General features: G+C 41.8%; 1 long non-coding RNA gene across 1 annotated transcript; it reads right to left on the bottom strand.

The window, feature by feature from the left end:
• Positions 1-38,630: 38,630 nt before the first annotated feature.
• LOC125449167 (uncharacterized) lies at positions 38,631-55,593 on the bottom strand. Its single transcript, XR_007246851.2, has 3 exons — positions 54,718-55,593; positions 48,038-48,115; positions 38,631-40,669 (listed from the first exon to the last, which is right to left on the bottom strand). It is a non-coding gene; the product is annotated as an uncharacterized LOC125449167 (long non-coding RNA).
• Between the last annotated feature and the right edge of the window lie 16,496 nt (positions 55,594-72,089).

Genomic DNA, 72,089 nt, shown 5'->3' with positions numbered 1-72,089 from the left:
TAGCATTGCTAGGTTTGACAAAATCAGTTCTAGAAAGTGAAGCTAAAATACATAAGCCCTAGGCTATTTCAGGTCTTGAGGGACACAAAGCCTGAGGATCACAAGAAAAGGAAATGAAAATCTGCATGTGTACTATCAGGTCAAACAAAGTTAAAATAGCTCAACTTGTCTGGGTCTTATGATTGCAACTCCAGTGACATTGCGACTCTGCCACCCACTCTTCTTATGCGGAAAATTAATTGGCTGAACTCTACCAGAAGAACAAGGAAGATGTTATCACTTTGAATATAAAAGAATCATATTTGAGGTCATTTGTTGGCTGAAATATCAATGACATAATCTTCAAGCAACATAGTCCTGGGGGAGTTAAAATAAGCGTTGGCAAGACAATCATGCCAACCATATCTGACAAAAGTGATTGAAAGTCTATGTATTCAATTTGGATTGTACAATTAAACTTAAATTGAAATGCAGGAAAAGCTGATTGTATTACTCTATTCATTTAGTACTAGTTTTCTAAGACTACAAATGTTTGTGTGCTTAAATATTTAAAACAGAATCAAAACTCTCCCATAGGTGTATGGACCTTGTGATGATTCTAGATCTCAGCTTTCAAGCTTTGATACATGTAACAATCATTAAAATCTGTTTAAGAGACATTTGTTCTTCATCCTCCTTCCGGTAGTTTCGTACAGATAGGGTACATAGTTTTTTTTTATTTACCCTTCAAGGAATCAAACTCTTTTGGTAATAAATTTATGCAGCTGGCAATTTTTTAACTGATCCAAAAACACTCACCATTTCAATACAATGCTGTAAGAAACAGCTGTTGAACATGGTTGGAAGGTTTGTAATTTGTGACATAGATTTAACAAATTGACAATGGATTTCAGCAGATGTCGAGGAAGCTGCCGTTAACATGATTAATTGTTGATCAGACACAATTGAATGGAGCTATGTTACAGTTTCCAAATACATCTACCATAAATAAAACTCAATTCTGTCATTACTAGGTTGAATCCTTCACCAAAGCCAGTGAGATTAGTTTAGTCACCGTGTTTATTTCAACATGGAGAATCAACATGATGCTAAGAATAGTGTTATAGCTATTTAAATCTCCCAGGAGAATTTTCTCATCAAGATGAGTGCAGCCTATCATTGTCTATTCCTTACATTAGCCTTCCTACTGTCAAGTCACATAATGTCTATTTCCTCTGGTGAGAAAATGAAGAAAAATGATGATATACACTGAATCTCAAAGCATCAATTTTATCAAGTTTCATCGAGCATTTATCCCTGGGGGTTCTGTCATCGCAGCTTACCAAACTTACCTCTTTAACTGCCTACCTTCCCCATGACACCTCTCTCATGTAATTCACATCCCTTCCTACCAGTCGCTGTTCCTGGAACAACTCATTGCAGTCGGGATAACCCAGAATGAGCGGACATCCCTGGCATCTTTAAAAGGCCACTCTGCACCCCGGCTGCTAATCTGGCACCGCCTTGTATCACCCCTGGCATTTGCCCTCGACATGGCAGACAAAGGGAAATTAACACTTCATCTGTGAACCCGGGACCTGGAAGTCCTGGTGGAGAGCAAGTTGCAGATGCAGGACATTGTCTTCCATAAGGATGGGAGGTCACAGCACCAGATTGTGCCAGATTGCACCAGCATGCCCAGAGATTGCTGACCATGTTCGAGCAGTCTCAGTTGCCTGAAGGATTGCCCAGCACTGTAGGAAGAAAGTCAATAATCTTCTCCACTCCACCAGCATAAGTGCCACCATCTTCTCTTGGATACCTCACAGTCAGTCTGCCTCTGTGACTGTGCCCACCTCCCACCAAGACTCACGTTCTTCCGCTATCTCTATTGCCCGCAGAATCTTCCATCACTTGCTGTCATCCATATCCATCTCCCAAAGCACTAACTCTTCTTCTCCTCAACACTGCTTACACAGTCAGGACAACTTTCAACGTGCACTATAAATAACAGCTGGGCCACCCATTTTCATCTCCTTTAATACCTGCCCCACTCTCATTCCAGGAGGGAAATGGCCACATTAAGTCATGACAGGTGACGTGCTGCCTGACTTTAGTTCCATCCCTTGTTAGTGGACAACCCTGACTCTGACTACCTCAGATGGCTGACTGATCATGTCCAAGCCACTGCACTATGCCAGGACCCTCAGACTAAAGGCTATTTCACTTTAACTTGATTGTGGAGTGCTAACAACCATGACAGGCTCCCTAGCCTTTGCCTAAACAAAATGACATAACAGTATCACAGTACTAAGAGACTGGTGTCTCTAACGGGGTGAGGGTTGGGGGTGGGGAGGTGGGGAGGGAGGGAGGGAAGAGACAGCAAGGTACAAAAGGACAAGGCAGGGTTAGGCTCATAGTAAGTGAGTGCAAAGGGAGCAAGGGAACAGCCTGGAGATGCGGTTTAGTCCAGTTCCTGAACTGGTGCATATCCCTGAGCACAAATAGTCTGCTGTAGCTTTATAATGACAGTTGCCATTGCATGCCAAGGTACAACAACAAAGCGCAGAGGCTTTCAGTAGGAGATGAAGACATGTTATGAGGATTCCTTAAGGCTGGCTTTTTCAAATACCAATGTTTGAGGACGTGGGATGCGTGAGGTTGGTACCCATGGAAGATCCTTTGAGATAATGGTTCCTGATGCACAACATGGAGGTCTTTTGCATCAAGTGATGAATTGAAGTCACCATGTATCTGCTCTGGTATCCATGTTGGGGATACTTGTCATCAATCTGTTTAGCAGGTTTAGTAAGACAAGGAACTGCATGTTAATGAGACAAATGTATAGTTAATAAGCTCATTGACAAAAAAAAATCTCCTTACCAGGCAATTTGCCTCTGCCTAGCAAGAATCTCACCTCAAACTGTTAAAACCTTCATTTTTATTCACCAACAGATTAACGTGCAGACATTTCTGTAGCCATGGTAATTTCTTTAAAGAAAAAGTCTGAGAGAAAGAGAGTGTGGTTGGAGGCGAATGGAAATTTGTTTAGATTGGAAGAGTTTTTATAGTAAACAGTTATGGGTTAGCGTGCAACTTAGAAGGTCAGAGGTTGATTTTGAACGATAGAAAAGACCCCTAGCTTGAAGAAAGCATTTAGGTTTCAGTTTGACAGATTTTATGAAAGTCTTGACTTAACTTAGATGCATAAAACAGTTGCCCCTGATGAAAGATGATACTTATACCACTTGCCACAGTTTAGTTTCAGAGTTACAAACCAGAACTGTTTGATTAACAACCTGAAAGAGCTATTCAAAGCTGAGAAAGTTTATATTAATATTCTGAAGATCTAAAGAAGAGGCAATCAGATTCAAATCTGAAAACGGCGCCCACATTTAACCTAAGTCCATAGATGTGGCAGCAAAGTGAACTCTCTCTGGTGAGTATAGTAAAGGAGTGCTTTTGGGATTAATGTGAAATATTTAACTGTGTGTTTCAAAATAATTAAACTTGTGTTATCTGTAAATAGCTTAGTTTATTCTATTCTATCCTCATATCTTCTGTGTAATATACTTCTGTTTTATTGCTAAAGACAAAATCTGCAGCATTGTGTGTTTGTATCTCAGTGACAGACCATAAAACACAGAAAAATATGAACAGGAGTAGGCCAAATGGCCCTTGGAGCAATTATCAATGTAATGTGATCATGGCTGGTCATCCAACTCAGTACCCTGTTCCAGCTTCTGCCCCATGCCATTTGATCCATTTAGCTTTAAGAGCCATATCTATCTCCTTCTTGAAAATATCCAATATTTTGGCCTCAACTACTTTTTGTGGCAGAGAATTCCATTAACTCTCTGAACTCCAGGTAAAGTAAATTCTCTTCATCTCTGTTCTCGATGGCCTATCCTATATCCTTAGACCATATCTCTGGTTGTGGACACCCTAGTCATTGGGAACAATCTTCCTACATTTACCATGTTGAGCCCTGATATAACTTTTTAGGCTTCTATGAGATTCACCCTACACCCAATTCTTCTAACCTCTAGTCAATGTCATTCTGACTGACACAGTTTCTCTTAATACATCAATTCTGCCACTGAATCCGTCTGGTAAAACCTCTTTGCACTCCATCCGTAACCAAAACATCCTTCTTCAGATAAGGAGACCAAAATTTCACACAAAACTCCAGGTATGGTCTCGCCAAGGCCCTGCACTCTTGCAGCAAGACATCCCTGCTCCTATACTCAAACTGTCTCACTATGAAGGCCAATAAACAATATGCCTGCTCTGTTCATCCAGTTTCACACTTTATTATCTTGGATTCTCCAGCATCTGCAGTTCCCATTATCACATGCCTTCTTCACTACCTGCTGCACCTGTGTGCTTACTTTTGGCAATGAGTGTGCGTAGATACCAAGATTTCATTGCACCTCTCCTTTCTCAGTCTTTTGCCATTCAGATATTAATTTGCCTTCCTGTTTATGCTACCAAAGTGGATAACCTTGCATTTATCTGCATTATATGGCTTTATTAAAGTAAAAAGACTTCAAATCATTACCTGTCAAGCCGGAGTTCAGTTTGGAATCTGACTTATTCAATAATAACAACATTGGCTGTGACCACAACAGTTCCAATTGAAAACGGCACTATTTTGAAATTCTGTATTGAAACTATTGAAAATACTGTGTTGAAAATATAGACAATTCTTCTGATTGCCATATAATACTATTTCCTTGAATATCAGAAATGTTAGCAAAACATCTTCAATGGTACAATACAGTACTTTCACTAAAAAAAACTGAAAGAACTGTGGTTGCTGTAAATCACGAACATAAAGCTGTGAAGAAAAAATTTAGAGTTAACGTTTCAGATTTGGTGACCCTTCCTTAGAACATTAACTTTGATTTTTTTCTTCACAGATTCTACCAGACCTGCTGAGCTTTTCTAGCAATTTCTGTTTTTGTACAGTACTTTCTGTAACTGTGCACCTCATGTTACAAACAGGGGAAATCCATTGTCAGATTAACACATTAACTCTGCGAATTTTGCGGACTCATGTTTTTTGCAATGGGATTTCATCTGACAGATTATCATTAATGTCATAATGTCATAATGCATACATGAAATATGCATACATGAAAAGCTTAGTGTCCTATCAGTCAGGGCTACACTGATAATGGCTAGATGCATTCTGGCTGACACTTTTTTCAGATCATAGCTTTGGATACTATGGAGATCAATTTTACTGTCACACGATTTCACCAATGGAAATAAGCTGCATGCGGGAGAAACTTAGTAGAATAACAAGCAATTAATTGACAAATCATAAATGCTCAGAGAGAAGTGAATGATTCAGCAGTAGCCGACCTTCTTTCATTCTGACAGCTGTTAATACGGATAAAACCACTTCAGGAACTCTGAGATTCTTCAACCTGTCATCCTATTGTTTTGTCTTTTCTTTTTGTTGGCTTATGTAGTATTTCACTTACTTTCTACACTTCTAGTAATATTTTTCTTTGGCCATGTCTAAAAATGTAATAGATTTAAGGCTGCTTCTGCCAAAATCTCTCATATAGTGTCATATGTTTCTGATCTTCAGCAAACCTTTTCATTGGCTTCAGACACTTTTGAATTTATTTACAATTTTTCAGTAGATGAGTTCTTCAGGAGTTGTGGAATTAAATATTTCTGAACAGAGAATAATGTCGCCCTTTTCAATTCAAAAAAAAATTGAACTTTCTCTTTGGTATCCATCAGCAAGTCCCATCAACAATTTGCCTCAAATGGTGACTTGTGTAGATACAAGTCCAAAGGTTTTAAATAAGTTCTTTTTGATGTGTTCTTTGTTTTCACTAAAGCAAATAAACTGTCGCTGATAATACAGTCTGAGAACATAATAAAAAAAACTACATACAGAAATGTTACAGAAATTTTGAACTGTCCTCTACAAAAAGCTATTGTGATGAGGTGCACTGAACATTGTGAAGCTGAAATTCACTGACTTTTGATGAGAATGTATTGCAGATATTAAATGGCAGTACAGATTTGTGGGCTGAATGGCCAACTCCTACTCCCATTTCCTAATGTTTTGCATGGGCTGTTTGTGGTAAATGAGGATGAAGTGATTCATTTTGTGCCTCCATGTATGGTTCAGTTATCCACTGTGCAGCAGTCAGACACAAATCAATTTTTATTGCAGATAATTCAGTCTTGTGCCAACTGGTGGATTTTTATTTTTTCTTGCAATGTTTCTACATACTGGAGGAAACAATTACCCTGGTGACAGTCGGCTGGAGTGGTTTGTCTACCCTTTATAGAAGCCAGCTGATTTTCACTCTGTTCAAATTAATGAAATTGTTGAAGTGATTTCTTTTAAGGCCTTAAGTAAAGATGAGCACTCATCCCATTAACTCCAAAAATGATTCCATTTAGTGACTGGCATTCTTCCAGCAGACTGTCATGGGATCTAAGCTTTTAATTGTATCCTTATGATGCTTCAACTGTATTCTATAAGTATGTTTGCTTGTTTTCAATCAAAAACAGAAAACAATCTTGACCGTTATTCATTTCCAATATATTTCCAATACAAACCATTTCAATTGAGTTTTGATCAGAATGTCCTCGAGTGTCTCAGGTCGGTATGGATTAAAAGTATATGCTATTAATTTCCAAGGTGTACTAGTAGTTGTTTTAACTTCAGCAGAAGATCAGCAGGAACACCAGGGAAAAGACATAAGTGCTATCCCACGGTGCTTGGAATATTGTTATGCAAGGTAAAAAACATACAGCAGCTCTGATTGTGCAGAATTCTTTAAGTACTGCCTTGAAGTATCAGCCTTAATTTTATGCTGAAACTCTGGAATATGACTTGAACTCATATACAGCCAATCAGAGACCAGACCATAGCTGAAATACAATGCTGTCCATTGATTCAATGGAAAGAATCATCAGTCTTCAAATGTACACATGTGGTAAATAAGTCAGGAACACATGTTAGATTTTGAATTTGTACATGTTTGCCTAGTATTTTCTCAGCCTTTTGTGTTGATTATAACGAAACCTATTGCTGGTGTAGATGTAGGCCCAACATTGTTACTAGAATGTGCCAAGAATATTTCTAGTCTCCTGCCACATCCTTTCTTTATGGAGAACTCTTAAAAGCCTTAATGATGACCACTACAATTGGTGCTATGAGACACTGCAATTTTGTTTCCTACCACTATGCATAGCCTAAGCCATGAAGTGTGACTGATCTCACACTCCCTTATGCCATGCAAATGAAGAACAAACACGGGCATCTGTCTCCTCTTAGGTGCAATCACTGGGTGTCCATAGAAGACAACCTTCAATGTAAAGTTTGTTGTGGTAAACTTTTAAGTTGTTAGTTGGTTATGCTTTCTGTAATTACTGGAGTGGATGTACGACACTATATGACATGATTCCGACTTAATCTAAGTTTACTCTGAGGAAACTACCAACTTAGACATGTGTACAAGTTACGGAGTACCCTCAAATGAAGAAATTACCAATCGAATTTGACCTTTTGTTGCTATTACTTTAACATAAAATCAGAATTCACATAAATTAAACATGAAGTAATAGAGAAATTATGGTTAATATATACTATAGTATAAATATGGAAAGCAGATACAACAAAGATTATCTCACAAGATTATGGACATTTGCGTCACTTTCAACACAAACATGGCATCATCTCCACTCTCTCAGTCTTTCAGTCTTGGCCTCCAGAATGTAAAATCTCTCCTTTCTTATGTTGGATTTGGTCGTAAAGTCACCTGCAATTATGGTTCCACCCCATCTGAATTCCTTGGAATATCATCATTGAAACAGCTCAGTCCTGGAGAACTTCCTTGGCAAAGTCCATAAATGCCTTGATGCCATAGATTGTCCAGAGACACCTTCAGCTGATTTCTTTAACAAAACGATTATACTGGTCAGTTCTGGAAAAAATAATTAGCAATACATATGGAGTTGTCCAATTTGCAATCTCTGCACTAACCCTGTTGTTAGCTTTGTGTCTTGCTTAATTATATGATATACACAGTTCTCTCTAATATGCCCTCTATGTTACAGTTCCCCTATGTGCCAGCTGTACAGCTTTCCTCGCCTTTAGTCTGCAATTCTCACTTGATGCAACACCTATTGTTACAGTTGGAGATAAGATGTGCCCTGATGCAGGGAAAACAACACCTCAACTGGCTGTGCCATCATCTGTTCTAGAGTGATTCACTCCTTCAGTCTGTCTGTAATCATGGAGATCCTATCGTGCAGTGCCTACCAGTACAACACAAATTGTTTGCTGCTCCTCATTGATGGCCCCAAAGTTAAAGCAGAGGTGGAAAGGGCTGTACTGTGCCATGCAGGCCAATGTTGCTTTTGGTCATCTTGTCCACAACTGACAGCCAATCTAAACAGTATATATGGCATTCATTCTACAGTGAAGAACAAACCTCCAAAAATGTAGAAAGTAGCCTTGAAATTGTAACAGCAACATTACACCAAATATCTGCAAGCAAGGTTTTTGTGGGTAGCAGATAAGAAAAATGATCAGTAGTGATTACTTTTTGCCATCTTTCCTTTTGATTCATGAGTTCTCCAGTGATCACCAGATTTCACAGATAAGTTTCAGGAACGCTGAGAAGGCCATGGACCCATAAATATATTGGAAACATTTGAGTAATTAGCATAGGAAGATTGGCATCTTCTCCTCCTAGAGGGTTGTATAACAATGCATAAACATTGGAAACAGATGCATTGGAGTGGGTTTCCTGACAGTCAATTTTTTGGGGTTTTTTTTTGGTTTAACTTCTTCAGTCCCAAACTTGTACAGTCATCCATATTAAGGTTCAACCCTTATTATCTGTTTGGTGGTATCATTATTCTGTCAAAACAGACATCTCTTTTTATAATTCACAAAATCCAATCACCCTGAAACAGTTACAGTCAGCTCTTGTCTTAACATTTCGAAGATAATTGCCCATTACATACTGTATTTGTACTGCGGGTGATTACAGCCAACTATATCAAGCACTTTATAGTACAACCTGAGGCTGTCATAATCAATCTGAGAAAATCCAAGATTTAAGAGAGAATGTGTGCATAATTTATTCAAAAACATCTTTTCCATACTCATTACATTTAGGATAAATGTAAATTTCTAACTTTTCGAAGCATATATTTCACAGACTAATCTTATAGCCTGCAATGAAATAATAGGTTGGCGCTAGAAGTAATTGACATGGTCAAATTTTAAGAACAGAAACTGCATGCAACAACTTAAGTTAAATCTGTAAGATCTACATTACACGAATATTCAGAAAAATGATTAAATTTCATCAGTTGGACATTGCAATTTTAAACATCACCTTCCTCACTCACTTGTAATGTGAAGTCCTAGCAACAATGAAATAAAGGGTTAGAATCTTACACTCCACTAGATGCTTGTTGTCAGGATATGGTGGGCAGGAAATTGCCTATCTAACTGCCTCCTGCATGAGTTTTTCACCTATAGCAAGAAAGGTGTTAGACAGCAGTTCAATTGAGGAACATTTGAGGCTCATAAGTGGTCAATTAACAACCGCTTAAAGCCACCTCGAGAAATTCCCCCCACAATACAAATAACTTGTGCCCAGGCCCGATAAAACCATGTGAGCCTTGTGGCTGAGAGAAGGAGCGAATTGACTTCTGGTCAGGCATCTTATGCCCACTGAAGATCACCCCAGGAGTTCTTTCAGACCCCTGCCCTGTTGATTCTCACTCCCCCTCCTTCTTGCTGTGTACCCCAATCTTTTAAGTCTGCCTCCAAGCTTGCAATCCCAGAAGTGGCCAATATCACTGAATGTCATCTCAAGACAATTAAAGGCCCAAAGCCCATTAAATAGATTTGAAGTAAGCTGGTAATGTGCAGATAGGTGTTAAATTGAACTCAGATTCATTTTTTAAATGTAAATAGGTATTCTGCATAGATAAACAAAGACTCACATATAGTATCAACCTTTGCGACCACCTGACATCTCAAATTGCCTTCCAGCCTATGAAGTACTTTTGAAATGAAATACTTGTAACAGAAAACTTTCGCTGCAAGAGTGATTGTTTGGTAGTTATTAACACTTCCACAAGTAATTATACTTACACTGTCAAGGACAAGATGTAATTTTATTGAGTTTATGGGCATCCGACACATCAGTACAGCAGTTTCATGTCTTCTATATGTCTCAATGTCAAATTTCTGGTGAAATGTGAGCATAGTGCAACTTCTGAAAGAAAAGGGTATCCTGGGCTGTAACGTGTGGATTTCTATGTTAAACTACGCATATCCATGAATTGAAGTTACTGCCAGTTTACAAATTGATAACCATGCTCTCTGTTAGTCTCAATATTGCTTCTACAACAAAAGCTAGCGACATGTTTGCACCAACTTGCAACTTTGAAGATTCATATTGTTCCTTTCAATGCAAGTTTAATGTTGGAGTTATATACATTAGAAATAAAACACTACAGGTGCCCTCCCTCACAAAGTGTTGACATCCCTATCTCACAGTATTTCAATTTTTACAGCTACATGAAGCATTTGTAGGTCATTTTAAAATTTGGTAAGAAGAGAATGCCAAGACAGGCAGTCAACAGCACGAAATGAAACAGTTAAAAGGGGATTAAATGCTGGCAGTTGGTGGGTAAGACAGTCTAAATTTTTTTTAATGCAAGTCTTATTTTGTTTGTTTTAGAATTTAGCCGAAATTCACAGTTTTCCTTTTTCAGTGACCAACCTTAAACAAGGATTCACTAGGGTCCCAAGTGGAAGTTTTGTTGTGCTTGGTTACTTAAAGAAACAGTTAAAACTGGTTGCTCTATAATTGAGTCAGCCAGGCCTTTTGTATTAGAAACATGGAAAATTAAATAAATTACTAGTGAAACTCAGCAGGTCAGGCAGCATTCATCGTAAGAAAACAGAGTTAACTTTTCAAATCCAGCTGGAATCAGTGATTGAGGATGTTGGGAGGAAGTGAAAGGTACTCATTAACTACTTTTCTTCCGCCTTTTCTAACGTTTTCAAACTCCATGAATTTGTTCTTACTCAGCAACTGGGGAAAAAGTTAGCTACCTGTATGCTGTCTTATTTTCTTATTCATTCATGGGATGTAGGTATTGCTGGAGGGGGTCAGCATTTATTGCCCTTGAGAAGGTAGTAGTTGGTTCTGTTAATGATGGACATGCATAGTTTAACATAGAAATCTGCACATTACTGCCCAAGATACTCTTTTCTTTCAGATGTTGCACTCTGCTAACACTTCACTGGAAATTTGACATTGAGACATATGGAAGACATGAAACTCCTGTCCTTGGGGTGTGGGTAGTTCTACAATGCCATTTGGGAGCGAATTTCAGGACTTTGACCTCATGACACTGAAGGAACAGTAATATATTTCCAAGTTAGGATGGCGAGTGGCTTGGAGGAAAAATTGCAGGTGGTGAAATTCCCATTCAGCCGCTACAATAGTCTGCCTAGACAGAAGTGGCCGCATGTTTGGAAGATGCTGTCTTATGAGCCTTGATGAATTTCTGCAGTGCATCTTGTAGATAGTACATACTGCTACTACTGTGCAATGGTGATATAGGGAGTGAATGTTAGTGAATTTGGTATTGCTTTGTCTTGAATAGTATCAAACTTCGTGAATGATATTGGAGCCACACTCATCCAGGCAAGTGGGGAGTATTCCATCACGCTCTTGACTTGTGCCTTGTATATGATGGCAGGCGTTGCAGAGTCAGGAGTTGAGTTACTTGACACATTATGCCAAGTCTCTGACCTCCTGCTGTCACCAATGTTTCTACATATGGTAAGTCCAGTCGAATTTATGGTCAGTTGTAATGACACTCAAGATATTGACAGTATGTTTTTCAGTCTTTAGAGATGAGTGTATGACTCAAGGACTGTTATACAAGTAGTGTGTTCCACATCATGAGGATGGCACCATTATAGAGGAATAGAGCTAGTGATATCCTGAGCTACATAACTCAGCAAGTTGAGAACATTTTAAACATTTTTATGATTGGTGAGGACAGGGCATCAAAGTTGAGAAGATGTGGTGAATCAGTTGTAGATATAATGCAAATGAGAAAAGAATTAATATAGGAAATGATATTATATTATGAAGGAGAGGATAGAGTGTGCAAGTCCGAGAGTAAATCAACAGATAAAATGTGATGATATAAAAAGAATAAAAGGATAGAATTAAAGATCTTATGTTTGAATGCAGGTGGAATTCAAAACAATAGAAATGAACTTAGGGTGCAACAATGGTACAGGATGACATGGTTTGGGATCTAAATCTTGAAGGACAAGGGACATTTGAAAAGGACAGTGTTAATCAAATGAGATCTTTCTTACTCAGAGAGGTTCATTGATGCACACTTCGATACCAATGACACAAAGCAGAACTATGAATTCAATTTTCACTTTGTGTGGTTACACTTTATTAACACACCAGAGAATATCGTACCAGCAAAACTTCAATTGTTGAGAGTGTTTCAATGTACAAGAGCTTGTTACCAGGTGGTCACTTGGCGAATGAATCTTCTAGCTTGTCTTCCCATAATTAACGGGATCATGCTGCCAGCTCAAGCCTGCTGCCCTTGAAGCCTGCATGAACTACTCTCCGTAAAAAAAAAACCCCAATGTTTTTTTTTAATTTTTCTCCTCTCACCATAAAAATAACCCGTTAGCCTTAAAGTCCCTCACGGTAGGGAAAAGACACTTGACATTCATCTCATCTATATCCACAATTATTTTATGAACCTCTTTAAAATCACTTCTCAAACTCCTAAGCTCCAATGAAAATAAAATCCCAGCCCATCCAGCCTCTCCTTATGACTCAAACTGTCCATTCCCTGTGACAGTCTGGTAAATCTCTTCTAAACCCTCTCCAGCTTGATAATATCCTTTGTATAATAGAAAAACCAGAGCTCTACTCAGTACTCCAGAAAAGGCCTCACGAACATCCTGTACAGCCTCAACATAATGTCCCAACTCCAATACTGAAAGGTCTGAGCAATGAAGGCAAGTGTGCTAAATGCCTTCTTAACCACCCTATCTATTTGTGATGCATAGTTGAAGGAATTATGTACCTGAACATCTAGGTATCTCCGTTTTGCAACACTACCCAAAGCCCTACTTTCAATAGTTTAAGTCCTGCCTTTTTTTTATTTTACTAAACTGTAATATCCTGCATTTATCCAAATTAAACTCCATCTGTCACTCTTCAGCCTATTGACTCAACTGACCACGATCTCTTTGTAATCTTAAATAACTTTCTTCACATTCCACTATACCACTCATTTTGAACAGGACTCTGGTATATTAGCTATTCTCTCAAATTGGGTCAGCTGATTGAGTTATCAAACCCATGCTTGTCTCATCCCCACCTCGTCATAGGCTATTTTAAACGCTTGGTAACTAAAAATATTTAATACATGGCAATCTGTGCCTATAACTCAGATTTTACATACCATACACTGTATAACACACACAATGGATCCCTGATTTAGACTTTCTCCTTCATTCTGACCTACACCCATTAACTTACCTTTTATTTCTATCTTTGTTCTAACTGTTTTTTCAAGGGTGCTGTGGACATCGGTATTTATCTTTAATACTTTCTCCTGTTTCCCACATCCTGCAGAGTTAGCTTAAACCCTCCATAACTGCATGAGCCAAATGCCCCACAAGGAATGGCGTTCTGCCTCCATTCGTATGCAAGTAGTCTGGTACCATCCCTGCACCCCCACAAACAAGTTACTATGTCCCAAGAATCTAAACACCTCCCTCCTGCACTTTCTTTCCAGCCACTGATTTGTCTGTCTTGAGAGCAATCTGGTCATGAAGATATTTGAGTTCTGGCTTGCTAATTTTCTACCAAGCTCCTTAAATTCTGATCGCAAGACAACATCCTTCTTTTACCTGATGTTATTGGGTCCAATATGGACCATGACCATTGGATATTCACCCTTCCCCAGAGGGAAATCATGCAGCTGTTCTACGACTAGCTGAATTTATTTCAGAATTCTCAAAAATGGAGTTCTCAACCACTCTATGGAAACAATAAAGATAAATGAATCATAGCACAATTTAAAATAAAACATCAAGGAAACAGGTATCTTGAATGTAAAAAGGAAAGACTGTTAATCTTGGACATCTGAAATACAAAGAGAAAATGCCAAAAACACATTGAATGCTCTGTCCACATCAAACAAATGTGGTAATATTTCAGGGAAGGTGGGTTGATGAGAACTCAAAAATGAAACCTTAAAACATGACAGAAGTTCCAGATAACATGAAGTCTTGCATGCAACATTTTAAATCGATTTTATAGTTCAGGCCAGTTTATAATTCTTCATGCAACTACATATTCAAGAACATAAGCATACAATTTGTGATAATGTGATTTAGACTTTTATGCATAATTGCCATCATTCCAATTTTTAAAAATAATTTAATTCAGTTGAACTCATATCTAATCACTGGAGCCAGATATTATTATAAAAATAAACATGAAAGGCACCAGTGTAAAACAACAGTAGATATTTTTCGGGTATCGTTGGGACATATCATTTAACATTGTGAAATGGTTCATTTTCTCCTCCTTTTTTTAGTTGGCAAATGAGCACAACAGTAATGATTTTCTATCCTTACATGTTAGCTCCACTTGCAAAGGTGTCATATTGTTCATAAAAAGCATTAAGTGATGACATTTGGATGTAAAAATTCCTGCTGTTTAACAATTGAGCATCTGAGTAACATAATCTTAAAATGTTTCAGAGATTTTTTTTATAAAGGTGCTCTCAAAACAGCTTTGTTAAATATTACAAAATAAGAGAAAGAAAGTTATTCAAAGAAGACAATTTAACACTCCACCATTGATTCTTTTACAGCTGTGTTTATTGAGAACTTATTCCCAAATTAGATTGCCCCGTTATATGGTACAGAGGCTCGGTATTGATTTTGTTTACAGCAACAATTGAGGCAAGCAGCTGTGTTTGCAATGTCTGCTTCCATTGTTATGAAGTTGAAAAAGGTTCAGCTCCACTAATAAGTTCTTGCTTATGTATTCACCGCACTGCTGATTAGCTGTTGACTGATACTAAATCTTCTTAAAGTTCTTTCTTTCTTCGATATTCTCCGTTCTTCTTAAAGATATCGACTCAAAGTCATCATCTTCCTTAATTAATAAAATGTGAGGCTGGATGAACACAGCAGGCCAAGCAGCATCTCAGGAGCACAAAAGCTGACGTTTCGGGCCTAGACCCTTCATCAGAGAGGGGGATGGGGGGAGGGAACTGGAATAAATAGGGAGAGAGGGGGAGGCGGACCGAAGATGGAGAGTAAAGAAGATAGGTGGAGAGGGTGTAGGTGGGGAGGTAGGGAGGGGATAGGTCAGTCCAGGGAAGACGGACAGGTCAAGGAGGTGGGATGAGGTTAGTAGGTAGCTGGGGGTGCGGCTTGGGGTGGGAGGAAGGGATGGGTGAGAGGAAGAACCGGTTAGGGAGGCAGAGACAGGTTGGACTGGTTTTGGGATGCAGTGGGTTGGGGGGAAGAGCTGGGCTGGTTGTGTGGTGCAGTGGGGGGAGGGGATGAACTGGGCTGGTTGAGGGATGCAGTGGGGGAAGGGGAGATTTTGAAACTGGTGAAGTCCACATTGATACCATATGGCTGCAGGGTTCCCAGGCGGAATATGAGTTGCTGTTCCTGCAACCTTCGGGTGGCATCATTGTGGCAGTGCAGGAGGCCCATGATGGACATGTCATCAAGAGAATGGGAGGGGGAGTGGAAATGGTTTGCGACTGGGAGGTGCAGTTGTTTGTTGCGAACTGAGCGGAGGTGTTCTGCAAAGCGGTCCCCAAGCCTCCGCTTGGTTTCCCCAATGTAGAGAAAGCCGCACCGGGTACAGTGGATGCAGTATACCACATTGGCAGATGTGCAGGTGAAACTCTGCACATCTGCCAATGTGGTATACTGCATCCACTGTAAAATGCTACACTTGTCCCCACACCTCCTCCCTCACCCCCATCCCAGGCCCCAAGATGACATTCCACATTAAGCAGAGGTTCACCTGCACATCTGCCAATGTGGTATACTGCATCCACTGTACCCGGTGCGGCTTTCTCTACATTGGGGAAACCAAGCAGAGGCTTGGGGACCGCTTTGCAGAACACCTCCGCTCAGTTCGCAACAAACAACTGCACCTCCCAGTCGCAAACCATTTCCACTCCCCCTCCCATTCTCTTGATGACATGTCCATCATGGGCCTCCTGCACTGCCACAATGATGCCACCCGAAGGTTGCAGGAACAGCAACTCATATTCCGCCTGGGAACCCTGCAGCCATATGGTATCAATGTGGACTTCACCAGTTTCAAAATCTCCCCTTCCCCCACTGCATCCCTCAACCAGCCCAGTTCATCCCCTCCCCCCACTGCACCACACAACCAGCCCAGCTCTTCCCCCCCACCCACTGCATCCCAAAACCAGTCCAACCTGTCTCTGCCTCCCTAACCGGTTCTTCCTCTCACCCATCCCTTCCTCCCACCCCAAGCCGCACCCCCAGCTACCTACTAACCTCATCCCACCTCCTTGACCTGTCCGTCTTCCCTGGACTGACCTATCCCCTCCCTACCTCCCCACCTACACCCTCTCCACCTATCTTCTTTACTCTCCATCTTCGGTCCGCCTCCCCCTCTCTCCCTATTTATTCCAGTTCCCTCCCCCCATCCCCCTCTCTGATGAAGGGTCTAGGCCCGAAACGTCAGCTTTTGTGCTCCTGAGATGCTGCTTGGCCTGCTGTGTTCATCCAGCCTCACATTTTATTATCTTGGAATCTCCAGCATCTGCAGTTCCCATTATCTTCCTTAATTACCTTCTTTTCATGCAAGTGGTTAACTTGGGAAGTTTGGCAAATTTTCTATCATATCGGACACCACAAAGTAGCTCAGCATTGACTTTCACTGAAATGAAGATATGTATTTTCAAGTGGGGGTCACTGCAAAATAATGAGACACATAATGCATGGCTGATGTTGAATCTCCCGAATACCAATGGAATCAATTATTGTGTTCCCATCGCCCCAAGTGAAATAACCAGCTCTGAGGAGATTAAGAATCAAACCAGGACATCGCTCAATTCCACATCGGACAGTCTTTACAAACAAGCTTACCACGTAAATCATTGCAAGATCTCAAATCATAAAATACAACTCACAAGAGAGCCAGGCCTTTCTAAGCAATAAAATGTGAGAGCTGATGCAGCAACCAGCTGTAGTTTGGTTTTTTTAATTTTAATTTGTCCTTTGTTGGCAGATGTTTTATAAGGCCATAAGATATATGAACAGAATTAGGTCATTTGGCCCATCGAGTCTGCTCTGCCATTCAATCATGGCCGATGTTTCTGACACCCATTTTCCTGCCTTCTTGCAGTAACCTTTGTTCCCCTGACTAATCAAAAGCCTACATGGCCCAGTCTTAAATACACGCAGTGACATAGTCTCCACAGCCTTCTACACCAAAGGGTTCCACAGATTCACCATACTCTGATTGAAGAAAGTACTCCTCATCTCAATTCTAAAATGTTGTGCCTTCACTCTGAAGTTTGCCCTTTCCTATTAGTCCACTTCATCCATTATGGCTTGGTCTATAGTGCTGAAGTAAGAATGCATTGTCACCAAAGTGAAACTGTAAATCCCAAAAATCTTTACGACCAGAGTGAAGATGAGCACTTACAAATGCTTGGCCATTTCGCTGGCATTAGATGATGTCCAAGGGGACACATTAGCCAAGAGACACTGGTGGGACAAGAGGGCATGGTGAAATGAAGCAATCCAATCTGGGAGCAATCATTCAATCCTGTTTACATTGCATTTGATCCCAATTAGTTAAAAGTGAGACAAATCTTTACAATCCTTTGTAACAACAGTACTTAAACTCTTGCATCCAACTGATATAAATGACAGGAAACATATCAATGTGTCAACCCACAGAAGGTGGACTGCAGAGGTTCAAGGAGGCAGCTCACCACCACCTTCTCAAGGGCAACTAGGGATCGGCAATAAATGACAACAAAATGTGAGGCTGGATGAACACAGCAGGCCAAGCAGCATCTAAGGAGCACAAAAGCTGACGTTTCGGGCCTAGACCCACTGCACCCCAAAACCAGTCCAACCTGTCTCTGCCTCCCTAACCTGTTCTTCCTCTCACCCATCCCTTCCTCCCACCCCAAGCCGTACCTCCATCTCCTACCTACTAACCTCATCCCACCTCCTTGACCTGTCCATCTTCCCTGGACTGACCTATCCTCTCCCTACCTCCCCACCTATACTCTCCTCTCTACCTATCTTCTTTTCTCTCCATCTTCGGTCCGCCTCCCCCTCTCTCCCTATTTATTCCAGTTCCCTCTCACCATCCCCCTCTCTGATGAAGGGTCTAGGCCCGAAACGTCAGCTTTTGTGCTCCTGAGATGCTGCTTGGCCTGCTGTGTTCATCCAGCCTCACATTTTGTTGTCTTGGATTCTCCAGCATCTGCAGTTCCCATTATCTCTATCGGCACCATGTCCCACAAATGAATGAATCAAACACCTTTATTTCCCCATTTTGTGTTAAAATGTTTTATGTGGTGAGTTTCATAGAGAGTGGTCTACAATGGCCCACATTGATATTTATCAGACAATGGTTTGCTCTTCAGCTCAGCAATGATGCAGCTGTCCTCCCCGGCAGCTAGCTCATAGAACCATACAGCTGGATACTTAAAAGTGCTTATCACTGCTGGATCTATGCATCATTCACTACAACAGTGTGGGAGCAGGCTACTTGGCCCACCAACTCCACACTGACCCTCTGAAAAGCATCCCACTCAGACCATCCTCCTACTTCTGCAACCCTGCATTTCCGTTGCCTAACTATCATTGACAATTTGGTATGGTTAATCTACCTAACCTGTGCATCTTTGGACTATCAGAGGAAACCCACTCAAACCTGGGAAAAATAGAGAACATGCAAACTCCACACAGAGAGTCACCTGAGGCTGGAATTGAACCTGGGATCCTGGCACTGTGAGGCAGTAGTGCTAAACACTGAGCCACCATACTGCTCCCACAATGGGAATGCCAACAGATTCACTGGGGACAATTCACCACCTCTCCTTCCCCTAACACGTCTCCCATCCAATTACAGTTTACTCAATCTGTCTCTTCATGTCACTGCAGAGAAAAACGGCCCATAGCTGGGCACAGACGACAAATGCTGAAACTGGCTGTCAAAGAGACCAATTGCACCTGTGAGACTGCAGAGATCTCCATAAGTGACTAACCAAGTAAGTTCGTTGAGCTGCATTTCTCCTCCACTAATGTCAGAGTTAACTCATTCTTGACCAGATGAAGTTCTTACCCTTTTTCACATAACTAATTCCTTTCCTTCTATTGTGCGGGCACGAGCAAGACCCAATGAACCACCACCTGAACAAAAGGTTAGTGCAAGAGACTATTAGCTCCGCCTCCGCATTTAAGGAGGAAATCATGCTACATTCTGAGCCTTTTTCTCCCTCTCCACCAGCTCAGAGACTTTCACCTCAGTTGGTTCTCTTTTTTTGATTAGACTTGGGAGCACAACGTGGTAAGCACCTCACTGACATAACTCCACAGCTGGCAGAGGGACAAACATGCAGGTTGAAGACAATCTGAGGACTCAGAAATCAAGCATCTGCTCAGCCTAAAACAGAAAATGGCCTCATAGTCTCAGTCATTAATTACATTAACAAAATGCAAAAAGACTCTGGAACGTCAGGTAAGTTTCAGAGTCAGTTGGTAATCTGATTTGAAGCACGGAGGAGTTCATCATTATTAAAACTGTGCTGACTGCCTCCATGGACAAGAAGGCTACTACCATGAACAGCCAAATCAAGCACCAGCTCAGCATCTGCCATTTTTGCTCATAGGCCTGCGCTCCATCATTGTAGCCACAGGCAGTCATCATCCATGGCAAGGTGAGGTGAGAACCTCAGCTTCTCTCCAGGTACCTGTGATGTCAAATCCTTCACAGGTTCCCACTAAGGAGGGTGAGCTGGTATCTGTGTCTCAGTGGCCCTGTGCCTCTAAGTCCAAATATCCCCAGGCTTGACCATGCAGGCCATCCAGGCCAATGCGCCTATAGAGCAGGCTCAGTCGAAACTTAGCTGTTGATGTCGGGACTGCACTTAGTTGTAGTTAGGGGAAAGTAAGAAAAGAAATTGATTTAGGTCACATAGGTGACAGAGGCGACAATTTATTGTTGTTAATTCTGCATGTTATGAATATATTTTCACTCACACTTTCAAAATGTCTTCTTTCATCTCTTTGCTTTTGCCAAGGTCCCACTTAAGATATAAGCAGCCTCTTCAAGACATCCCAAAAATGAAAGAAGATGTCATGGCCAAGCAGTGCTTATCTTTCATATGCAACTGACTCCTTGATGGCAGACAGCGTCAAACTTCAGGGATGTCCTAAAGCAGCCACAGTGAGGTGGTGAGGCCAGTGATTTGGAAATGTCTATCTGCATGGATGAAGAATGGAAGAGGACATGGTCCATGGAGTATACAGGGGACGCCGTCCACCTGCAAAGTGTTGCTGCATCAAAATCCTGGAATTCCTCTCAGAAGGGCATTGTCGGACAACCTACGGCAGGCGGACTGCAGTGGTTCAAGAAGGCAGCCCACCACCACCTTCTCAGGGGTGACTAGCAATGGGCGATAAACGCTGGCCCAGCCAACGATGCTCATGTCCTACAAGTAAATTAACAAAAATGATAGTGAGGGTGAAGTTACCCGATGGCTCAGGAAAGCAAGCATTGCTGCCAGGCAACCAGTCTGACATTCATGTTAGGAACTGGCACTGACTAGCTTCTTGGGAAATGATGGCAGAATTAGAAGTTGCATAAGAATGATGTAAGATTAGCTAATGATGAGACGTAACTGCATGGAAATTGGGGAGCCACCGCTCATTATCAAGAATCAGAACTCGCCTTTCAAATCTAAGGGGAAAGTGGGATATGTTTTTCTTGAAAGCAGTTTTCCTATTTTCACCATATTTTCCCCAGGTTCTCTCCACTTCCCATACATTTGAGGGAATGAAAAATTTCAGCCATCATTCTCTCTTTTGGAACATTTCTTAACTTGAAACTTGGAAGGAATATTGAACTTTGACCTCAAACATTTCTGTCACATTTCAGTGTTGCTCAGTCTTAATGAATATTAGCAGGTCTCATTTTTTGGAAACCTCCACACAGCTGGCGCAAAATAGGCTTTTTAACTTCGAAATTATGCACAATTTTCAAGCTTCGCTGTCCAGCTTTGTTTTATATTTCCATTATATGGCAAAGAATTTAATGATTTCATTGCTAATTCCATTGAATGACTGAACTGTGACTTTAGCAGCTAAAAGAAAAACATTGTGGGTTTAGAAAGAGGTAGCATTTGGTTTAAACTCTAGTCAATTGTCTCAAATTATTTTTGAAAGTCATTTGAATTGGAGCAGTACTGTCCTCTAAACAGAATTCTTAGGTACTTTATTAAATATGCATTAATTTTACAGATAGTTTCCAAATTGCAACTTTAGAAAGAACAGAAGTAGACCATTCAACCCCTTGATTCTGCCATTCAATTCGACTATGGCTGATCTGGCTTCAACTTCAGTTGGCTGCCTTTGCTCATATCCATGACTGAACAAAAGTATATTTGTCTCAGTCTTGAAAACTCATGCTGCTATTTGTTGCTTTTGACAGAATTTTGGAAAAAATAATCATTGCTATTATCTCTGAAGGATTAAACTGAATAGAACTGATCATTTGGAAATGGTCCCAGTCACAAGACATGCTTTATCATGCACTGAAGGATGAGGTATTTGCAACTGACAGTTGACAAAAAGCAGGCAACCAACGATCATGAATTGATAATGGCAGCAGTTACCAGAAGACAACCCATCTGCCTGCCTCTGGTGTTTATTAAGCATTTAAAACCATGACTAATATGATCATATCTGAAAATCAAGGTTCTTACTATTTATTTATAATGCATAAATACTTTGGATTTTAAAAGAGAATGTAATTCAGAGCTTATCATCATGAAGCTTATTAAGTCAAACGTTATAAGTAATTGTGTAAAGACAGTGTAAATACAGTGTAAAATCCAATAATAACATTTTTAAGCAGTAAATTTCAGTAACACCCACAAACATCACAGGAGGTGCAGAAGTGAGATGTCATCAATACATAGGAGGCCAAGATACCCTCCAGGCCAATGTGCAAAGGCAGTGAAGCCAGGCAGTTGTGGAAATCAATGTCACCACAAAGCCCTATGGATCTGGATGCAGCATTGCAATATGATTAAAGACTTCCCACAAGTGGATAAGGTTGGTGAGTGCATGTTTGAACACCATATCTCACTCACATACTTAGTCCTCCCACTCTGCTTGATGAACCAAAACCCCAACTCCTGCATACTCACAATCTCTTTCAATCATTATTCAGAGCTTCTCCTCACCCTTACAGCTTATAAATGTTGCATCGAGTGCTGGCTTTACATTGCCTAAAGATATTACACCATGCACACCAACACACTTCAGTCTTTCCTGCAAGGCAAGGTGGCAAACAATGATGCTTAGCAGTGGAGCATAGCACAGCTTCATATCATTGCCCAACCAGAGGAGATGCTGGTTGTCTTTATTGCAGCTGTCACAACTGAGATCCTGACCAATGGTGTTGTATGAGTTAATGGCCCTAAAAGAATCAATGTTAAGATTGCATTGAGTTCCACTCAATTTAACATTGTCAGGAAAGTTCTGGATTTGGAAGGGGATAAATGCATTAGCTATGGCTCCAATAATCTTAGTAACAATGTCTAATGAGCTAATACAAATTATATTTAATTACTATCAAACAACAAAGTACAATTAAGACAAAGGCCTCTTCTTGTTAAGACTCACTAGCAGTTGTTCCAATACTACTGTAATGAAATTAAGCACTTAGACCCAGTCAAGGAAAGGGGACCGGGGACAACATCCCTCTAACCACAATTGCCACACATGACAGAGCTGAAACTCTTAAAGGTGATGATGCTCAGACATCATCCTCGTCCTTACACCTCAATTTCCCCTCATCTCACAATCACTTCCGGTTTTCATTTTGAGATGCTCTTCTTCCTATCCTTGTTGTTATAACTCCAATCTTGCGTCTTCCTCCTCTGACAATTGTAACTTTGCAGACTGTGGAGTAAATGTAGGGGTTGGAAGAGCAGGTAGACAATGAAAAACATTGTCACATGATCCTACAATCACAGCCAACCACACAGATATCAATAGCAACGGTGTGGTGAAGAAGGATTTAGAGTTGGGAGCTGCATTTGTGAGACACTAGACACTGGCAGCCTCCACACAGCACAAGGCAAGGGTGACATATGTGCCAGTCAGCAGTTAGGTCAACCTACAGAGGAATGCAATAGGGTATGCACAATGAAATGTTTAGTGCATTATTATGGTCTGTTAGAAAGCTTGCAGTCCCTTTCAAAGATTGAGGCATCAATTTGGCATCAATCTTCGTAAAGCTGCAAATCTTGAAGTCCTTTCTTTCCAATGGCATTAAACACATTTGCAGCATTTGAATTCTGTTGGGAAGGTCTGCTATGTCCCAATTTAAACTTGGTTCTTCTGTGTACATTCTGAAAAAATATCCTTCACTTTCCTTTGTTAGTTATCAATTAGCACAAAACCTAATCACTTGCCTTTCTCAAGTAAGTTAAAGTAGTCCCTCAAAAATGCTTTCTCTGCCTCTCCAAGGCTATCATAAACAAAGACATCGGGAATTATTTTATATATTTTAACACAACTTAAAGCTGTCAACCATGTGTTTTATTTGTACATTTCTTATGCTGACTGTTCACTCTCAATAGGTTTAATCAGCATAATGTTTTCCACCACGATTCGTCTTGTTATGTGAATGATAATCATTGAATAATCAATCACATGTCAGGGATTGATTAACTCCATAGGTTAGTTTATATAAAACAGCAAAAAGTATTCTAGTATGGAATTCAACGACTTACTTTGTACAGTAGTGGATAGTAAAATAATAGATTTTTTAAAAATTTTAGATTTTATTGTCATGTGTGCTCATGTACAGAAGCACAGGAACACAGTGAAAAGTGTATAATGTCTCCACACATGGTGCCGTCTTAGGTACCGAAGTACCGAGGTACAAAAAAATTTAGGTACAAAGCAGTAAGAGTTACAAAGTTAGGCATTACTTAATTACTGGGCAGCATGGTCACTCAGTGGTTAGTCCTGCAGCCTCGTAACTCTAGAGACCCGGGTTTGATTCCACCCTTGGGCAGCTGTCTGTGTGGAGTTTGCACGTTCTCCCTGTGTCTGTGTGGGTTTGCTCTGGTTTTCTTCCCACAGTCCAAAGATGTGCAGGTGATGTGGATTGGCCATGCTAAATTGCCCACACAGTGTCGGGGAGTATGTAAGTTAGGTGGATCAGACATGGGAAATGTCAGGTTGGGGGAATGGGAATGTGTCTGGGTGGAATGCTCTTCAGAAGAGTGCAGTGAACTTTTTGGGCAGAATGGCCTGTTTCCACACTGAAGAGGTGGTGGATAAATTGGGTAATAGTTAATATTAAGGTATTTTGTACCTTGGCTAGGAAAATAAAGCAATGTTAGAAGTTCACACACTCTGATGAGTCTCTGTGTATCTCGCTCTCCAGGAGCCCTCAGCTGTCTGCTGTCAATGCTGCTGCTGCTGCAGAAACTGTAGCTGCTGTTGAAACTGTCACCTTTCCAACCTCCCTCTCACGCCTTGGGAACATGTCTAGGTAGGATCCACTCATGCCAGGCCGAGACGCTACCACGAGCCGTTGAGAGACTGGCCACCATACCCCTGAGAGACCAGGCTGAGAGCTGCCGAGAGTCCAAGCCAGTACCTGGCCCAAGCACCAAGAGACCAGGCTGGGAGCCAACATGAGCTCCTGAGAGACCAGGCTGAGTCCAGCTGCAGGGGAGGAGAACTCCAAGGTGGGGGAGGGAGAAACACCAAAAATGGGGGGAAAAAGAGAAAAAAAAGTGAGGGGGGTGGTGAAAGAGGAGGGGTCAAGAAATAAACAAAATGAGCAGAGGAGTTCCATTTGGAGTGTCCTAAGCTGTCACCATCTTGATCATTATGAATATTATAGTTGTTACAAATGTCATCTACTGGAGTGTGAAAGGAGAATGATCTACAAAAGTCTGTGATTGTGATCACCTTCACAAATACTGCCAATGCTGCCAGGCTGCAGCACTGTCTGTAGCGAGCGTCAGCTTTCAGGGAGGATACCCTCAGTGAAACAGAAATGTCTGATACGCCATTCCTCACTGAGGTTCAGGGAGGCAAATTGTTCCTCAATACCCTGGGCAAGTATGAACTACTACCGAGAACTACTCTTCCCCACCCTTTCTTCCTGTTATTCAGTTCACCTTTGCTCATTTTTTCTGTCGTGCTGGAATACAAGGGAGATGCAAACTATTGTTAACATATTGAAAGACAATGTTTTGTGCAGTGTCCCTTAAGTGAAGACAAAGCCCTTACAGAAAGTAAAACGTCACTTTTAATGATATTCAACAATTTTGAATAATTCTGGAAGGCAGCCAACACTTCTAAAAATACTGAAATAATAACAAAGGAGTAGAAATTGGAAACAAGAAAAACAGAAGATGCTGGAGAAACTCGGGAAGGCTGGCAGCATTTGTGGAGAAAAAACAGTTAATGTTTCGAGTCCATCGACACACTACCTCCCATTGCCACTACTGATATTGAGCAAACAGGCTTAGAGTAGGGACACAAGCTATTAGCAGGTCGCTCTTTGACCGAGGAGGAGTCCCTGATGTCAATGGTCAGCTTTTTGTCAATTTTTTTTACTTGCCAAAAATCCCAACCAAGAGCTGTTCAATTTACCTGGGAAATGTAGCCTGTCTTAGTGTGAGGGTCATGTGGGTAATCAAATGGCTGGGCAGGGGCAGGTAGTCAATGCAGAATGGTCACAGGTAGAGTTGGGTGGTCAGTGTTCGATGGAACAGGCAGCATTTTGAGAGAGATAATTGGGTCAGTTGGGAGATCATGTCAAGTCCAGTCAGGGATAATTGGAGTGGCCACAGCAGGGACTAATTTGGTTATAACTGCCCTGAACCAAAGGTGTAGAGAAATGGAGGAGAAATGAATGTGGCAGAAATTCCAAGATAAGCAGTACCTCCAACCATTGTCAACTAGTCTCCACATGAAGGATCACAGCTGATGGTCCCAGAAGGAACAGGAGGCCCAGAGTGCTCTGTCACCAATACTATTTCCTCTAGATGAATAAGGCACAGTGTCATTTCAGACTATGGACTTCTGGAACAGTGTTGCAGAAGGAGGCAACTGCTGGGGCAGGACTGTGACCTGAACTGATGGTGGACATCCTATCCCAAGGGCTGTTATGGTAACTACTGCGTTAAAATTCTATGGACTTGGCTCCTTCCAAAGAACCATGGAGTCCAATATAAGACCACTCAACCATCCACTCATAAGTGTATCGAATCTGTTACCAGGGGCAAATCTGCCAGGTCACACAACTTCATCTCCATTTCTCATGACAAGGCCATTGAAATAAACTGCTCCACCGAGGAATTGTGCTGGAAATCAAACTATTCCTAAAGTTATCACAAAGGTTGAAGGTTTCAAAAGAAAATGCACATCCCCCAAATTACCTAATTTTCAGAAGCAGGTTGATAGAAAGTATATTCAGAGACAGTAGGAACTGCAGATGCTGGAGAATCTGAGGTAACAAGGTGTAGAGCTGGATGAACACAGCACGTCAAGCAGCATCAGAGGAGCAGGAAAGCTGGTGTTTTGGGTCTGGACCCTTCTTCTGACTGGTTTGAAGTGTTTGAAGGTTTTCCTACATGTGATTGTCCTACATTGAACTAAAATAAGATGCTGGGCTAGTTTGTCCAATGGAGAATAAGTAGCAGTGACTTAGAGAGGAAGGCAAAATGGCATGTGGCTAAAGACAAGTAAGCTGTGTGGTCTGGCCTTAACCAGTGACAGATATGGGAATGTTCAAGGATGTGCAAGGAAGTGTCAGCCATGCCACCTATCTGCCTTGAGTGATGTTGATTTGTGGATGCTGTCCCACTACTTGAAGAGTGAATCATCTCTGGGCTGCTAATGCTTCCCAGCACTTCACTGGACTTTGAAGGCGATGCCAGAGCCAATCATCTCACAACATCTTAGCAGTGGCAAATCTGTGTCCCTAAGACAAGTGGAAAAATCGGGTTAACATTGGACAGGCAGGGCACCATAGAGGTGTGGTGCCTCGTTAATGAGGTGGGTTTGAGATGATTGTGCAACAACTTGCAGGTTTCACAGAGAGAAACCCTCTATGAAACCTGGTAAACAATAACTGAACAAGAGCACTACACTTGATTTGGCTACATTTAGCCCAATTAATTTATATTTATCACACAATGAATGAAATGGAGGTTAGGAACTATTTCTTTAAACAGAAAAAAATGAATCTGCAATGCCCCAATACAAACTCTTGCGGAAGCTAATGCTTTGAAAAGGGCCTTGGATAGAAATGTAATCAAGGGGAAAACTGAAAGATACAAAATTGGCTTTTGTGAAAGAAAAGGGACTATGGAAATTTGATAGAATAAATTATTGGTTTATTTGTTAGGACATACATATAACTTTGTAACTGTTGTTTCCTTTAAGTACTTGCAGGCAAGCTAAATTACCATTTTGCAAAAATGTGCTGTACAGACCATCGATGACTTAGATTAAAGAAAAAACAAATTTCTTTCCTTAGGCTGTAAGGTAGCTCATTAACCTTCACCTATTTCCAAGCTTCCACCAATTACTGCCTGTGTTTCTGAGCATACAATGATCTCAGTGCAGTTCCATAACACTGCCAACAACAAGAAAATAAAACATCAACAAGCCTAACCATAATAAGTAATACAAAGCCGTACTTTCCAATGATGTAATCTTGAAACTGTGACATGCTCGGTCACATAAATTATACAAGCTAAATTAATGTAACTATTTGAAAACCTTTGCTGGGTTAGGAAAAGTTTAACCATTCAGAGTGGGGAAGGTGAAACAGCAGTAATTACAGCAGAATTTGTAAAAAATATTTTTGAAGTTTTGCTGATGCACATTCTTCACACAATAAAAAAGTGTGATAATATCAAACACATCAAGAAATTTCAATAATCCACAGATAAGAAAGTCACTTTTGCAGAACAATGTTGAAATATAACTTCAACATCTCCACCCTCACTCACATCCCCACTCTTGCACGGAACAGAAATCTATCAATTCCATGTAACAATAAGGTATGGGGTTAGAGGGTTTGAGCTACTAGGAGAGGCTGAATAAGCTGGGACTATTTTCCCTGTCACTTCAGAGGCTGAGGGGTGACCTTATAGTAGTTTATAAAGTCATGAGGGGCTTGGATAGGTTATTGGTCAAAGCCTTTTCCCCGGGGGAAGGGGAATCCAAAACTAGAGGGCATAAGTTTAAGGGTAGATGGGAAAGATATAAAAGACACACAAGGGTCAACTTTTTCTTGCAGCAAATAGGGTATGTATAGAATGGCTTACATAGGACGTGATGGAGGCTGGTGCAACTACAATATTAAAAACGTTTCTGGCTAGATATATGAATAGGAAGGGTTTCGAGGGATATGGGCCAAATGCTGGCAAATGGGACTAGATTAATTAAGAATATTAGGTTGGCATGGATGAGTTGGACTGCACTGTACATCTCTTTGACTCTATGATTTTATACATAAGAAGATGAATTCTGATGTGTGCACAGTAGCTATTGTTGGATCAATGGGCTAGATTTTCATCCTAGCGGTGGGTTTATGGAGTCAGAAGAATTTCCAGTTCAGTAGCCCTGCTTTTGATTCCACAGTTTATAGTGATCCATGTTTCACCTGATACCTCGACCAGACCAGCGGCAATTAATTTATGTAACAAACTTATGGATGATTTATGCCTGCTTACTGAGCAACTATCTTAGTGCTGGCATCACTAAAGTAAAAAAGTGCCATTTAGGACTGAAGATAAGAATAACATTGCTTACTATGAATAGAGTTTTCCGGCTCTATGGAGGTGTGTCGTGTCCATAACAATGAAAGATGAAAAGAAATGGTAGAAACAAATGGCTCAGAGAGCAAAATACCACAGAAAAGACTACAGTTCATTTCCTATGTGTAAGTGTGGAGCTGTCTTTGTGCTTATTTTGTACCAATTTGTTTCATAGGCAACTGAGCTCCTTATGAGTTTTCAGATAAATTCTTATCATCAAGAACAAATCAAAAAATGACATAAATTCTGCCTAATATCTGCATAGGTACAATTAGAAAATTCTTGGTTAGCGCTTTATGTAACACATGTCAGATATATTATTATATCAGGAACGAGTCATTTATCATTATTAAAAGTTGGGTGAAACCAAAAAACAGCAGTATGATCAAGTTGAACCAGAATAAATAGCTCAATTGAAACTGGTAATTCAGAAGATTTTGGATCACTTTCACTTTGATATCAGAAGTGTTCCTCATCAGGTTTGTAGTGTGACTACTGAATTCAAATCTAACACAACTAGTCAATTATCAGGAGGAACTGCTTCATCAGGTAATCTTAGACTCGAATCACTGAGTTGGCCATGGTACAAAAATTGAAGCTAGCACAAAGCCCCAAAAATTAATAGCTATTTTTAATATCAAGACACACCACCTACCCCGCCTACCCGCAATCTATTTTATTATATTGTGATGACACTGCAGCTCAATATATAATTACCTCATGATGCTAATTTATGTGTTATTGAAAAAACAACATTTTATGAAAGCTTTTCGTTTTGCACCCATCAGGACAATTTTCAAGAAACCAATTGAAGGGAAACGCCAACATTTACACTGCTCCAGAGAAGAATGTTGATTTGTTGGTAAGTGGACTCTGATTGGTAAAGACATTGCCATGGAGAATGTATCCATTAGTACTGATTGATAGTTAACTGCCAGTTGTTGTTTAAACTTTAAAACAAATAATTACGGTCTGATTGGTCAGGATACTGCATCGAGAAATGAACTAGTGAATGAATATCACCTATTTTGCTGAGTTGAAGCATCTGCAGTGCGTGCACATGTTCTTTCTATCTACAAAGACTGTGACCTTGTGCATTAATAAATGTAGCATCTATAGTTTTTTTTTCTCCGAGAATGATTTGTTCTGTTTGTAAATTTGGGACTAGGAACATCAAGAAAAGAATGCCATATTTGGCCTTTCAGTCTTGCACTGTCATTGAATGAGATCACTTTTAATCTATAATGCAATTGCACTTATTTTCACCTTTGCTCCAAAACAAAATTGGTTTGAAATCTTTACCTAACATAAATCTATCTACTCCAGTCTTGAAATGCCAAATTGTCCAAGAATTATTTATCTTCTGAGACTTTTCATTCACTTTGTACGAAACAGTGCTTCTAATTTTCCTCCTGAATGCTCTCCCTCTGATTTTAATTTTAAGATTAGATCTCCTGGTACCTTGATACCCGCACTGGAGGAAATAGTTTATTTGCATCTACCATATCAAATCTATTTAGCAATTTAAACATCAATCAGATTACCCCCATGATCTTCGATACTGAAAGGAACATAAACCAAGTTTCTGAATTGTATCCTTATAATTTAACCCAATGAACCCTGCTATCAATCTGGTGAATCTGTGCTGTACTGCTCCAAGGCTGATATATACTTCTTGAGGTGTAATAGCCAAAACCAAACAAATTTCCTTTTCTTGCTTCCTCATCTGTCGTTTTATAACTCTCAAACTCTCAACCTGAGTTATAATTGATTTATAATACCTTTCTGTAACTGCAACTAGTATTGAAGGAAATAAACTCCTTTAAACACCATTAAACAATAGTTTTACATACTTTTTAGGATGTAAAAAGATTTGCTGAGGCTACTACATGTGCTTATTCACTAATGCATTTTTTAAAAATCTGGATTAAACATATCTGTAGCTGACTCTCTTGAAAATGAAATATTCACTTTATGTTTTTGCACAATAATGAAAGGAGGAAAGCAATATCTGACAAGTTCCACCGTCTGCTTCCAAGTAATTTAATTTCTCAATACTGGCAGCCCCCAAAATCAGTGGAAATATCAGCATTGTGAAATGCAGACGAATTGACACTGTTGTTTCATTGCATAGATACAAGACCATGCAGGTATGTACCATTAACACAGTTAGATAGCATCATGGCATGTGATGTTCCAGTATAAACGCGCATACATTACTTTCAGTAGAAGCAGTAGTATCAGTAACAGTAGTCACTATAATGATCTGCTTGTGGTTACTATTTCTTTGCACGATGTATTCAGTAAGCACTGCATGCATGTCTTTGAAATTATAGCAGTGAAAATCATTAATGCTGTTTATGAACTTTAAGCTTTTTCTCTCAATAAGAATCTAGTTTTTGAGGTATGTCTCAAAAGGGCTGACATATAGGTACACAGTCTATATCATACTGGCAGCTCTGTTTTCTTCAGAAACTACATCATGATGGCAGCTACAAAAAACAAAAAGTTCTGGAAATCACAGCAGGTCAGGCAGCATCTGTGGAGAGACAGCAAACTACTGTTTCAAGAGCTAGCCTCAAAATGTTAGCTTGCTCTCTCACCACGGATGCTGTCTAACCTCTTGTGATTTCCAGTATTTTTTGGTCTATACAGATAGCAGCATCTGCGGTAATTTGCTTCTTCATGATGACAGCTAGATGATACTCAATGATCATAACAGCATAAACAGAACAACAAAATATAATCAATGAACATAGGGCATTACACTGTCTCCCTGCATGCACAGGCCTACATATTAGTATATTCCATGAGACAACAAACCCTTTAGTTGCAAAACCAACAAGCTCCAGGATACAACAAAGATTCTATCAATCAGTTGACCTAGCTTTACCCAGACAACTCTAGTAGCAACTTTAAATGTGATGTGATGCTATTACTTAAAGATGACGCCCAACTCAGCATCAACCCTCCTCATATGTAAAGCAATCCCAGTCAAGGCAAACTCAAAATGGAATCAGATTTCATGGTGTGATCCAGAAGGATCCCTATTCTTATTGGTGCAGTTCAGTTTCTTGACTTTAGAAGAAAGATGAAACCCTCCATGTATATTTCTTATCTAAGGTAACTAAACGCTGCACTAGAGAGGTGCCCAAAAACAAGATTCATTGAGAAACTTTAACCCAATTCTGAAACATCATGGATTTTTCTAAACTTGATACAAAATATTGACCCCAAAGTCATAAGAACTGACAGCTTTTAGAGCACATTTAGGTTGATATTTTTCTCCCCAGGTACCATTTGGATTATCCATCTGCCAAGAAATATTCTAATAATGTATGGATTGTATCATTGAGAATCTTCCGAGTTATCTCAGCGTGACAGATGAATCACACTCCTTTAAAAAAAATTAGCGTGATGCAAACCTGCAACAGCACATAGCAACAATCACAGCAGTAGCAAGGAAACTTGGTATTTTATGCAACAGTAAAAATGTCAAAACAACATAAGACAAATCAATTTCTATGGATCAATCTAGTTACTAAGTGGCCTTTGACTTGATCCTATCAAAATAGAAGTCATAAGAAAAACACCTAGACTGCAAAAAAAATGACTTACAGAGGTACCTCATTTTCTTTAACTTTCTGTTCCCCATATTTCTAAACATAGTCACCATAGTCTATCGTCTCCTCAAAGATATACCATACATCTAGCGGGAAGATCACCAGCATATTTTTCAAATCGCTCAAACATGCTTTGTTATCCAGCAACTTGTACTTAAAATGGTGATCCCAGAGAGGGCTTGTAATGTGTCTATTACAGGATGACATACCTATTACATTTGAATCTAAGGTGCATACATTTCAAGCAAACTACTTCAAAATCAAAGAAAAACTGTTGTTCTAGTTTTCAGAATACAGCAGTTTTACACAAACTATTCAGGAAGCATGTAATTGTTTGTACTGATCACAAACTATTGGATATTGCCTGTTGAAAGCTGCTCTCAATTGCATCTTCTCAACTCTAACAGTTAATTGTGAAGACCCAAGGGTACAATCTAGAAGTATGATATAAACCAAGTTCCCAAATGACTCTTTCTGACTCTTTCTTTCAACAGATCCTTAAGCAAGTACTTGTCCTCTGAAGATTCAGAAATGTATGAAGATGTATGTGAATCTAAAGGTAGATAAGTGATGATTCCACAAACTCTATATTAAGCCAAGCTAAATCATGTACATGTACATATTGATTATGTAAGCATGATAAATACCCAAAGATCGATATGAATCATTTATAATAGCATCAATAAACAATGAATCAGGTTGTGTGACATATATCACACAACAATCATTTTTCCCACAAAATTTCTTCTGAGTTATGGTGCTGGATTTTGAATGAATATTTCTACGTGCAAGAACACAATTACTTACTGGTCACTATTTCCTCAAACTTCTTTTTTGTTCAATAAATCAAAGATCCCATTATTGCAACTTATTATCAAACTAAAGGCCACACTCAGCATGTACAGTGCTCCTCAACAATTTGTGCGTGACATTGGTCGGAAGGACACTAGGCCACTCTCCCAAGACATGTGTAGGAAAGTGATGTCCAACATATCTGTTCTCTTCACTACCATCCAGCTAATGGTTTCACAGAATACACTGCCCATACCATAAAATCCATGATAGTCCAGTGTCAAGCAACCTGGCAACATTTTCAGATAGCTATATTAATTTCAACCTGTACAACATGGAAACAGACCCTGTCATTGCCAACCAGATATCCTAAATTAAACTAGTCCCATTTGTCAGCATTTGGCTCATATCCCCCTGAACGCTCCCTATTCATAAACCCATCCAGATGCCTTTTAGATGTTGTGATTGCACCAGCCTCCACCACTTCCTTTGGCATCTCATTCCGTACACGCACTATCCATTGCGTGAAATTGTTGCCCCTTGGGTTCCTTTTAAATCTTTCTCCTCTCACCTTAACCTATGCCTTGTAGTTTTTGACTGTCCTAGCCTGGTGAAAAGACCTTGGCTGATCATCCCATTCATGCCCCTGATGACTTTATGAACTTCTATAAGGTCACCCCTCAGCCTCCAATGTTTTGTGAAAAATAGCTCCAACCTATTCAGAGTCTCCCTGGCAACATTCTTCTAAATCTTTTCTGAACCCTTCCAAGTTTCACAACATCCTTCCTATAGCAGGGAAACAGAGATATATGAGCTATTCTTCCAGACAATGAATTGTCTTCACTAAGAGCTCTCACGTTTGGAAGGCAGAGACGTACAGGCCTTCCTCACACACTCATGAAGGATACATGGTTGGAAGGACGAGAGTAACTGGTGCAAAAAAAAATCAAAGAACATACAGACAGTTATCCCAACTTGAAACAGGACAAAGCATAAAAGTTTGAGAATGTTGTATGAGGAAATGGGTTTGTCGAAGGACAATATGACATGGTGTCCAGCCTAACTCATGTGACATTGTAATCTGCAACAGTCAATCCCTTTCTAATAATGTGACGTATCTGTACTGCATATGATCAACCATCCATCAAACAGGACAACGAATGCCAGAATGCAACCACACATCTATAACAAATGAAATGCATCCACCTGCAACAACAGACTGCACATCACAGAGTGGCAGTCAAATTGTGATGACTGTATTATGACATATCTAGTTGTGTTGTACATCTGCTAAAGTGCTACCTTCACATATACAGATAATAAACCTATATGCATCCTTGCACGCTGCAGTCAAAAAGCAGTATTTTAAAGGAAAAGGGATGTGGCTGTACCATTCCTGTCCAGATAGATAATGTATCTTTAGGAGATGATATCATAAGATGATATCATGACGTGTGATGTTTCAGTATCTAGGTAATTGCTTTGCCTTCAATAGCAGCAGCAGTAGTAGAATTATCCTGCATGATGCTTCTGTAGCATTGCTTGATATAGACAGTATGGACAGAAGCCAGACCACATGTAAGTCAGAACTACTATAAGGATAAAAACAATGTTGTTAATAATATTCAAGATATCTGATTCAACAGGAACCCAGACTTTGTGGCATATGTGAAAGAGTAACACATAGGGAGCACTCAGTTCGCATCATGTCAACCACGGTACTTTATCCAGAACCCACACAAACACATTAGCTGAAAAGCTGATGACCAGATTTAAAAGCTGATAGTTGTCCTGCATAACAAGAGAATCTCTGTTTTCTCCAGAAGATGATCAGGTCATATCAATTGCATTTATGATTAAAGAAAACAATCAACTAAACTTATGTGATTTTCAATTTTTGTTGCATTTTGTTTGACATGGATGGAAATAAGCCTTCAGGAAATTGATCTGCTCTGAAATGGCTTGCAGGACAGAGACCTGAATCCTTAAATTTTTATGTTTTGGGATAATCTCTTATATTGCACTGCCATTGTTTTGATGTGTATTGAAAACTATTTCACACCAATTCAAACGTGGTAGCATAATTGTGGCCAAAGTGCAGTACTTGGCTGATTTTTAATACTCCACAAATACAAATGCTCTGAAAATTTGGCAGTTTTGGAGTCCTCTTCAGACGCTCTTTTAATTTCTGATGAAGCATGATGGTTAACCTGTCTTTATCCTTCAGGTGATGTTTGTGAAATTGTAATATTTTTGTTTTTTTTTTCAGTTAATTTGATCAAGGATTGCTTTATGCTCCCAAATTTATTGTGCTATGTTCTTAACTGATGAGACTATTGGCAATAACACAAAAAAGACTGTCACAGTCACAATGTTATGCAAACATCTTTAAGTATATTTTATTTATGAGCTATAATTAGACTAAATCAATGTCAAAATGTAGACAATTTAATAATTTTCCTCAACTTGCAAATCTTTATATTTTTCTACATCTAGTAAGGTGCACTCCAGTTCAAACATGTCAGTTAATAGAACATATGCTCAATAATTGCTGTCAAATCCACTTAAACATTTTATCCAACTAACATAATTGCTTAGTCAGCTAGTGCTTAATTTCTGCCCTTTTGAAGAAATTGCACTTTTATTTTAGGAATAAAGATTAAAACAACTGACTGTCAGAACATAGTCTTCTCATGTTAAAATTTGAAAGCCCTGTGCTAATCATATTGAATGTAATTCACAGGTATAACAATCCAAACAAACAAGAATGCTTGTGCTTATGCAGCCCCTTTTATGATTTCAGGATGGCTGAGAGTAATTTGGAGCCAAATAAGTACTTTTGAAATGAACTCACTCACAGAATATAGGGAAACACTGCAATTATTTGTTTTTCAAACAGCAATGGGAGAACAAAACATGACTTGATGTTGGTTGAGAGAGATTTTGTTTTGAGATGTCAGCAAGTTTCATCAGTTTGCTAATGTTGGATTACTCAGTGATCCTTCAATGCCAGTTGGAGGAGTTCAGGTCAGAAGACTAGCACCTCACATTTACAGCTCTATGCTCCTGATGCTTGAGTGTTTGCTGTATCTCACTTGGTATAACACTTCCTTAATTCAGAAGACTGTGAGTCACTTGAACAGCAGTGAATTAATTTGAAAAAAAGACAGATGGATTTCTTAATGGCAAGTCATGTTTAATTTACTAATTTGGGATTTTGATACCTTAATAAGGATAGTTGATGATGGTATTGCATTTACTGCACTGTACATGAACCTCGAAAAGACATTTGTCAAAGAACCATGCAACAGGCTTGTGAGTAATGTTAGAGGAATAAAAAAGAACAGTAGGAATGTGGATATAAAGTTGGCTGACTGACAGAAAACATACTATTTTATTATAGAAAAGTTTCCCTTGAGTCAATATTGAGATCCTTGTTTTTCTTGATGCATGTTAATAAACTAGACTTGAATGTACAGGACAGATTCTAAAAAATGCTGGATGACACAAAACTCAAACGTATTGTGAACTATATGTTTGATAGTATTGAATTTCGAAAGTTGCAATGGGCAAAGAAAGTGGCAGATGAAATTTAACACAATGAACTGTGAAGTCATTCCTTTTAGTGGGAAGAACAGGAAGAAGTAAAATAAAGGGTACAGTTCTAAAGTGGGTGCACATGTAGCGATATCAGGGACCAGAGAGACCTTGTACACAAGCGATTGAAATTTGTAGGACATGTCAAGAATACAGAAGATAAAACATTCAGGATTCCTGATTCATTATCGGAACATAGAATACAAAAGCAAGGAGGTACGTTAAAACTAGTACAAAACATTGATTCTGCCTCACCGGGCTATTGTGTCCAGTTTTGGGCACTGTGCTTTGAAAAGGATGTGAAGAAATTATAGAGGATTCAAAAAGAATTCACAATGTAGTTTCAGGGTAAAAATTTCAGTTATGTGGGCAGATAGGGAAAAGATGTACTGTTCTCCTTGAAGCCAAGTTTAAGAAGAGGTTTAATAGAAGTGTTCAAAATTATGAGGGGTCGAAAGAGAGTAGGTACGACGAAATTGTTCCTGTTAGGGGGAGGATTAAGAGTCAAGGGCCACTAGTTTCAGGTGATTGCAAAAGAAGGGATGGAAATGTGAGTAAAACATTTTCAAACAGCAAGTGGTTCGGCGCTGGAATGCACTATTTGAGAGTAGTAGAGTCTAGTTCATAATTAATTTTCAAAAGTGAATTGAATAATCATTTGAAGAGTTGAAAAAATGCAGGGCTACACAGAAAAGATGGGAAATGGGACTAAATGAGTTGGTCTTGCAGAGAACTAGCACAGATATGATGAGTCAAATGGCCTACTGTAACTGTTCTGTGATTCTGCCGTTCAAGTCCCAGTCCAGTTTTTGTCTTAAAAATTCCAGCCAGACATTCCAAAGTTACATCTGAAGGGGTGCTGCACTGTTGGACATGCATTCTTTCAGGAAAAATGTTAATACTGAGATCCTGTCTGCTCTCTGAGCTGGGTTGGAAGAGATCCTATGGCGCATTTTCAAAGATGAACAGAAGAATTGTCTCCAGTGCTCTGGGTCAATATTTAACTCTATGTGAACATTGATGAAACTTCATCAACTTGAAATGTTAACATTATTTCTCCCTTCACAAATGCTGTCAGATTTGTTCTGTATTTCCAGTACTTTCTATTCTATACCACACTAAAACAGATTATCTGTTCATTACCATAGTGTGTATTCTACGTTACAATGGTGCCCGTGGCTCAGAAGCACATGCCCTGCATTCTCGTGATGACCAAGTACAAGATTACTGAAATTCCCCCTAAGTTCTAATACCCCAATTTATTCAAAATCCACCAGCTGCTGTGACGGGATTTGAACTTGGTTTATTCAAATTAGAAACAAACGGAGTCAAAGGAGTGTGAGGCTGGATGAACACAGCAGGCCAAGCAGCATCTCAGGAGCACAAAAGCTTTTGTGCTCCTGAGATGCTGCTTGGCCTGCTGTGTTCATCCAGCCTCACATTTTATTATCTTGGAATTCTCCAGCATCTGCAGTTCCCATTATCTCGGAGTCAAAGGAGTCATGGCTTACTTCACATAATCACAACCAACCCGAATCCTCCTGACACTACCCTCAATCTCTAATGGTGTTGGACTGTTAACAGATTATGTTTCATACAGTTACCCAGTCTCATTCTATTTTCAATTCTTTCAGCTTCTATTTCCTGCAGGGGGTGGTGATGGCCTCGTGGTATTATTACTGGACTGTTAATCAAAGACCAGACAACATTCTGGAGACCAAGTTCAAATCCCGTCACAGCAGCTGGTGGATTTTGAATTCAATGAAATATCTGGAATTGAGAATCCAATGATGACCATGAATCCATTGTTGGAGGAAACCCCATCTGGTTCACTAATATCCTTTAGGGAAGGAAACTGCCATCCTTACCTGCTCTGGCCTACATGTGACTTCAGAGCCACAACAATGTGGTTGACTCTTAACTGCCCTCTGAGCAATTATTGGTGGGCAATAAATGCTACCCAACCAGCAACACCCTCACCCCATGAATGAAAAAAAAAATCATGTATCATTTTAAGCTAAAAAAAATTCATGTAATATCCTTAGGAATTTCCCTAAGCTCTTTATAGCCATTGAGGTGCTTAAGAATTTTGGAGATGCTCTTATAATATTGGAAATGCAGAACCCTATTTTTTGTGATGTTGGTTAATGGATCAATATTGGTTTGAATAGTGAGAATAACTTCCCTCTTCCTGACATGAGATCTGACAAATCTCAAAGGGGGATTGCCCACGTTGACACTAAGAACATTAAAATGGAAAAAAACGGACATGCGACATGGATTTGTAAGACAAAACAGTAATGGTTATAAGTACACATCTTCCAGTTAGGTCTCTCCCAGTAAGAGCCAGAAACAGAAAGTCAGAAAATGTCCGATTATAAGGGAAACTCTCTCTTCTAAATCTATTCTGATTTCTTATCATAACATGATTGCTGTAAATATTTCTGCAGAGATTAGATTTCATTGCTTTACCTGGTGATGGTAGGAAATAACATGGATTCAGACTACTGGAGTCAGATAGAAACTGTCCAAAGTAAGGGTGGTTAAAATGGTTGATATTGCTTCTTATAGCTAGTAACTTTGCAGCCATCTTGGAACTCAAAGTGCCCTATGAACTCCACAATTAGATGTGCTTGCATTGTGCAGCTGGTCTTATCATTTAAATTATTATGAGGCCCATCGCTTGCCTGCAGGGGCTGTCTGCTTCAGTGTCCCTGAAAGCTCTTGAAGTAAGGTAAAGGCTAATGCAATGAGAATATAGTTGTCCTTACCTCTGTTTTAACTCCCTGTGGCACCATTACCACCAGGGTTAAAATCAAGTCCAAACAATCTCTCCCAGACTTACTTGTTAATGCTTTTATAGTTGCATCAAAGATCACCTGCTTACGACTACTATTCAATCAGCAACTTTTAATGACATTTAATTCATGATAAAGTATCTGCACAGGCTTAAATGTTTTCTGACACATTGACATGACTGGATTAAACAAGAATTAAATCAAATGTGGCTGTGCAAAAACAAGGAAACCATGTTAACCTTGTGTAGAACACTGGCTTGATATCATCGAGTTTTGTGCAGTTCTGGGTACTACATAATCCATGATTGCAGGAGAATGAAATGCTTCAGATGGAGCTTGTCATCTCCATCCACTTCATTTTCTTTAATTTTCTATTTTTGCTTCTCTTTTGTGTTTCTTTTTCACATCTCTCTTGTTTCTCCTCTTGACCATGAACTCCTGGCCACGAACTCCCAGTCTTAGACCCAGCACGCATCCAGCATGGAGGCTTCCCAGCCTGGTGGGGCTGACTCTCAGCCAAGTGTGGTGGTCCTCGGCCCAGTTTAGTGATCTCTCAGTGGCCCAGATCTATCTTGGCCTAACATGGCAGCCTTTCAGAAGTAAGTGGCAGTCTCTCAATCTGGCATGGCCTCAATGCAGACTTCCGGTCCCTCGGGGATTCCTCAAAGCCTGGTCTCACTATCACTAAACATTTAAGAAAGACTGTAATTTTTGAGTTTTCAGTTTTATTTGTTTATTTTTGACAAAAAACTATGAAGTTCTACAATCTGTAACTTTTAACCTCTTTTGAATGTTTTACATTATGCTATAATTACTGCAATGTTCAACTTATAATTTTGTTCTTTCTTTCTACCTTTGTCTTAAGATTCTGTACCTAACAACAACTTGTACCTAGACAACAAAATGGGAGGCTGGATGAACACAGCAGGCCAAGCAGCATCTCAGGAGCACAAAAGCTGACGTTTCGGGCCTAGACCCTTCATCACAGAGGGGGATGGGGTGAGGGTTCTGGAATAAATAGGGAGAGAGGGGGAGGCAGACCGAAGATGGAGAGAAAAGAAGATAGGTCGGAGAGAGTATAGGTGGGGAGGTAGGGAGGGGATAGGTCAGTCCAGGGAAGACGGACAGGTCAAGGAGGTGGGATGAGGTTAGTAGGTAGATGGGGGTGCGGCTTGGGGTGGGAGGAAGGGATGGGTGAGAGGAAGAACAGGTTAGGGAGGCGGAGACAGGTTGGACTGGTTTTGGGATGCAGTGGGTGGAGGGGAAGAGCTGGGCTGGTTGTGTGGTGCAGTGGGGGGAGGGGACGAACTGGGCTGGTTTAGGGATGCAGTTGGGGAAGGGGAGATTTTGAAACTGGTGAAGTCCACATTGATACCATTAGGCTGCAGGGTTCCCAGGCGGAATATGAGTTGCTGTTCCTGCAACCTTCGGGTGGCATAATTGTGGCACTGTAGGAGGCCCATGATGGACATGTCATCTAAAGAATGGGAGTGGGAGTGGAAATGGTTTGCGACTGGGAGGTGCAGTAGTTTGTTGCGAACTGAGCGGAGGTGTTCTGCAAAGCGGTCTCCAAGCCTCCGCTTGGTTTCCCCAATGTAGAGGACAGGGGTGGGGATGGAAAAATGTCTTGGGTGGTGGGGTTGGATTGTAGATGGCGGAAGTGTCGGAAGATGATGCGATGTATCCGGAGGTTGGTGGGGTGGTGTGTGAGAACGAGGGGGATCCTCTTTGGGCGGTTGTGGCGGGGGCGGGGTGTGAGGGACGTGTTGCGGGAAATACGGGAGACACGGTCGAGGGCGTTCTCAATCACTGTGGGGGGACAGTTGCGGTCCTTGAAGAACTTGGACATCTGGGATGTGCGGGAGTGGAATGTCTTGTCGTGGGAGCAGATGCGGCGGAGGCGGAGGAATTGCGAATAGGGGATGGAATTTTTTCAGGAGGGTGGGTGGGAGGAGGTGTATTCTAGGTAGATGTGGGAGTTGGTGGGCTTGAAATGGACATCAGTTACAAGCTGGTTGCCTGAGAAGGAGACTGAGAGGTCCAGGAAGGTGAGGGATGTGCTGGAGATGGCCCAGGTGAACTGAAGGTTGGGGTGGAAGGTGTTGGTGAAGTGGATGAACTGTTCGAGCTCCTCTGGGGAGCAAGAGGCGGCGCCGATACAGTCATCAATGTACCGGAGGAAGAGGTGGGGTTTGGGGCCTGTGTAGGTGCAGAAGAGGGACTTTTCCACGTAACCTACAAAGAGGCAGGCATAGCTGGGGCCCATGCGGGTGCCCATGGCCACCCCCTTAGTCTGTAGGAAGTGGGAGAAGTCAAAAGAGAAGTTGTTGAGGGTGAGGACGAGTTCGGCTAGGCGGATGAGGGTGTCGGTGGAGGGGGACTGGTCGGGCCTGCGGGACAGGAAGAAGCGGAGGGCCTTGAGGCCATCTGCATGCGGAATGCAGGTGTATAGGGACTGGACGTCCATGGTGAAAATGAGGTGTTGGGGGCCAGGGAATTGGAAGTCCTGGAGGAGGTGGTGGGCGTGGGTGGTGTCACGGACGTAGGTGGGGAGTTCCTGGACCAAAGGGGAGAAAATGGAGTCCAGATAGGTGGAGATGAGTTCGGTGGGGCAGGAGCAGGCTGAGACGATTGGTCGACCAGGGCAGGCAGGTTTGTGGATTTTGGGAAGGAGATAGAAACGGGCCGTGCGGGGTTGGGGAACAATGAGGTTGGAGGCTGTGGGTGGGAGGTCCCCTGAGGTGATGAGGTCATGAATGGTGTTGGAGATGATGGTTTGGTGCTCGGGTGTGGGGTCATGATCGAGGGAGCGGTAGGAGGTGGTGTCAGAGAGTTGGCGTCTGGCCTCGGCGATGTAGAGGTCAGTGCGCCATACTACCACTGCGCCTCCCTTGTCTGCGGGTTTGATGGTGAGGTTGGGGTTGGAGCGGAGGGAGCGGAGGGCTGCCCGTTCTGCGGGGGAGAGGTTGGAGCGGGTGAGAGGGGTGGAGAGGTTGAGGCGGTTAATGTCTCGACGGCAGTTAGAGATGAAGAGGTCGAGGGAGGGTAGGAGGCCTGGGGGTGGTGTCCAGGAGGAGGACTTGTGTTGGAAGCGGGTGAAGGGGTCAGTGGAGGGAGGGTTAGGCTCCTGGTTGAAGAAGTAGGCGTGGAGGCGAAGGCGGCGGAAAAACTGCTCTGTGTCCAATCGTGACTGGTATTCGTTGATGTGTGGTTGTAGGGGGACAAAGGTCAAAGGACAAAGGACTCACAGGGAGAAATGCTTCTGAAGGGTCTGGATATGTTGGGTGTAAAGTCCTGAAACAGACACTCGCAGCCATGCGCTGGCACCTCCACACACTGCAATCCAGCCTGCCCAGCTCAGAGCCTCCCTCTCCCAGACCTGCAAAGGACCCCTGCTGTTTTTTGTCCTCCGCAGGATCCACAGACTGAACATCCAGTTCCACTCAGATTTACTGGACACCAAAAATCGTAAGTACAACCAACTCACTGGCCCCTGCCACCCACAAGAGGATTCCTGCGCGTCCCAAATCCCGAGTCTGTCCCTGCCCGTCCCCCACCATGCACCCGCCGCCATTGACCATGAGGACACGGCCGGAGACCCCACCGGTGACGTCACATCCGCCTCCGCCGGCCACACCACTTCCGGGACCGCTGCTGCAGTCACCCTCACCGCAGCCGCTGCTGCCGCCCACCCCGACACTCCCACCGCCGACGGAACCCCGCCCACGGCCGACGCCGACGGAACCCCGCCCACGGCCGACGACCTCATCGATCCGCCCACAACCTCCACAGCCAGCAACCCCAGAGAAGACAGCTACACTGAGCCCTGCCGAATCTTCACCATCCCCCCAGACCTCCCACTAACTGAGGACGAACGGTCAGTCCTTAGGAAGGGGCTCACCTTTGTTCCCCTACAACCACACATCAACGAATACCAGTCACGATTGGACACAGAGCAGTTTTTCCGCCGCCTTCGCCTCCACGCCTACTTCTTCAACCGGGAGCCTAACCCTCCCTCCACTGACCCCTTCACCCGCTTCCAACACAAGTCCTCCTCCTGGACACCACCCCCAGGCCTCCTACCCTCCCTCGACCTCTTCATCTCTAACTGCCGTCGAGACATTAACCGCCTCAACCTCTCCACCCCTCTCACCCGCTCCAACCTCTCCCCCGCAGAACGGGCAGCCCTCCGCTCCAACCCCAACCTCACCATCAAACCCGCAGACAAGGGAGGCGCAGTGGTAGTATGGCACACTGACCTTTACATCGCCGAGGCCAGACACCAACTCTCCAAAGCCACCTCCTACCGCCCCCTCGATCATGACCCCACACCCGAGCACCAAACCATCATCTCCAACACCATTCATGACCTCATCACCTCAGGGGACCTCCCACCCACAGCCTCCAACCTCATTGTTCCCCAACCCCACACGGCCCGTTTCTATCTCCTTCCCAAAATCCACAAACCTGCCTGCCCTGGTCGACCAATCGTCTCAGCCTGCTCCTGCCCCACCGAACTCATCTCCACCTATCTGGACTCCATTTTCTCCCCTTTGGTCCAGGAACTCCCCACCTACGTCCGTGACACCACCCACGCCCTCCACCTCCTCCAGGACTTCCAATTCCCTGGCCCCCAACACCTCATTTTCACCATGGACGTCCAGTCCCTATACACCTGCATTCCGCATGCAGATGGCCTCAAGGCCCTCCGCTTCTTCCTGTCCCGCAGGCCCGACCAGTCCCCCTCCACCGACACCCTCATCCGCCTAGCCGAACTCGTCCTCACCCTCAACAACTTCTCTTTTGACTCCTCCCACTTCCTACAGACTAAGGGGGTGGCCATGGGCACCCGCATGGGCCCCAGCTATGCCTGCCTCTTTGTAGGTTACGTGGAAAAGTCCCTCTTCTGCACCTACACAGGCCCCAAACCCCACCTCTTCCTCCGGTACATTGATGACTGTATCGGCGCCGCCTCTTGCTCCCCAGAGGAGCTCGAACAGTTCATCCACTTCACCAACACCTTCCACCCCAACCTTCAGTTCACCTGGGCCATCTCCAGCACATCCCTCACCTTCCTGGACCTCTCAGTCTCCTTCTCAGGCAACCAGCTTGTAACTGATGTCCATTTCAAGCCCACCAACTCCCACAGCTACCTAGAATACACCTCCTCCCACCCACCCTCCTGCAAAAATTCCATCCCCTATTCGCAATTCCTCCGCCTCCGCCGCATCTGCTCCCACGACAAGACATTCCACTCCCGCACATCCCAGATGTCCAAGTTCTTCAAGGACCGCAACTTTTCCCCCACAGTGATCGAGAATGCCCTCGACCGTGTCTCCCGTAATTCCCGCAACACGTCCCTCACACCCCGCCCCCGCCACAACCGCCCAAAGAGGATCCCCCTCGTTCTCACACACCACCCCACCAACCTTCGGATACAACGCATCATCCTCCGACACTTCCGCCATCTACAATCCGACCCCACCACCCAAGACATTTTTCCATCCCCACCCCTGTCGGCTTTCCGGAGAGACCACTCTCTCCGTGACTCCCTTGCTCGCTCCACACTGCCCTCCAACCCTACCACACCCGGCACCTTCCCCTGCAACCGCAGGAAATGCTACACTTGCCCCCACACCTCCCCCTTCACCCCTATCCCAGGCCCCAAGATGACTTTCCATATGAAGCAGAGGTTTACCTGCACATCTGCCAATGTGGTATACTGCATCCATTGTACCCGGTGTGGCTTCCTCTACATTGGGGAAACTAAGCGGAGGCTTGGAGACCGCTTTGCAGAACACCTCCGCTCAGTTCGCAACAAACTACTGCACCTCCCAGTCGCAAACCATTTGCACTCCCCCTCCCATTCTTTAGATGACATGTCCATCATGGGCCTACTGCAGTGCCACAATGATGCTACCCGAAGGTTGCAGGAACAGCAACTCATATTCCGCCTGGGACCCCTGCAGCCTAATGGTATCAATGTGGACTTCACCAGTTTCAAAATCTCCCCTTCCCCAACTGCATCCCTAAACCAGCCCAGTTCGTCCCCTCCACCCACTGCATCCCAAAACCAGTCCAACCTGTCTCCGCCTCCCTAACCTGTTCTTCCTCTCACTCATCCCTTCCTCCCACCCCAAGCCGCACCCCCATCTACCTACTAACCTCATCCCACCTCCTTGACCTGTCCGTCTTCCCTGGACTGACCTATCCCCTCCCTACCTCCCCACCTATACTCTCTCCACCTATCCTCTTTTCTCTCCATCTTCGGTCCGCCTCCCCCTCTCTCCCTATTTATTCCAGAACCCTCACCCCATCCCCCTCTCTGATGAAGGGTCTAGGCCCGAAACGTCAGCTTTTGTGCTCCTGAGATGCTGCTTGGCCTGCTGTGTTCATCCAGCCTCACATTTTGTTGTCTTGGATTCTCCAGCTTCTGCAGTTCCCATTATCTCTCAACAACTTGTACCTAAGTTGGTGCCTTGCGTGATGACATTATACACTTTTCACTGTACTCCTGTACTTTTCTACTTGAATGCACATGACATGCAAAACGAATCAAATCAAATCACTGTAGGAAATACATGAAATACTGGAGAAAGTGCAGAAAGATTCACAGACGATAGTTCCAAGCATGAGGAACTTCAGTCATGACTTGGATAGGTCAGACCACTTTTCTTGAAAAAGGGAAGATTGAGAGAAGATTTGGTCAAGGTAAATAAAATCTTGAAGTGTTTGGACAAACAGGTAGAGAGAAACAGTTCCCATTGATGAGCTAGGGTTAAGGTTAGTTAATGGGAGGATCAAGAACAAGACTTCATAGAAGTAAGGTTATAGAAAAAGAGGCAATGGAAAAGCTGCAATCTGGACTTTTTGAGAGAATGGTGGGGGCAGGTTCAATCCACACATGTGACAGATAATTGAATTGTTATCGGAAAAGGAAGAATGTGCAGGGTTTCAGGAAGAAGGTTGGAAAATGGCATGATATAAACTGAGATAACACCGCATGGAGCTGGAGGAACACAGCAGCCCAGGCAGCATCAGGGGAGCAGGAAAGTGGACGTCTCGGGTCAGGGCCCTTTTCGGAAGTAGGGTCCCAACACAAAACATTAAATTTCCTGCTCCTTTGAATCTGCCTGTCCTGATGTGTTCCTCCAGCTCCACTCTGTTGTCTCTGACTCCAGCATCTGCAGTTCATTCTATAGTGAGTGATGACATATACTGATCCTTTAGAGAGCCAGCACTGACATGACGGTCCAAATAACTTTCTCCAGTACTGCAACCATTCTGTGATTCTAAATTTGTAAAACGGAATGCTTTGCACCCCATTCACACTTTTCATTATTGCAATGAATCTGCAATACTTTGCACAGCTCATTATAAAAGCCAATCTCTTGATGTAGTATGTAAAATTTACTGCCAGCTTCATTGAATCCATTTGTGGCTACAACTCATTGTGAGTGATTTCATGGTCCAGCTATTGTGCATTTGCTTCATCTAACAGAATAGCAGCAGCTTATCTACAAACAATGTACAATGAGAAAGGGCTGTGAAAGTTCTGTCTTATAACATGTGCTTACAATCACGTAGCGGGTGTGTGAATGACTCTTTATTCATTTCTTTTAATTTAGGTAATAGGACAGTACATTTCCAGCTATTGATAACTGAATTGTGAAAGTCTAGGAGTCTTGCCATTCACAAAGGACTCATTGCATTAGTTGAAGCAACTGTTCCAACAAACAGTGTTTCTTTCATTGCATTTGAGTAGAAGGCTATGTTAAAAATGTGTCTGTCACTTGTCATGCTCTACATATGCCCTTGCTTTGCTTTGAGACTGTTGCAATGTTTGGTTAATTGGAGCATGTCATAAGAGTAGTTTACATTTGTGAATGCAAGAAGTGATGCACTAAGTTGTTAAATCTAATACTTTTTATTTGCTTAGTTTAGTGGGGAGGTAGAAACCAAGGCAGAAAATTATGAATTTCGTATCGCTTAGCCAACATTTCTCGGAAACAGAGAGAAAAGAAACAATCTGATCATAATCTGTTGTTTTACCTGAAATAACAAGGGTTGATCTTCTGTACAACTCCAATTCACTGTTGCTGTGTGTTTCATTAGAAGCACATTTTTGTCCTGGAAAAAGGGGGAAAAAAATCCAATTAACTTTAAAATGAACTCTTACCAGAGATTGAGTGACTTCCTTGTTTAGACATGTGAAGTATCTTTTGTGTATTGAAGTAAAACATGAGAGCAGTTCAAACTGATACTGAACAATTACAATGGTTTAGGAATTTGGAAACAGACCCAATGTAGCAACACAAGATAGAGCCATTTCATGGAGCTTAGTGCGATTACAATGTAGCCTGGGTTTCAAACAGCTATTTTTAGCCGAGAAAACTAACTGGCTAGAATTGTCACTAAGGAGATTTTGGAATTGGCAGAAATTGAACTTCTTTTGACAGATAAAGAACTTACTTGAACAATGAGACCTTGGCTCCAGACTGAATAAATCATTATGTGAAAATCTAAATGGATAATACAATGTGTACTGTATGTTTCGGAAGCTTTTCTTGTGCTCAAGGTCTCTGGTGCAGAAATACTTTGCGATAAGATATTTTGTTCAAACTTCACAGCATTTTTGTGTTTTGCCACTGATAGTATCATCTAATTAAGTTAAGTTTTTAAGGGAACAGCTGGATGGTTTACTCCAAAATCTTAACCGTCATGTTTCTAAATTGGATGACATGACCAGTGTAATCTGCAATTCCATCAAGTGACACAGTTTGCGAGAATGTACTGTTCTTTGATTGTCTGCAAAGCCGAAAAGAAAGAAAGTGGGGTTGGCTGGTGGCATTTCACTTTTATACAAACAAAGAACAAAGAAACCTACAGCACAGGAACAGGCTCTTCGGCCCTCCAAGCCTGCGCTGATCAAGATCTTCTGTCTAACCTTATGCGCACATCCATTTCTCAAAGCTTTACTTGTTCGTATAAGCATCTCATATATTCTGTAAATTTCAACCTGAGGCTACAATCTACCATCGTATCTGTGAGATCATTACTTAAAGGGAATGAGGGGAACTTTGGCATGGGAAACTGTAGAATTGGTGGGATGATGAGGGATGGTGGGCTGGCAAGACTATGAGCAGGGTGTGGCATGCTGGCAAGTCCATGGGAGCTGGGAAGTGGTGTGAGGCTGAAATGGCACTGGGGAGTTGTAAAACTCCATCCCCATTAGATCCATTCACATTGACTGGCAGCTCTAGCAGTCCCAGCAACACAAGAGGTCAGGGCAGACAGGAGCTGCCCCGACTGCAAGAAGCCCACGAAGGCTGACAGCATTGAGATTCAGGTATGTCCCAGGACTTTTCAGTAGGGAGCAATCAGGCACTCAAAAGACAGGGACAAGGTGTGAGGGAGTGAGGGACTTGAAGCTGGACAGAGACAGAAAGGAGGGGTATTATCTTTTGGAAGGGGCTGAGGGTTAAGTGCCCAGGGTAATCCCTGAAAGATGGGCCGGTTAACAAGCTCAATTGACCATTTATTTTGAGTAGGGAATGGTGGGTATGTTGCTGATTTTGCTCCCACTGACACCTAATATGCCCTCTACACTGCTTGGAGGGCCTGTGCTTAGCAACTAGCATGAGGACACACTGCCTTTCCATTCTAGAATCTGCTGCTGTGTGTTGTCCTCTGAGAATTTTGCAGAAGCTGGAAGAAAGAGGGGGAAAGAGGCTGGCTACCTTATTGTGGAAAACCATTGTGTTAGCATTGGATTCGCATCCCAAAATCAGATTTTACAGATGCACAGAATGACAGTGGTCCCAATCTGTAATTATAGAGTTCTGACCCTAAATTCTTTTTTACACAAATTCAAGTCTCTGGATATTAAAATAAAAATCTTATTTGTCTTTTCCATCACAGCCCTTATTTCTAACTACATTCTATTAATTGACTGGGATGGATTTTATGTTTCCCCTGACAATAAGTTTTGATTGGTAGGAGAAATGGAAAACCCATCAGGAGGTATCTGATGACCAACTCACCCTAAGGCCACATTGAAGTTCATAATTAATGGCTACTAAAACACCTCATTACGGCACTATTTCTGTTTAATAACAGCAGGCGAACTCTGACTGCTTCAGCTCCATGGGTCAGTGTCAGACAATGAAAAAAACACCTTCTTTGGGGGCATCTGGGTTCACTGGAGGCACACCCCATCTCGGTCATCCTCCTCCTTCAACTTAACACTGACTTCTTGAGGTAATAGGAACTGCAGATGCTGGACAATTTGAAATAACAAAGTGTGGAGCTGGATGAACACAGCAGGCCAAGCAACATCTTAGGAGGCGAAAAGCTGACATTTTGGGCCCAGACCCTTCATCCGAAATGAGGGAAGGGGAGAGGGTTCTGAAATAAATAGGGGGAGAGGGGGAGGCAGATCAGAGATGGATAGAGGAGAAGATAAGCGGAGAGGAGACAGACAAGGTAAAGAGGCCGGGATGGACCCAGTGAAGGTGACTGTAGGTGGGGAGGTAGGGAGGGGATAGGTCAGTCCGGAGAGGATGAACAGATCAAGGGGGGTGGGATGAGGTTAGTGGGTAGGAAATGGAGGTACAGCTTGAGGTGGGAAGAGGGGATAGGTGAGAGGAAGAACAGGTTAGGGAGGCGGGGACATACTGCGCTGGTTTTGGGATGCAGTAGCGGGAGGGGAGATTTTGAAGCTTGTAAAATCCACATTGATACCATTAGGCTGCAGTGTTCCCAAGCAGAATATGAGTTGCTGTTCCTGCAATCTTCGGGTGGCATCATTGTGGCACTGCAGGAGGCCCATGATGGACATGTCATCTAAGGAATGGGAGGGTGAGTTGAAATGGTTCGCGACTGGGAGGTGCAGTTGCTTATTGCGAACCGAGCGGAGGTGTTCTGTAAAGCGGTCCCCAAGCCTCCGCTTGGTTTCCCCAATGTAGAGGCAGCCACACCGGGTACAGTGGATGCAGTATACCACATTGGCAGATGTGCAGGTGAACCTCTGCTTAATGTGGAAAGTCATCTTGGGGCCTGGGATGGGAGTGAGGGAGGAGGTGTGGGGGCAAGTGTAGCACTTCCTGCAGTTGCAGGGGAAGGTGCCGGGTGTGGTGGGCTTGGAGGGGAGTGTAGAGCGGACAAGAGAGTCACGGAGAGAGTGATCCCTCTGGAAAGCAGACAAGGGTGGGGATGGAAAAATTTCTTTGGTGGTGGGGTTGGATTGCAGATGGCAGAGGTGTCGGAGGATGATGTGTTGGATCCAGAGGTTGGTGGGGTGGTACGTGAGGACAAGGGGTGTTCTCTTTGGTGGTTATTGTGGGGAGGGGGTGTGAGGGATGAATTGCGGGAAATGCAGGAGACACAATCATGGGCATACTCGACCACTGCGGTGGAATTTTGCGGTCCTTGAGAAACGAGGACATCTGAGATGTACGGGAGCAGAATGCCTCATCCTGGGAGCAGATGTGGTGGAGGTGAAGAAATTGGGAATAGGGGATGGCATTTTTGCAGGAAGCTGGTGGGAGGAGGTTTTTTTCTAGGTAGCTGTGGGAGTCGGTGGGCTTGAAATGGGTTCTAGGTGGTTGCCCGAGATGGAGACAGAGAGGTCCAGGGAGGTGAAGGAGGTGTTAGAGATAGTCCAAGTGAACTTGAGGTTGGGATGGAAGGTGTTGGTGAACTGGTTGAACTGTTCGAGCTCCTCGTGGGAGCACGGGGCGGCGCCGATACAGTCATCAATGTAACGGAAGAAGAGGTGGGGTTTAGCGCCAGTGTAGGTATGGAAGAGGGGTTGTTCCATGTAACCTACAAAGAGGCAAGCATAGCTTGGGCCCATGCGGGTACCCGTGGCCACCCCCTTTTTCTGTAGGAAGTGGGAGGAATCAAAAGACAAGTTGTTGAGGGTGAGGATGAGTTCAGCTAGGCGGATGAAGGTGTCAGTGGAGGGGGACTGATCGGGCCTGTGGGACAGGAAGAAGCGAAGTGCCTTTAGGCCAGCTGCATGGGGAATGCTGGTATATAGGGACTGGATGTCCATAGTAAAAATGAGGTGTTGAGGACTGGGAATTTGGATGTTCTGGAGGAGGTGGAGGGCGTGGGTGGTGTCATGGAAGTAGGTAGGGAGTTCCTGGACCAAGGGTGAGAAAATGGAGTCCAGATAGGCGGAGATGAGTTCGGTAGGGCAGGAGCAGGCGGAGACAATAGGTCGGCCAGGGCAGTCGGGTTTGTGGATTTTGGGAAGGAGATAGAAGCGGGCGGTGCAGGGTTGGGGAACAATGAGGTTGGAGGCTGTGGGTAGGAGGTGACCTGAGGTGATGAGGTTGTGGATGGTTTGGGAGATGATGGTTTGGTGCTCGGGGGTTGGGTCATGACCAGGGGGCGGTAGGAGATGGTGTCAGAGAGTTAGTGCCTGTGCTCAGCGATGTAGAGGTCAGTGTGCCATACTACAACTGTGCCTCCCTTGTCCACAGGTCTTATGGCAAGGTTGGGATTGGAGCAGAGGGAGAGGAGGGCTGCACGTTTTGCTGGGGAGAGGTTAGAGTGGGTAAAAGGGGTGGGGAGATTGAGGCGATTGATGTCTGGACGGCAGTTGGAGATGAAGAGATTAAGGGAGGGTAGGAGGCCTTGGGATGGTGTCCAGGAGCAGGGCTTGTGTTGGAGGCAGGTAAAGGGGTCAGTGGAATGTGGGTTAGGCTCACGGTTAAAGAAGTAAGCATGGAGACGGAGGCGGCGGAAAAACTGTTCAATGTCCAAACGTGACTGGTATTCGTTGATGTGTGGGTGGAGGGGGCAAAGGTGAGCCCCTTACTGAGGACTGACCATTTGTCCTCAGTAAGGGGGAGGTCTGGGGGGTTGGAGAAGATTCGGCAGTGCTCTATATTGCTGTCTCTTCTCGAGCTGCTGGCTGTGGAGGAGGTGGGCGCAGCGATGTCAGCGTTGGCTGTGGGCAGAGTTGTGCCGGCGTCAGCTGTAGGCTGGGTTGCATCTGCATCAGCAGTGGGCGGAGTTCCTTCAGCGTCAGCAAAGGGCGGAGCTGCGTCAGCGGTGGACAGAGTTGTGTCAGCATCTGTGATGGACAAAGTGGCGTCAGCATTGGGCGGAGCGGGGTAGGCGGCAGCAGCAGCGGTGACGGTAATGTTTGTGGTGTTGGTCTCAGAAATGCAGGCGGTGGCTTCAGCAGCAATGGCGTTGGTTGTCCCGGAAGTGGTGTATCCAGCCGTGGTGGATGTGACATCATCTGAGGATTCTCTGACAGTGGCGTCATGGCAAAAATTATGGCTGGGAATGTGAGAGGTGGAGGAATCCCATTTTGGGTGGCAGGGACCAGTGAGTTTAGTGCACTTACAGTTTTTAGTGTCCAATAAAGCTGAGTAGAATTGTGAGCTCAGGTTGTGGACCCTACAAAGAATAAAAAACAGGAGAGGTCCTTTGCAGGTCTGGGAGAGGGAGGCTGTGAGCTGGGGTAGGCTTGATTGTCATGCCTGGAGATGCCAGCGCATTGCTGCAAGTGTGTGTTTTAGGAGTTGCAGGGAGAAACACTTCTGAAGGTGTTCTGGATGTAGATATGTCAAGATTGGGGCCAAAATGGGAAGGCTTGAATGTGGACTGCAGACCTTTGGGGATGATCTCGCGCCGTAGGCAGTACGAAGAAAGGTGATGTGGCTGCAGTACCTGGTTTGCTTCAGGACATGGTTGAGCAGTTTCAAGGCCAAAGAGATTACAAGAGAGTTGCAGTGGGAGAGAGATCCCCTGAGGTTGGTCCAGAGGGACGAGGGTAACTACTTCAGGTTAGGCATCCCTAGACGAGGCTTCGCAGTGAGGTTAAAATTGTATCAGAGACAACAGGATCTGTAGATGCTGGAGAATCCAAGATAATAAAGCTTAGAGCTGGATTCCCCACCCCTAACAATGATTCAAGACTCCTCAGCATTAGGGACTGCTTGTACGGCAATGGCTACTGCTGGCATTGCTGGGTCCATAGTCAGATTATCCAGCAGTTCTCTATAGGAAGAGAGAGATATACACTTGAAGACAAAGGACACTGCCTCTAAAGTTTAATTGCCTGCGCCAGCTCATGTTATCACAAAGGTCCTACTTCTCAATAATGCCTTTGCCTGAACTACAATAACCTATAGGTTAAACCAATGCCAATGGTCTTTCACTCTAATGAGAGTGCAGCCCAATGGAGACTTTATTAAATGTCTTTTTACAATTGCAATGTCAATTGACTAGACCTTTAAAATATCAATAGCAGAAACAACTCATTTTCATCTTGTGTTAACCAATATATTGTGTACTTAAGAATATATCTAAGAGAAATTGCAATCAAGCAATATTTTGTTTTGGGTGCAGCTGCTTCAACAGACTACTGGATGGCTTGTTTGTCATCTCAACCTCATTATACATTTTTGTCTGCGAGACTAGACATCAACTAATCTGTTGGACGCTGACAGGGTTGAGGACCATCAGAAAGCCAAAGCAGAGTCTTCATTCCAGTACACTCTAAGGATGCCCAGCCACTTCACGTCCTCTCTTCCAGTGACCTCATCACCCACAGGAAGTCAATGCAAGAAGGGAGCATCCAACAGGAATATCTCAATAGTATGACCAAGGGCATGGACAACTTCTACTAGAAGAACCTCCTCTGTCATCACAGCCTTAATATTTATAGGACTTACCCTATTGGCCCTGATGATTCCAACCCAACTTACCTGCGATCGGGGGGAAGATTTCATGTTGTTAATTTGGCACCGACTGCAATCCCAGGCATGCTCACCATTTCCAGCACAGGGACTGAAGAGCTGGTACTCTAATTGAGGCAGAAACCAGGTCTGCAAATAAATAATTGCCTGATCAATGTAATATTCAGTCCATGACCAATGGAGGCAGAGAGCCCCTCAACATTCTCACAGTCCAATAGGGCCACTACTACTCTTTAAAATATGGGTCCTTACTTTTGCACCTAAAGACATGAAGCACAATGGTAAGGAGATAATGTCATACTTACACAAGATTTTTGTGACCACTGTCATCAGTCAAAAATTGTCAGGCTTGGGTCTTTGTTTATTTATTATGTACTGGAGTCCTGGAATGGCTAGCGTATTGTAGGTTTCATTGGCTAATTCAATAATTAACTCACAAATCCCCCTGGTAGCCAATCATGTGAAGTTAAATATACTTTCTTGAGATAGCTGGGTCATATAACCATTAGATGAGCTTTGGTGCTCAACAGTCATCTACTTACGTTTTAGTAGCAGGTTCACGACTTGCCCATCTTCAGTTTTTGTATCCAATTTTATGAGTGCCATTGTTCTGAGTTCTGCAGAAGAGTCACCAAACCCAAAACATTAACTCTGGTTTCTCTTCACAGATGTTTGCCAGGCCTGCTGAGCCTTTCCAGCAACTTCTGTTTTTTTTTTCCAATTTACAGCATCCACAGTTCTTTCAGTTTCAATGAAGTAGTCAGGTTTGCTTTCACCAGAACTCTAGTCTCCGTTGTAATAAAGTTAATTCTGATAAATTGTTTTGATTAGTCAGTGCCTTAGTAATAACAGGGTACATGACTAAGATAATTAAAAAATGCAGTAAAAGTAAGGTTAAAAATTTATTTACAGAAATTGTGATTAGAATCTCTAATACTCTGTCATGAATTGTTAAAGCACAGCACATAAATTCTTTTGAAAGACAGTTAAATAATTACTTGCAAAACAGGATTGGATTTGGACTGTAGCCCATATGGAGAAATATACATTCACAGAGTTGATAGGCTGAAGTGTCAGTTTTAGTGCCTTTACACTCTAAAAGTGACTAGAAGTTTTAAAGATGGAGAAATGTAAAAGTGTTCAAATTGGAGTGCAGGGAACTCGAGCAAGGCTGAAGGCTGTCTTTAATGATGGGCCAAAGCGGGGTTGCATGAAAAAGTTAGATTTAGAGAACCAAAAGCTAATGAAAGAAACATAAAACTGGAAGAAGTTTGAACAATTAGTGGAGGGAGAAGCTTTGGAGGATTCAAAGGTGGGGCACAGATTTTAATCCAGCACATTTAGACAATTTGAAGCCTCCATACGTAGGCACAGATACTGGGGAAGCCAATGGCCAGCATATAAGCAAGTGAGAAATATTTGAGGTTGAGACATTGAGAAAAAAAAACTCAATACAGAGTAGATAAAGATAAATTAGTAATTCAAAAACAATTGGAGAAAACCAATGTCAGGGGATGTGGCTACTCTCTTGGAAGTCAATGAAGCCTGGTACTTGTGTACAGTGAAAGATTGTCCACGTCTTGCTTCATGTGGTACTGGGGTGGAATACTGTGAAATCCAAAACAATATAATGGTGGAAAGGTCAAGCAGCTGAACATAGTTTGCTTGAGAATTTTACACTCAGAAGTGATGCCCTCTGGCTGAGATAAATGGATTCCACCAACTACAACCATCTTCCTTCATATTGGAATGTCTTGAACCACTAAAGAATTCCCCTCTTGCTTCACACTGGTTTCAGATTTGTTATGATTCCTTGGTACCACACATTTGGAAGCAGTCTTGAAATTAAAAGCAGATGTCCTTATCACATCTCTGGGTTTCAGATCTTGTGTGGGTGCTTATATCAAAATTGCAATGAGTTCCGTAGCCAACTGATCCTGTTGAATCACTGAGCAGTTGGTGAGCAGGTTATTGTGCTGATTGATTATACTGTTGATGAATCCTCCCAACAATAGCATTGTTCTGTGGCTTGTTACTTTGTTCCTTGATTGGCTAAGCTCATCAATCTGCTTTAGGCTGCATTTAATAAAGTCAACTGCACTCAGCATTTTATAATTTGGAGCAAGCCAAGGTTAATTTAAGTTTGGATCTACAAGTGTACGTTGCAAACATATTGCGCCACCAAACAAATACGAATTCACAGTCGTTTGGTTTGGCACTTGTTCTCGCAACCACACACACACATGCAAAGGCACACACAAACAATTAGTCTTGAATTAGATTAGCCTCCAGAACATTAGCAACTAGTTAAGAACAGCAGTCAGCCACACCTGTATAGTGCCCGATTGAGAGACTCCAAAACGTAAGTGCTGAAAGCAATCAACCACAATTAAGCATGTCTGCTCTAGCACTTTCAATTATAACATGAAATTTTGCCAAATTAACATGGTTTTAATAGTAGTTTGCAGTGTTCATTCCAAATGTTGAGACAAAATAATGTCTCAGCCCATTGGATCAAAGGTTATATGGCTCAGAACACAAATTTGAGAAACAACACCTTGTCTTTTACCTGGGCATACCAGTTCTCCAATTTCAAGTAAGCTTCCCACCCATCAACTGGCTCCCTTTCCAGCCTCACCTCCTTTCTTCTATTCCACCTACTGACACTCCCTTCCAGCTGCCCACCAGATTCATCTGTCCCATCAACCAACCAGGATGTACTTGCAACTGGTGTCCACCTATCATCACCATTCCACTACACCCCTTCCCCCCAACTTTATCTGCAGCTCCCTGCCCCCACTCCCACATCCAGCCCTGAAGAAGGGTAATACCCAATGCATTGACTGCTGCTTTCCTCCAGATGCTGCCTGGCCTGCTGCATTTTTCCAGTCTCCTTTTAGTCTACTGTGGATTCCAGCACCTGCAGTTTGTTTTTTTTTCAAATCTCTGAACAAGGCTAAATGACTTTGCCTGGTGTTAATTCATCTGCATCTTTGTATCAAAATCTTGGTGAAGATGCCTTTACGCAGTTAACGCAGGACGTACACAGTTAATGGTCGATCCCTGGAGAGTTTTGTCGAACAGATATTTCTGGTCGCTCTGTTATACGAGTGATGTTGTTAATCTGGAAAGGCTGAAGAAAATGTTACCAGGATTTTTCTGGGATTGGAGGTTTTGAGTTCTAGGGAGAGGCTTGATTGTCTGGGTCTACTTTGTCTAAACCATCAACGATTGAAAGATAACCTCATAGGTGTTTACAAAATCATGAGGGGCATAGATAAAGTGAATAGTCAAGGTATTTTTCTCATGGCAAGGGAGTCCAAAAGAGAGCATAGGTTTAAGGTGACAGGGGAAAGATATGAAAGGGACCTGAGGAGCAACTTTTTCTCGCAGAGAATGGTATGAAAATGGAATGAACTGCCGGAAAAAGTGGTAGAGGCACGTGCAATTACAAGATTTAAAAAAAACATTTGAAGGATATGTACATGAATAGGAAAGATTTCGAGGGATATGGGCCAAATGTAGGAAAATGGGACTCGTGTAGTTTAGGATACCTAGTCAGCATGGACAAGGTGGGCGAAGTGGTTTGTTTCAGACTGTATGATTGTATGGCTCTACGTTAGCACCTTGATCATCCCTTGTTTTAAGCTCTTACACTTTCCATCTATTTATTCAGCAATTGTGCTCCAAAATTCACCTCCCTTTACCTTTCTGCCATGGTAACTCTTTAACTCCTTTTAAAATGCTGATTCAGAATTGTCTGTTTGTCCAAGCTTTAGATCATCTGCCCCAATTTCTGGTTAAGTGGCTTGAAATCAAAATTTGTTGAATAATTCTCCTGTGAAGCATTTTGGGATTTTTACAACGTTAAGGCCTCCAGATGGAAGTAACTTGTTGTGATCATCATTGAATAAAATAGTACCTCTGACCTTGTGTGTCTTCTTGCGCTAAGATAATTTGTGAGAGAAAAATAGATGTATGGTACAGGTAATTCTGATTGGACTGTTAAAATCTGGGAGCCCATACCAAATGTATCAGATGTACCTGAATAAAATTGGAACAATGTTCGCATAATCCACACCTAATTTAAAAAGATGGTAAACTGCATGCAAAATTCACGAGATTAGGATATAACATCGTTGAATTAATACAGACAATGCTCAGAAAAGGCCAGGAATGTGTTAAGATAACAAAGTGTGGGGCTGGATGAACACAGCAGGCCAAGCAGCATCTTAGGAGCACAAAAGCTGACGTTTCGGGCCTAGACCCTTCATCAGAAAAAACACATAGGAATGTGTTATTATTTTTGTTGGCACAAAGCCTTCAGGAGCAAGAAAGATTGAAAGTGAGAATTGAAAGTGATATTTTTGAGTAGAGTTTATGTAACAATCCTAAATGAACGGCATATATGAATAGTTCTAGAAATATATGGGGAAAAATGAGAAGTTGTATTGCTGGCATTGTCATTTATAGTAAGTTTTAAACCTCCAAGAAGGAACTAGATGAGCAAACCTATGCCCTACCAAGCACACCTTAAGGCTTCTATTTGAATGCTTGTAATATGTATACCAAGATGGATGAGTTGATGCCACCAGTAGAAATCAATGACTATTATATGGTAGCTATTACAGAGACATGTTTGCAAACTGACCATGGGTGGGACCTGACAGTTCAAAGATGTTTTGACAATTTGTACGGTCAAAAGAAAGGAAAAGAAGTGATAATGGGAACTGCAGATGCTGGAGAATCCAAGATAATAAAGTGTGAAGCTGGATGAACCTCTCACCCATCCCTTCCTCCCACCTCAAGCCACACCTCCATTGCCTACCTACTAACCTCATCCTGCCTCCTTGACCTGTCCGTCTTCCCTGGACTCACCTATCCCCTCCCTACCTCCCCACCTATACTCTCCTCTCTACCTATCTTCTTTTCTCTCCATCTTCGGTCTGCCTCCCCTTCTCTCCCTATTTATTCCAGAACCCTCTCCCCATCCCCCTCTCTGATGAAGGGTCTGGGGCCGAAACGTTAGCTTTTGTGCTCCTGAAATGCTGCTGGGCCTGCTGTGCTCATCCAGCTACACACTTTGTTATCTTAGAAAGGGAAAGAAGGTGGGATAGTTATGTTAATGAATGATAGGAGCAGTACAGTAGCAAAAAAATTATCTTGCGGGGAGGTAACAGATAGTAAAGGAAAGAAGGCACCAGTGGGAATGATTTATGACCCCCCTTGACAGCAGCTGCACTGTAGAACGAAGTATTTTTCAGGAAATATTAATAAAAGCTCGTAAGAAAAGGACTATTTGGACAGTTTCTCAGAACAATGTGTCGAAATGGACAAGCTACTTTTAACCTGGTAATGTGCAAAAAATCAGTTGCCATTAATAATGTCATGATAAAGGATCATCAGGTAAAGATTGATCATAACACAAGTGAATTCATCACTCAACTTGGGAATGAGAAGGTTAGGACAGAAATTAGAGTCTTAGACCTAAGTAGAGGCAACTCACAAAGTATAAAGACAATATTTGTTCAGATAACATGAGCAAGCAGCTTAAAAGGTAAGCAGGTAGAAAAACATTGGCAAACATTTAAGGATCTATTTCATAGCTTTCAACAAGTACATTGCATTGAGCAAGAAAGACTGTACCACAGAATGCTCTTTGTAAACTTTTAGAAAAACTAACAAAGTATGATAAGCAAAATAAAGAAAGAGAAATAGGAATATGAGGAAAGATGAACAAGAAAAAAAAATCCTCCTTTCAGGCATCTTTTTTGAAGCCATTACTGCTTTTTTCAGTAATTAACCTTGAAAATTCAGGGCACCATTCACACATTAATATAATGCACCAGATAAGTTATTATTTAGTCCTTGTCAGCTGTTACAAGGTATAACTAAAAGAATGAACGTCATGTATGAGGGGGATGAATGATGTGTCTAACTAAAACTAGTGTATTGTAAGTTTTAGTAAAATAGCATTTAGAATAAAATGCATATGTGTTATACTTCATTTTGCACACTTCCTGTTTAACAACAGCAGCAACTTTAATAGCTGAACGTTGAACTGGATGTATTAATAAAATGCACCAATGATGTGTGCATACATTTCACAGTCATTGGTACTGTATTATAGAAGAGAAATGACCAAATAGCATGAACTCATTTATGTCTTCATTTAATAAGGATGCAAATATGTTTGCTTGGGTGATCGTGATTGAAAAGCATGTGAACCCTGGGAATTGCTTACTGTGCATATGCATATGCAGTGCACTACCTAGCAGTTGTGGTATCTAGAAATGAAGACATTATAAAATATGTAGATCTAGTGAAAGTGAGCATTGGTCCCTTGGAGGGTGACGCTGTGGTTTTAATCATGAGAAACAAGGGAAAGGTGGAGACTCTGTGTTTGTTTTTAATTTTATATTTTGTATCCATCTTCAAAGCAATCAACATAAAAATGCATTCCTGAGATAGTAAAAAGGCAAAGGATAGCAGGAAGGGAGGAACTTTAAACAAAAAAAATCGAGAAAAATAAATGGGAACATAAATGAAACATAAGGCTTACACATCTCTAAACGCAATGGCCCAGATCCCAGGGTTATTAAATATTAGTTATGGAGATATGGATGTACTGGACATTATCTTCCAAAATTCCCTAGACCTGCAAAAGTTCCAATGGATTGGTAAACTGTAACTTTTCCAAAACAAAAATCGTTGGAGAAACGCATCAGATCGGGCAACATCTGTGGAGAGAAAACAGAAAGGCATTTCTAATCCAGTGACCTTCCTTCGGAATGCAAATGCATCATTTCTGTTCAAAAGAGAAGATGTCAGAAAATGGGAAGCAGTAGGTTAGTCAATCTAACATCAGCCATTGGAAAAATGCTGAAATCCATTATAAAGGATATCTATAAAATCAAACTCATTCAGAGTCAACTTGGTTTTGTGAAAAGGAAATCATATTTGAAAAATCATATTTTGAAGATGTAAGCAAACAGCATGGGCAATAAATGTAGTGTATTTGGATTTCCAAAAGGTGCTGGCTAAGTTCCACGTGAAAAGTTATTGCACAACATAAGAACTCCTGGTGTTGATATAAAAAGATCGTTTTCACAAATAGTAGACGGAAAGGGCCAGACCATGACCCTTTCCAATGCTGGATCACTACTTTACTGATGCATTACTTCAGTTCGGTGATTGTTTTGAATTTCTTTGTTTGCCTCCAGCGATTGATCTTTGGTAAAACTAACCTGTTAGCATTTGGTTTTTAATAGATGGGCACTGTTTGTGCCTGTATTTGTTCCACAACATTGGCAAGGACCTTTCTTTGTGTTAGTTATGTTGGCCCCTGCTAAGGCACAGAATTTCCAAAATGTTATTAATGATGGTCTCCCTATGTGTTGAAGTGCCCTCTACCAACCCCACACAACTGCAGGCTAGATACCACTGTTCATGGCAAGACGCCCTCATGTGACATTTTGTTGGCCATTTAAGGGCTTCATTTGGCCTGAGGATGGGTAGGCATTCTGCTGCCTTCCTCACTACTGGTAAAATGCCAAAGCTGATGAAATGTAGCAATCAATTTCACTTGCTGCCCCACCTATCACTTCTCCCCTCCCTGGCTTACAACATACTGCTCGAGGCCCCAAAATCCTTGAGTCCTCATACCTGAAATGTCAATCTCAATGTTTTAACGAATGAACACAACTATTCTACCACCAGCCCCCCACCCCCACGTTTCTTTGATTTGTTCCTATTTATGCTAGCAATGGCATGCAATCCAGACAACCTTGAACTAATTATTTAGATAGATTCAAAATGTTGCCAGATGTCAGCTGTTGCTTCATTCTGCATCTATTCCTGACATTATATATCTCTATTGAAATAAACAGTGTTTTAAAATATTCCATTGGTAAGGTTCAGAATAGAACTATAACTGTGGTGACAAATGGCAACAGGTTGAGGTTGTAGACATGCTCACCGAGCTGGTGAGTTTGATGGCTGATGTTTCATTACCCTACTAGGTAACATCATCGGTGCACCTCCAGTGAAGCGTCGGTGTTCTGTCCCACAGTGGGGGGAAAATCTTCAACTTCATCCACAACCTGAGCTGTAAATCTTCTCAAAAGCTTTAGGCAACAGGATTATTGCCTTCCATCTTTGTACCAGATAGCATTATGAGATTGGTTTAAAACAAATAATGCATTTACAATATAAAGATGATACTCCCTTAATTTCACCGGGTTTATCACAATCTCATACATTGACTAACCTTACTGGCCTAGCTTAAAGACTATCATTACAAATTTCCTGGCACTACCACAAACCACGTGAAGTGCAGTGCAGCAGTATGTAAGACTGCCCTGTAAGGGTACGTATATATACAGTCAGTTTACTACACGGCTTGAGATCATCAAGACCCAATGCTGAGAAAGCTGAAATATTGATGGCTGTCCCTTCAGCTGGGCAACAGCAAACCTAGAAACTCTTACAGGTGATTCTCTGCCTACAACTGGATAGGTAAGAACGGAAACAGGCAAGTTCAGTCCTCCTCACGTGGATGTCAAAAAAAGTCATTGGAGGAGAATGGGATATTGCACAATTGTAATAAGATATAAGTCGTTCATGGTGAATGAGGAACATTAATTGGGCATGGTCATAACTGCATACAATGCCTTTTGTGACATTGTGAAAGCTCATGTCAGAATGGTTGCATGGCTAAAACCTAAAATGCGTGAGATTCTTAATGAGCACTTTGCGTTAGTAATCACCGAAGAGTGGAACATGACAGGTGTTGAGGTTAGGGTTAGATGTTTGATTTCTTTAGGTCAAGTCGGCATAAGGAGGGGGGAAGTCTTGGGTATTGTAAAAGGCATTAAGGTGGACAAGTCCCCAGGTCCAGATGGGATCTATCCCAGGTTCTGAAGGAAGCGAGAGAGGAAATAGTTGGGGCCTTAACAGATATCTTTTCAGCATCCTTAGACACGGGTGAGGTTCTGGAGGACTGGACACTTGCTAATGTTGTCCCCTTGTTGAAGAAGGGTAACAGAGATAATCTAGGTAATTATAGACTGGTGAGCCTGACGTCAGTGGTTAGGAAGCTGCTGGAGAAGATACTGAGGGATAGGATCTATTTACATTTGGAAGAAAATGGGCTTATTAGTGATAGGCAGCATGGTTTTGTGTTGGGAAGGTCATGTCTTACCAACTTGATAGAATTCTTTGAGGAAGTGACAAAGTTGGCAGATGAGGGAAGTGTTGTGGATGTCATATATATGGACTTCAGTAAGGCAGTTGATAAGGTTCCCCATGATAGGCTGTTGGAGAAAATGAAGTCATATGAGGTCCAGGGTGTACCAGATAAATGGATAGAGAAATGGCTGGCAACAGGAGACAGAGAGTAGTAGTGGAAGGATAGTTCTCAAAATGGAGAAATGTGATCAGTGGTGTTCCACAGGGATCCATGTCGGTACCACTGTTGTTAGTGACGTATATAAATGATCTGGCGGGAGGTATAGATGGACTGATTAGCACGTTCGCAGATGACACGAAGATTGGTGTCAGGTAGTGAAGGGGGCTGTCGGAGAATGCTGCAGAATATAGATAGATTGGAGAGTTGGACAGAGAAATGGCAGATGGAATTCAATCCAGGCAAATGTGAGGTGATGTGTTTTGAAAAATCCAATTCAAGAATGAACTGTATGGTAAATGGAAAAGCCCTGGGGAAAATTGATGTAAAGAGAGATCTAGGTGCTCAGGCCCATTGTACCCTGAAGGTGGCAATGCAAGTGGATAGAGTGGTCAAGAAGGCATATGGAATGCTTTCATTCATCGGACGGAGTGTTGAGTACAAGACTTGGCAGGGCATGTTACAGTTGTATAGGACTTTGGTTCAACCACATTTGGAATACTGCATACCGTTCTGGTCGCCACATTACCAAAAGGATATGGATGCTTTGGAGAGAGTGCAAAGGAGATTCACCAGGATGTTGCCTGGTATGGAGGACGCTAGCTATGAAAAAACGGTTGAGTAGATTAGGATTATTCACATTAGAACAACAAAGATTGATGGGGACCTGATTGACGTTTACAAAATTATCAGAGGTATAGACAGGGCGGACAGCAAGAAGCTTTTTTCCAAAAGTAGGGGGGCTCAATTACTATGGGCCAGGATTTCAAGGTGAGAGGGGAAAAGTTTAAGGGAGATATGCATAGAAAATTCTTTACGCAGAGGGTGGTGGGTGCCTGGAACGCGTTGCCAGCGAAGGTGGTAGAGGCGGGCACGATAGTGTCATTTAAGATGTATCTGGACAGTCACATGAATGGCAGGGAGCAGAGGGATACAGATCCTTGGAAAATAGGCAACAGGTTTAGATAGAGGACCTGGATCAGCACAGGCTTGGAGGGCCGAAGGGCCTGTTCCTGTGCTGTAATTTTCTTTGTTATTAGTTCTTTAACTACAGCAATTCAGGCATTAAGTTATGGAAATGATTTATAAACAACAACATATTCAAGGACTTTAGAGAGGAAAGAGGGGTTGGAGATGGAACCACAACCTTCAAGGGCAGAGAGGTGAAGAATGTATTTTTTGGACAGGAAAGAATTCAATGATAGTAAATTTAAAGAAAATTAGACAGTGTTGGATGAAAGAGAATGATCATCAATATAGCCAACGTGGAAGTCAGGGAAAGTTCAGTGACCTTTTTTGTCAAAAGAACATGGTTGAAAATGAAGCAAGTACATCTGTTGAATGCAGAGATGGCATTGGACATACAGAGATAAAAATGAAGCAAGATGCACATTTATGTCAGGGCAGTAGGGAGGAAACTGAAAAGTTTGTTTGTGGACTTGAGAAAAGGAGAGAAACAGCAGAGGTAGCTGAATTGATGGTTACAATTTTAGAGAGCTCTTCACATTTAATTTTGCAGGTAAGGATATAGGAAATTGTCAAATGTCTGTGAAAACAGCCATGACCAGCTCACGGTGGGGTAGAGTCCCACCATCAATCGATTTTTCCATCCTGTGTCCAAGGACCTCCTTGGTTAACAGCAGTAGACGATGAACCGATATTAAGTCTTAAAGAAAAGGAAACTTCTCTTCACAACAAGATATAGTTCATTGCATGTCAGCAATATGTTCAAATCACATTGGCTAATTAGACATAATTGCTAAAACTATCAACTGACAGGTAGTTGCACTCCAACTCGAGTTAGATTCCTCATTTCTCAACCCAAGACCATGACATCATCAGACTGTGGAGTGCCTAATCTCCAAAATTAATCCTGTCAGAATCTTTATCTTATGCAACCTCATACCCCAAGCTTCTTGACCCAGAGTTAACATGTACATTTGGGAAATAACTACTTTTACATTTACCGCTCCTCTATTTTCCCCCCAGATGTCTGACATCTCAAGTTAAGACAGTCTTCAAGTTTCACAATTCTCCCAGCATTCATTCTCTTGGTACTGGAAGATTGGTGGATCTTTTGTGTGAGGAATGTTGATATTGGTTGTGGTCTGGTCTTGCATGGACTGTAAATTGTTCCTCCAGTAGATGGTCTCTTTATTTCTTAGATGTACCTCAGAGAGGTTGTTATTGCTGCTAAATCAGCTCATTGTTCTACTTCTTTACCTGGAAGATCCTTAATCTCATGTTATTTCTTTGCAGAGGAAGTCTTCCTTGCTAATTCATGTAGTTGTCCCATAACCTCATCTAGGGAAAATTTCATATCATGAACACTCATCATGGAAGACAGCTGCACTGTTAAACAAATATTTTCTTCCTTACAGTTACCTGGATTTTTAGAGGAGACAGTTTCATCTTTTTGACTTTGTTCTACATCCATGAAAGTTGACCTGTCTTCCAAAATTATGTATGTAGCACATTTTCATTTTATTCAAGGAAAACTTCATTCTTAATCTGCTGATGGATCTTTGTTGAACTTTTTCAGCTCTTATATTGAACTCGTTGAGCAGGTTGGATGTCTTCAGTTGTGCTGTGTGAAGTTTTTCCTGGTGAATTAGATATTTTCACATCCAAATTTGTGGTGCTACAGAATGTTTACATATTTAGCATTACTTAGGTCATTGGTATTGTTTATTCTTCTTCAAAGATTAAAATGTTGCTTTTGAGCTTGTTTTGGCTCGTCACCTGGTAACAAATTCAAACCTGCTGTACAATCTGATCAACTTCAGTTAATATTTCTTCAGTGAGCTCAAGTGGATGTACTGTTTATACTTGTTCCTGGTATTTCTGTCTTCTGGCAAACCTTTCTGAAGTTTTTTTTATCTGACAGTTTTCTGGCAGTGTTAGGAAAGGAAATCAACTCTATCACTCCTGTAAAGTCATAGACTCCTTCCCATTGACAGTATGAAACAATATGTTTGTGCTAACATTGGTAATCCCAATAGCTTTTTTATCTTTTTGGATACTGCCATGAGTTGAGAAAACCCAACAGAATTGTCCTTTGATTAGTTGGTTGACAATGTCATTTTGATTGATTTCTTGTTCTGTTGGGTCAAGTTAAGCTCCTTCTGCTTTCACAAGGATGGTGAGGTCAATCATGTGTTCAGGCCCGAAAATGTGAAATGTTGAAGGTGAATTTTGTATAGATTTTGATATCTCTTGAGCTCCTTGTGCTGCAGAGTTACTTGGAGCATGCATTCGCTCTTGATAGTTATTCCAGCTGAACTGCCTAACTTCAGCTCTACAGCAATAACCTCTGATTCTTTGGCTAGGATTTTGATCTGATGAGACATTGGTTCAATATTAAACTTAAGAAATGTCCATTGACAAATCTTATCAGTCTCAAGTCAGCTTCCCTGAGGAATATTTAAGTCTGTTTTCCACTGGTGGTAGTTCTTCACATTCTTGTATAAATAAGCTTGGTTTTTTTTGCAGATCTTTGAAACAGTTGTCTACTTCTGCATATCTTCAGTAAATTGTCAGAGGCTTTTTTCATTCTGACTGGTAGTTTCTGATTTGCCTATTTTACGAAGGCTTTTATGGACGTCTTAAGAGAATTTGCACTTTAAAGTGGATACATTCTGTTATTTTCTTGTGGCAAGCTGTCCTTCTCCTCTTTAGCTTCGTTTGTGTGACGTCCTGGTTTCTGCTTCTAACACAACTTGAATAAACTTTCCCCAAAGTCAAATCTTCTGAGAACTGTGATAAATCTGATAAATTCTCATCAATAATTCTAACAACAATTCTGTTTCTTGTGAATTCAGATTTCAAACCTTCCTGATCACAGATTTCCATTAATCTTAGTGATCATTAATGAGCATATTTATGCATTCTGATAAATCTTGCTTTTTGAAAATTTTCTTTGTTTCAGATTATCAAAAGGGGCTGGGATTTCTTTCCATGGTGACTTTTTTTTTAATTTTTGTGATTTATAGTTTTATCAGATGTGAGTACTATTGAATACATAAGTAAATATACTTGTTCAGATAAAGATTTAGTTTAATTTAGTTTTGAAGAAATTCTGTATCTTAAGCATTGCTTTCTCCCAGATGTCCAATCTTTGATTCAACATGGTCCATGTCCGATATGAAAGATTTGTGGTTGTATCATTATTTGGTAAATTATTATTCTCCCTTTAAAGCTGTTTTAAATCTGTAACATCCAAATGCTGCTTTAATCTACAGACTTTTAAGTATTTAACATTATTTAAAATCAATGTTCTTTAAGTCTCATTTTCAAGCCTTTTTTTCAAGCTTTTAACCTCTATTATAGAATGAAGTTCGAACTTTTTAAAGATAGCTATCTTTATCTCTCTTCTGCTTGATGATTTTTTTTTCTTAAATTTGCAAATAAAATGCTGCTTTCCTATTGTTCTTTGGGCAAACTTGAGATTTTCTCACATTCTGCATAAGAGACTTCCGGCATCTTTGCTGGCAAACTGGATGCTTTTCCAGCTTTCCTAACCTTACATACAATTCACAGTCCTCTCCCTTATTTTTGAAATAATTGTCTGTGGATGTAGCCTTACTAAATCTAATGTCATGTTTAAATTATGTCTCTCCTGACCTTGTCATAATTTTAAAATTCTCGGTTATCTCCTTTCCATCAGACCCAACTTTCTAAGTCCTTTAAGCTGCAATTAAATGTGCTTGGTCCATTCGCATTGATTCCTCGGTATTAACCTGTTTTTTTTTAAAGTCCGAGCATTGAGAAAAACAAAGCTATTAAAATTTGTCTACGACAACAATTTGGAGAATTTCAACCAACAGGCAAACTAGATGAATGGGACTGTTCAATGATGTGAAATTATTTTTCTTCTTACTTGGAAAGTGACAACAATGTCATGTGTTATCCTTATTGCCACTGAGAATTCATTTTTTTGAACAGTTGCAATCCAGCTAGTAATGGCTTGCTAGTAGTACTGGATTGAGAGGACAGTTAAGAATTTGTCTCATTGTTATTCATCCTGTATCACAGGTAGAGCAGACCAGATCATACCATCAGATTCCTTTTCCTCAAGGACAATTTTAAACCAGTTGAGATTTTACAACAGTTAATGATAGTTTCATGGTCACCATTACAGTGGCAAGCTCTCAATTCCAGACTAATTAATCAAACTAATTGAATTTAAATTCCACCTGCTGCCGCTGTTGGATTTAAGCTTATGTTTCCAAAGGCTTAACCAGGGCCTCTACATTACTCATCCAGTGATGTTATCATTGCAGAGTCCTGATGAAGGGTCCCGGCCCAAAACGTCAACTTCCTCTTCCTCTGATGCTGTGAGATCTGCTGTGTTCCTCCAGCTCCGCACTGTATTGACTAATGTTATCACTGCATTACTGTCTCCCTTACAATATGGAAAAATGCTAGTAGACAAAAGGAATATAAATGTGCAGAACACAGGACCTGACGGATGGCCCACTGAAATCAAATCCAGTGAGAAAAATGAACCAGGTCTTGAGATGTATAGTCTGAAGGCTGGAGCTAAAGTGAAGAGTTCTCAAGTTACACCTGGAAAAACATTTTTAGCCAGCTGCCCTGAGAAACCATAAGCTTAAGAAACAGTCAGTTGACTTCTGTTACCTATGGGTTTTATTGCAATAAAACAGAATATTGACATTGTGCTTTGTTATTAATGGCATTTAGAATCCCAATCAGTCATGTGGGAAGCAGTAAGTCACTTAGGCTACAAATAAACATGACAGTCATGCCTGCGGTTGGATGTAATATTAATAATGTTAATATTCTTGATGTTCTCTATGCATTCCATTCCATTTTATGTCTGAAGGATAATCAGCCAGTACAGTACTATAATATTCAATCATCATAGAAGTGGGAGATTATGGTATGCAAGAGCTGAGTTTGATTCAAAATTTAAGCTCATTTTTATATAGTAGTTGAACAGATGGTTGTGAAACTATTTAAAGCATCTACTGATTACATGCCCAATTATCTTCTGGCATAAACCCTGCAGCAACTAGTCCTCAATTTAGCTTCTGTTCTCGGAAATGGAATATTTAAGCCTGTCAAACCCTCTAGTTGTTGATAATCTACTGTAATATATGCACAGAAGTGCAGCAAAGGGTAAATGGATGTAGAGTTATATGCATGAGAGATCTTTTAGCTACCTAGAACTTAGCTTCAGGTGACACATGAAAGGAGTCAAAAGAACAGTAAAGAATTTTGTTAATCACAAAGTATGTACTGATAGTGGTAGGTATGAACTGGTTGTAATTTGATTGGAAATTACAATCATATGCACAAATATAGTCATGTGTACTTACTTGGAATTTAAAGTAGAATGAATGTTATTCATTGGAGGTGAGAATGTGTAAATGTGCAACATTTTGTTGGAACACTGTTATCTGTACAAGTAGTAATTAAAGACATTGTTCCATAGCAATTCTTAGAGTTACGCATCATGGTGGATGAGTACATCTCTCAAGTCAGCAACCTAGACCAAGAAACCTAATTCTTGTTTCGTCTTTAAGTGATGGAAAGGTTTAAAATTGTCCCTTTCAATAGACAAGGATAGCCAAAGGGGTGGCGGTGTTATTGCAGTACTGTTGCAGGACTAACAATCCAAAGCACCAAAAGTGAAGTAAGTTTGGATAATTCTAAGATGTGTGATGAGACCACATGAATGCATTTTCCATTGAGTCTCATATTCATCACAGGTACAGTAACAACATTTAAAAGATATGTGAATAGGTATATGAATAGGAAAGGTTGAGAGGAATATGGGCCAAATGCAGGCAAGTGGGACTAATTTAGCTTTTGAGAAACCTGGTCAGCACGGACAAATTGGACTAAGGGTCTGTTTCCATGACATATGACTCTATGCCTCCATGAGGGCCCACTAGCATATCATAAATAATGAGAAAAAAATTCTCAATAACTCTCCAATCATTTTTCTTATTTAAAATGCAGTTGGATGTCATATCACAGTATAACCTTCAATGAGCCCGAGTAGAAGTGACAAACTAATGTCTACAACAATTAGTAATAACAAAATGTCATGTTATCTTGATTTGAGATTATGGCTAGGATTTTATATTTTGAAGTTAAAGCATGGCAGTGGGCATCTATCTTAGATGGCATCATTGGCATTATATAATTTGCTGCAGCGATCACCCACTTTTCAGGTCATTTTGTTTGAAATGTAGTTTGATGATGACTTAAACGATGAATTGTGTGCAGTTGGTGGGATGGCGTAAGTTCTATTTGCTGGTGGCAACTTCTGGGTTCAAGATATTGGGTCAAATTTAAAGACCATTGGACACTCCTTCATTTAATGCAAGTGAGGAGTCTCACAACAGTCTTGCATCATTGCTCTTAACCCTGCCGAAATGTTTGCAAGGCTCCTGAAGATGAGTTCCTGTTTCACAGATGTTTCCTCATTGAACATGCTCTTACCAGGAAAGAGGTTATCCTCTCTGATGGGTGAAAGAAGCCATCCCGTCTGATCAGGGTGCACTAACCTCAGGCCATACACATGGTCAATACCTTAAGCTAGCATGAAACAAGACGGCCCTAGATCAGAATGTAGATGTAGATGAATGATCCTCTGCACACTGCAAGTGCAAGCTCCATTTTCTTCTCATTCCATCTTCACGCAGTCCAACTGTGTCACTGTCCAGCCATATCACATGTTCACCTTACCATCACATGCAAGATGTGCACTGAAGGGCTCAAAGCCAACTTCTGGCGACAGTCTTCTAACTAATTTCTTCTAATTTCTTGGGTTTTGCACTTGGTGAGAAGGCCCACACTTCCTTCACCCCCAATACACCTCCCAGCCCAACTGCAACTTCCCCTGTAACCAGTGAAGGTGCAATTCCTGCCCATTTACTTCCTCCCTCCCCAGTATCCAAGGGCCCAAACATACCTTCCAGGTGAAGAAACATTTCAGCTGCAC

Source organism: Stegostoma tigrinum, chromosome 2 (assembly GCF_030684315.1).
Source record: "Stegostoma tigrinum isolate sSteTig4 chromosome 2, sSteTig4.hap1, whole genome shotgun sequence".
NCBI classification, from domain to species: Eukaryota; Metazoa; Chordata; class Chondrichthyes; order Orectolobiformes; family Stegostomatidae; genus Stegostoma; species Stegostoma tigrinum.
This window is presented reverse-complemented; position numbering and strand designations above follow the sequence as displayed.